The 50,855-nt window shown below is 36.4% G+C and overlaps 2 long non-coding RNA genes across 2 annotated transcripts; one reads left to right on the top strand and one right to left on the bottom strand.

The window, feature by feature from the left end:
• Positions 1–24,615: 24,615 nt before the first annotated feature.
• LOC121734243 lies at positions 24,616–39,223 on the top strand. The gene is made up of 3 exons (XR_006036686.1): positions 24,616–24,628; positions 25,005–25,008; positions 39,129–39,223. It is a non-coding gene; the product is annotated as an uncharacterized LOC121734243 (long non-coding RNA).
• Positions 36,397–45,468, bottom strand: LOC121734242. Its single transcript, XR_006036685.1, has 3 exons — positions 45,457–45,468; positions 41,162–41,163; positions 36,397–36,449 (listed from the first exon to the last, which is right to left on the bottom strand). It is a non-coding gene; the product is annotated as an uncharacterized LOC121734242 (long non-coding RNA).
• Positions 45,469–50,855: the final 5,387 nt, after the last annotated feature.

The following is a 50,855-nucleotide window of genomic DNA, read 5'->3' as shown; positions in this document are numbered from 1 at the left end:
ACGGCGCGGCGCACATAAAAATAATGGAAACGCAGAATTATTCACGGGTTTAACGAGCCAAAGCCTTATTAAATAATAAGGCCTATCGTGATTAAATACGGTGAGAAAATCTGTGTTTGCCGAAACATTATGACGTAATTTATGTTTATGAGTAGATGAAGACGTGGGCAACTATAATTTTACAACATAAGAATTAAGAACAACTACTCATTGTTTCCCTTGTAATTTAAACAAACCTTGAAATACCTACTTCAACGTTTAGCTAATATATCAATACATAGAATCCACATTTTTTTATTTCAAATCATTTTCCCGGTTCTACAGCATCCATTTATACAAAAAAAAATTGAGGGGTGTCAAGGGACACCCGAATGGAACGAAGTTATTTGTTATGTTCAATAAACCTGTATGCATATACACTCAAAAAAAATATTAAGGGAAACGCCATCTATTGACGCCCAGGAATGCTAACAATGCGTCGCTGTTTATTTTAAAAAAACGCCATCTAGTTGACGCACAGGAGTACTAACTGTCAATGCCCTCTGCCTCTAACATGCAGGTACTAATAAAAAAGTGTCGAGGTCAAATCAAGGTTAAATATCATTCTGTCTAGCCTTCAGATTTACCCCGAACGCGCGATAAGGAACTTCGTTCCAAAACCACTTTCAAATTGTTAGTTACCCACTTCATTCACTAATGTCTTCGAGTTTGAAAAAATCTGTGAAGTTACTACTTACTAGACGCACTTTTGCTAGATTAAACTATTAATATGATTATAATTAACATTCGCGATAATATTTCTGTTTTAAATCTGACTCCCTCGTCTATGTATATTGTGCCCTCGTAGTAAGTGAGATATTATTAGAGAAGCAATAGATTGCAATCTGGGAGCAAAAGGGAAAACGAAGCAACACAAACAAGCATACATTTCCACCGCGTGGCAAAAATAGGGTAGAAAATTTAAAACTAGAATTAAGGAACACTTAACAGCATGGAAGAAGAAAACTGACAGATCTACATTTGCGGAACATCTAAATAATAATGGCCATTTCTTCGATCCTGATAAAGGCATTAAGTATCTACACGTTTTACCAAAAAGCAAGAAGATGGATGCATTAGAAGCGCTGGAAATAAATAGACACAAGAAATATGGGAATCTTCTTAACGATCAGACATGTCTCTCAAATTCTATATTATTACAGGATACTTAACATTTAATATTTTGGACATAATTTTAGTTTAAGTTTGACATTTTAATTTAGATATTAGAAATTTTATATTTTGTCATTGGCATTATTTTGACATGATTTATATGAATTTATTATCTTATGACATTATTTATATAAAAATTGACATTTTATGAATTGTTAAATATTATTATTTATTTATTATAGTTATAGGACATTTAAAGTCATTTATTTAATGTAATTATTGTTTTTTAATTTAATGATTTTCTGACTAATTTTATATTTATGTTGCTATTTAAGTACAACTCCTATTTTAGTCATTAATTTATCAATATCAAAGGTTTATATGAAAGGTTTTACATTTAAAATTTTATTTGTTTTTTTGGTAGAAAAGTATTGTTTTTGGTAGAAAATTGTACTAAATGGTAGAAATTTTTCATGACGCTGACAACCCTATTTTTGTTTACCAATTATTTAAAAATTTAAAATTACCTGCACTACACCTGATGATGATTTTATCGAAACCGGTCGTGTAAAACATAATTGTTATTAATAAAAGTGGAAAAAGTGCATGAAAAGTGTATATTATTACTGTGAAACATGAATTTCCACCAAGAAGTTACGGTACATTCAATATCATATAAAAATAGAATGGAGCACTGCGTCTTAAAAAGAGCACACTGTCTCTAAATAAAAAATATTTAGAGTATTTAGCAATGTTATTGAAGCAAAAAAAATTTGCTTCAAAAATGCGACAATGTAGAATAAACAAAACGGTACAATGGAAAATAAAGGCTTAGCAGCTCCAGCAAAACCAGTCAGTCACACCGTAATTGTGTAGGACAAAAAGTTTGTAATGCAAATTTGAGCTCAAGTGTACGAAGTTTCGGAATTGAACGACTCGACTGTACCGAAGTTAGACAATTTCTAAATTCGAATGATGCGAGTTCAGACAAAATTATACAGTCGCTTGGATGTTTTTATTCGTAAACACACAATTTGATATTCGTAAAAATCAACTTTGCCAACAAATAAGTAAATACAGCTTTAAAAGTATGTTTCAATGTTATACTTATTCCTTTGATTGAGTCGCACAAAATCTTATACAACTAAGAATAGAAATAATTTTTGTTACATTTCGTAGCTACCTACGCTGCGTCTACGGATGTCTACGCGCTACAGAGAAAAATAATATATTATTATGTTAACGGCTGCGTAAATATTTGAAGATCTTATACAGGCTGTAACAAAAATAAGTGATAATACTTTAGGGTTAACGTACGTGCTGCACGTGCCGACTTGACGTCAAAAAAGAGTGCTGCTGTCATGTATAACACGTCTCTTTTTACCGCGCAGTGTTACTATGATAGTGACATCTCGCTTGCTCAGGCCTTTGTTTCTCTATTCCGCTAGGTATATTAACTTTATGGTTTCATCACAGCTGTTACTCCATTCGATGTATTTAATCATCAACATTAAGAAAGGTATATTTTAATATAATATCATTATTAAATTACAGTATTATTATATTATACTATAAATCAGTGCTGCATCTTTATTCTGGCAGGAATTCGCTTATCGCTCAACCAATGGGTTCAATAAGAGTTAACAGACGGACTTGCAATATTATCTAATATATAAAATTCTCGTGTCACAGTTTTCGTTGCCATACTCCTCCGAAACGGCTTGACCGATTCTCATGAAATTTTGTGAGCATGTTGAGTAGGTCTGAGAATCGGCCAACATATATTTTTCATACAAAAAAATATATATGGCAAAACAACGTTTGCCGGGACAGCTAGTGTTATTATAAAGTAAAAACAGACATTTATACGACGACACCATGACGATGCACCCAATCTCTACCAACAAAATAGAAACATCTCTATAGAAAGTAGCTGTATAAAGTCCGTATGGTTGCGCTCTATCTTTATACAGTGTGTAACAAAAATAAGTGATAATACTTTAGGGTGTGTACGTGTTCCTTGTTGAGAGTTCACTGTGAAAGTAGCAGCGCTGAAAGACCAAACATTTTTTTCACTTTTGTATGGGGAAACTCGTGACGCTCGCGCTCGGGCCCTTGCCCATACAAAAGTGAAAAAAAAAATGTGTTTCAGAGCTGCTACTTTCACAGTGAACTCTCTACAAGGAACACGTACACACCCTAAAGTATTATCACTTATTTTTGTTACACACTGTATAAAGATAGAGCGCAACCATACGGACTTTATACAGCTACTTTCTATAGAGATGTTTCTATTTTGTTGGTAGAGATTGGGTGCATCGTCATGGTGTCGTCGTATAAATGTCTGTTTTTACTTTATAATAACACTAGCTGTCCCGGCAAACGTTGTTTTGCCATATATATTTTTTTGTATGAAAAATATATGTTGGCCGATTCTCAGACCTACTCAACATGCTCACAAAATTTCATGAGAATCGGTCAAGCCGTTTCGGAGGAGTATGGCAACGAAAATTGTGACACGAGAATTTTATATATTAGATAATATTGCAAGTCCGTCTGTTAACTCTTATTAAACCCATTGGTTGAGCGATAAGCGAATTCCTGCCAGAATAAAGATGCAGCACTGATTCATAGTATAATATAATAATACTATAATTTAATAATGATATTATATTAAAATATACCTTTCTTAATGTTGATGATTAAATACATCGAATGGAGTAACAGCTGTGATGAAACAATAAAGTTAATATACCTAGCGGAATAGAGAAACAAAGGCTTGAGCAAGCGAGATGTCACTATCATAGTAACACTGCGCGGTAAAAGGAGACGTGTGATACATGACAGCAGCACTCTTTTTTTTGACGTCAACTCGGCACGTGCAGCACGTTGACAATTAATCTCATAGCATTCATGTTCAATCATGCTTATGTAAGTGTACACGTACACATAATTTTACACACAGATGAAAACCAATTTCGGTTTCGTTTGACAGCTCGAGATTGTTGCTCTATTCCGCTAGGTATATTAACTTTATGGATGAAACATTACGAGTAGATTCAACGACCTCAAACTTTGTACAATAAGCAGGTGGCTCGGTATTGTTACAGCCTGATATTTTAAAAACTTTTTCCAGTACTATTCGTATTACATACCGTATATACTTTCCTTTATTTTTGGACCTAAACAATAAGAGAATAATAATTGTAATTTATATTGTTTTGTACAGGCCTTCAAACATGTCGTGCCATTTAGATAACAAGAGCGTGAATATGCAATGGAGACCCCAAAAACTATATTGATAACTTACCGGATCTATATAGCGATCTATAGCGATCCTGTGAGTATAAATCATAAAGTTAATATACCTAGCGGAATAAAGCAACAATCTGATGATCTCTAGCAGTCAAACGAAACCGAAATTGATTTCATCTGTGTGTAAAAAGATGTGTAGGTATACACTTACACAAGCATGATTGAACATGATTTCTATGAGATTAAATTGTCAACATACGGCACGTGCCGACTGGACGTCAAAAAAAGAGTGCTGCTGTCATGTATCACACGTCTCATTTCACCGCGAATTATTACTGATAGTGACATCTCGCTTGCTCAAGCCTTTGTTTCTTTATTCCCCTAGGTATAATAACTAAAAATATGAGAGTGTTTAAAGTACACAACTTTAAACACTCTCATATTTTTACCATAAAGGTATAGGACACGAGTATGCTCAGTTGTCGTATTGAGGCTGGCAGTCGCTGTAAGACGCCTAGTTAGTATGAACATTGTATTAGTTTCGTGACAAAAAATGCTATTAGTTAATTACAAGATTTTTTATTTCCTTTGTCATAAAATTTATATTATGTCCTACAAGTCGGAACTATAAGTAACTCTTTTGTGACAAGCCTGATATTTGATAAAAAAACTATTCTGGTGCGGATTCGAATAAATCCCTAAATCTCACCTCAGTGATTCCGGGCGACGGGCGAACTTCGAGCAGTAAAACAATTTGTATACGCTCCGATACAAATCCGATGGAAAAATTCCGTTCAAATCAAAGAACACGCGCAATAAAAAACTTATCCAATTTGTAACTTCTCTATTTCAACTGTATGGATATACGAGAACGTATTTTCGCGAAAGAATACACAGCCCCTAGCCAACACGTTTTCTTTATCGCTTTATCGCTTCTTTATAGAAACGACGATGAAAATGTATGGTACGGAACACAAGCGTTCGATAATATGAAGTCGATATGTCATGTCAATTCCATACATTTTCATCGACGATTCTATAAAGAAAACATGTTGTCTAGGGGCTCTGATTCGATATGAAAAAGGTGGATGTAATTAAAAGTTTCGAAATTAAAATCTTTTGCGCGAGTTAAAAAAATACCGGTGCAAAGTTTCTGCTTGGGTGCTGCTTGAATAATTTTTTTGTTTTTTGAGAATACTTCTTACGTTTGATTCTCTTCTATGCATACCTACTCATATTATTATAATGCGAAAGTGTGTCTGTCTGTCTGTCTGTTACCTCTTCACGCCCAAACCGCTGAACCCATTGCCGGGTATGGAGATAGTTTGGGTCTTGGACATAGGATATTTTTGATAAACGAACCTAGTCTAGTGATAAAACATAAAATGCAACAACATATTCATGTAAAGTCAATGTAAATGACAAATGTCAATAATTAGAAAGCTTTGGAGCTGTTAATTAAATAGCATCAGTGAAAATAAATAATTTATCATTACGCCATAATATTATGTAAAATTATACTTTTGATGATTGACAGAAGCTATATTTTTCAACATTTTTTTTTTTATGAAATAAGGGGGCAAACGAGCAAACGGGTCACCTGATGGAAAGCAACTTCCGTCGCCCATGGACACTCGCAGCATTAGAAGAGCTGCAGGTGCGTTGCCGGCCTTTTAAGAGGGAAAAGGGTAATAGGGGAGGGTAGGGATGGAAAGGGAAGGGTTATAGGGGAGGATAGGGAAGGGAATTGGGCCTCCGGTAAACTCACTCTCTCGGCAAAACACAGCGCAAGCGCTGTTTCACGCCGGTTTTCTGTGAGAACGTGGTATTTCTCCGGTCGAGCCGGCCCATTCGTGCCGATGGCTCGAATCATGGCTCTCCCACTGTAGGTGCTGGGATATAAGCGTGGTGGTTAGATTTTTCTATGCAAACATAATTCATATTTTATAGCTTTTTTCTTCCTATTCTTTTCATAATATATTGTCATCGATAGCTTATCTATAAATGTAACATGACAAATTTCAAAACCAGCAAACATTCAATTTCCCCGGTCGTACAATGGAACAATATGGCGGCGTACATTGTGAGCCGATCGTATTTAACTTGCGGAAATGCTAACGAAGCCGATCCATTGTCTTAGTTCGAACAAGAGTATTTTAATCGCATCGAATTGTGTTAGAGTCGAGACCCGAGATGAGATCGGGATCCATAATGAATTGAATTACTACTTAGTTTTGGCGTTTTTGTGTCTATTTGTAGAATCGAAGACACAAAAAATCGTGACGGACCAATAAGCGATGCTCGCGCTGTCGAAGTTCTCTGATGGCGCGGCCGCACATGTGTCTATCGTACGCTTCGTGCTATGAGACGATACCATTGGACGATACACGCAGATCGTCCAATGGTATCGTTTTAAGCACGAAGCACTACGCAGGTGCGGCCCGGGCATGAGCGAAAATATATCTTATTATAATAGGCTTCTTACAGACGAACGGTACTAGTCGACTGCTGTCGACAAGTGCCTTCTGTAAGAAGCCTTAGTTGACAACTTAGAAGTGGCTTGCAGCCTGACCAAGTTACTGAGTATGTCGTCTGGTCAAAGATTGGTTTCCCACTTTTAATTCCGAAAACCATTCAACATAGTACAATAGTTACGAGTTATAATATTATACCTTTTGGAACGAAGTTCCTTATCCCGCGTTCGGCGTAAATCTGATGGCTAGACAGAACGACATTTGACCTTGATTTGACCCGACACTTTTTTATTAGTACCTGCATGTTAGGGGCAGATGGCGTTGATAGTAAGTATTCCTGTGCGTCAACCAGATGACGTTTTTTTTTAAATAAACAGTGACGCGTTGTTAGTATTCCTGGACGTGAATAGATAGCGTTTTTTTAATTTTTTTGAGTGTATATGTATACAGGTTTTTTGAACATAAATGAATAACTTCGTTCCATTCGGGTGTCCCTTGACACCTCTCAAGTTTTTTTCTTCGAACGGGGTATGTGTGTGTGGGACTCCTCAGTCGTGGGATTTACTCAATAAACACCCATGGTTTTCCACTATTCTCTTGAGACAATGTTGCGGAACGATAAAACCTACCACAACGACGGGTAGGTACCGTTAAGAAATTGATTCATTGGCAGTTGACGGACCTTCGTTATTTGGTCACGTAATGTTAACTTAATGTAAGTCGTCATCTCTCGGGGCTAAGATTGACAAAACGCAACCAAAAGACGATGGTCCGCCATGAATAAACTTCTCTGAAAGAACATGCTGACACTGATAGTAACTAGGATTATAGGTGTGAGTCGGCATGACCAAGCAAGCTACCTCGCTTTGAAACTTTAAGTATTCCCACGATCCAGCAAATAATAGTTACTTGTATCATTATTTTAATCTCCAATACCCAATGTCGTGTATTTTAGGTATTACAGCGTCCAATTTATAAATGTTTTCGGCCTGACAGCGGTGTAATCGGCCGCAAAACTATGTTGAGGGGACGCAATTAAAATGTGGGAATAATTGAACAACGGAGCGGGTCGATGCGTTGCCTGAGGCGACAGTGATTCTGAATAAAAATGCAATTATTATCTATGTACTTATTTACTGTAGGATAATTAAAGACGTGATTGGAAGAAGCAGGTAAATAACTGGTAAGTAAGGTAAGCCCTAAACGCTCAATTGCGTTTAGGGCCGGATAAGTAGGCCGTAAGGTACAATAAGGTACAAGCATGAGCATGAGCATGAGCATGAGCATGAACATGAGTCTGGTCGGCTACTTGACATGAACGGATTGTCGCCAGCAGTTAAAAAACAGTAAATAAGCATTACGGAAACTTCCGATACCATGATCGGCTTCTTTACAGACGACTCATCGGCTGGTCGGCCAAATTCATGATCGGCATATCTCTAGTACTAAGGTGAGGCTACAGTGCAGACAAACTCACAAAATACTAATTTTTATGTACGGTCATACTTTATTAATTCATAATATAATTCTTTAAACAAAATTAATAATTAAGAGGGCCTCCCGTACAAAAAACACATTTTTTTCTTATTTTTCTCTATAGTGGTACGGAACCATTCGTGCGCGAGTCCAGCTCACACTTGGACGACTTTTTATAATATTATAAAAAATCGGCCAAGTGTAGCTCATATGAGCGATCTTGTATCCCGTTGAAGTCACTCATAAATTGTGATATGAAATTTTTACTTTGCGTGCGACAACCAAAAACTTCTATTTAAAATGAGGTTGAATGGAAGTCTTTGGCGACAACTACTTTTCTAAAACATAATAATAAACAAGATTAGGATACATTTTATAACTAGCGGTAGAAAGATTAAAAAATAAAATATATAACTTTACGACTAGAAATGAAAAAGATAAAACCTGAAAACTGAATAATATCAGAGTCAAAAGATTAGATAGAATTAAATAGCTATAAAAACCACCATGACGGTATACCAAAATAAATTAACATAAACAAAGTCTTAAGTAAAAGGTGCAGCTAATATTGTTTAAGTATTCATCCTTCTATCCAGTTCTAGCTATCGAAGGCGGGTCGAGAGTCGAGGGTGCTCCAGGGCACATATTCAATTAAGCTAGTCAAAGAACAAAAGACAGAGGCAAGTGACTACAAAGAATATTATATAATGATGCCTCCGCCTTGCATGCTCACGAGGTACATAAGATTAAAGACGTATCAAACGTAATGAATACTGGTATAAAATAGAATGTTTCTCGCTATTTTATTTGCACTGATATTGGTTAAAAAGTGACGCAATGCATATTCTGCTTTAGTTTTTATTTTAAATTTAAAATGCCCTAAAACAGCCCCGAAATAGGTGTTTTGTCTTGAAATACAACAGACGACAGTGGGTTATGATTGATTACTATTGCCACCACGATTGCGAAGCTCCATAGTGTCTAAACACACTATGCCGAAGTTACGCGGCGTAATTTCAGCATGATTCCGCCTGCAATGTATTTTAAATTACCGATGACACACTGTAACTTCGCGTTCCGTCCGTATATTGTATGCGACTATGCGTTTGACATTGCGGACGTAATCATGTAGAAATTACGCCGCGTAACTTCGGCCTAGTGTGTTAGAGACACATACAGCAAGCACAGTCGACGTATATTGGCAATCATAGATGAATAAACGTTCCCTTTTAATGGTCCTTCGTCGCCCAACACACAATCATCCACGTAATGTAACTAAAATTGAATAACAATGATAATTCGAAATGGATATGTCCGCGCAAATTGTCACAATGACATATCGACGATTCTGTTAATCTGTGCGAGATTGTTCCTATCCGAGGCCAATCCGGCTCTGATTGCAGCTCTCATGTTACATCATTGTACAAAAATTGGATGACGGCTGATACGTTCAATTGGCCGTTTATGTTGTTCGGTATATTGGTATTGTGTTGCAGTGTTAAATTATGTTTTTATAGCTTTATACGTAGGTTCTTGCTATGTCTAGCAGTAGAATACAAATTTTATTAGAGCTTAGATAGGCTTACTCAGTATAATATCATTGGTTATAATAATATTCAATTAAATTTATAAATTTAATATTATTAATTTCAATGCTTTTAAAAATCACTCTCAAGTTAAGAACGTAACGTTGCAAACGAAGAAACGAGTAACTGAATAATCCATATCCATACTAATATTATAAATGCGAAAGTGTGTCTGTCTGTCTGTCTGATGTCAGCGGTTTGGGCGTGAACAGGTAACAAACTCTTCACGCCCAAACCGATGAACCGATTTAGCTGAAATTTAGCATGTAGATATTTTGAATCCCGGGAAAGGATATAGGATACTTTTTATCCCGGATAAATGTACGGTTCCCACGCGATAAACAAATTTTGGCGCAACGGAGTTGCGGGCGTCATCTAGTATCTTATAAATGTTACGTATTTAGGCTTTATCAAAACACTTCCATGCCGAGCTTATCATTGCAAACCCTAAAAAGCGACAAAACACACACTCAATGCCAGTTTAAAGCATGATACATATTATCTACATACATTTATTTACTATGTTAATAATAAAAGGACGCTCTCTAATCCACTAACCATACTGATGATGTCAGTAAACCAAGTTTAAGCTCTTAGAGCGGGTCGGCTGACTAATCGCATCTAACTGTAAAGTGCAGACTCGGTCTCTAGATAGCAGGGGACTGAGGCAAGGAAAGCAGTTAGAAATAAAATATTGTGGTGCACGCTTTGTGCGTTCTATTTTATTTCTACCTCCGCGAGAAACTCTTTTGCTGACGTATATTGGGTTACATGTAGGGTGACGATGAGTTTAGGTGAGAAGGGAATGACTGAAAAACGGACTTATAAAATACTGAGAAATAATAGTCAAACGCAAACGTCACATCTAAAAACTTTATGGTAGATCTACCTATTTCACCTCCCTTTTCTACCTATCTACCAACTTCGGTATCAAATCTACCTATTTCTCGACAAATCATTGTTCACATACAAATCGTTACACACTACTGGGATACCATTTTGGTACAAATTGAGTCGTCTTGGCACAATACTTCCTTCAGCAATTATCATTTCAAAACAAAAACGGACAGCTACGGTCGCCATTACACGAGTTGCAGCCTGCAGCTGCTGTTCTGAGCCGTTCGTTCACTTTCGGAACGCAGATTAGCCTGTAAACAGTATGAAACGTTACAAGAGTGGTGACAATAATATAATACATTTGTTTTTTTCGCGAACCGGAACGTTTAACATTTTGGAACGAAACGTTAAGTCGGATTTACACGGTTCAATCACATTGAAAGCAATTTCGTCAATACGTATATAATATTATGTAATCAATACGTGTACACTCAATATGTGCATTCAATACGTGCAATGTAATTGAAAGCAATATTGAACACAAATTCACAAGTATCACGGAAAAGCCACGTAACTATATTATATTAGGAACTGATTGTACAGAAGAGATTTGTTAAAATATACGTCCTATCATATTATCTGGTTTGGTAATGTTACTAAATCTTATGTAGATCTACCAATTTTTGGTTCTAGCATCTACCTAATTCTACCAATTTTTGGCATGACGTCTACTGATTTGCTAAAATTCGGTGTGACAACACTGGCTTTAAGGTTTAAATCTTTCTAGACAACACTCTTATTTTTCAAAGTACATAATATATAATGTAAAGGTTTGAACTATTTCTAGAAAACACTACTTTTCATCCAACATAGAATGTATTATTTGGCCACTTCTGTAGCCATGGCCCAAATGATATAACGGCCCCATTGTACACAAACCACGAGACGTATTGAATCCCGTCAGTCCACTGCAATCAATTATCTTGTCCCTCACACCGACCGCCTCAAGTGGGGTACTGATTTTTCCTTTCTTCGTCATCACCATGTGACTTTGACGTACATAGAAATGTCTTAATGTAAGAAGACCCAAATCAAAGAAAAAAAAGGCATTAACATATTTTTAATAAATAAAAAGGCTTCTTTTTATTTAATACTTACTCGTATAAATTATGCTTTAAACACTAGCGGTGTAAATAAAAATAAAAATAAGTAAATAAAAGTGTATCTGTTACCTCTTCAAGCCCAAACCACTGAGCTGATTTTGCTGAACTTTGGTATAGAGAACTTTTTTTTGGTTCGTCAGCGGGATTCGAATCCGCGACGCCCGTCTTGAGCTGCCACACACCCAACCAATTGAGCCACAGAGGTCGTCGAAAGTAAACGTTTTTATTTTTTGCAGAGTGCGTTTTCATTTGCCACGTTACATTACTTTCATCAAAGCTTTTAATCATTAACCAGTTTTACGAGCAAGAAAACAATTAATTCCTTATTTGAGGGAGAAAAGAAAAGGATTTTCTTTCGGATACGCATGAACCTTCTCGGAAGTGGATAAATAAAAATTCCTCTGGAATTCCCTTGTTAGGTAACGTACCCATCAAATGATGCGTGCTGGTCCAATGCTGATTTATAAACTTCGCTTAATTCTATTTGGAGAACAATCCAATGTTGTTCAGTGATAAATTATATTTGATTTCAGCTACATTTGTAAGATTTCGGTACAGATAGGATTCGATTTCGCGGAAAGGCAATTATCGTTTTGAACAAAAATGTTTACTTAGTAATAATTAATATGCCTTTTGTACTCTAACTTTTTTTTGGACGCTAGCCGCGTACTGACCAAGCGAGCAGCCTCGTGAGGCAGCCTCGGACATTTGCCGCGGTACGCATGCCGCGCGAGGCGACCTCGGTCTGTATTTTTCTAATCGCGGCTGCCTCGTGCGGCAAGGCTGAGCCATCGTAAGGTCGAGCCAGCATCGACGCTCAGTTTAACTATTCCTCCTATTTGTGTAATCAGGACATTGCGCATCCCAAAGTCGTCTATATTCACCATATAGTCGTATTAGTTTAAGACACTGTTCTTTATCCATGACCACAGAAACGGATCTAGTCCATGACACATAAGTTCAACACGCAACGAATAAGCGAGGCAAAACACTCCCGTCTTGAGGCGCCTTTGAGCATCGACAAAAACCGACACCCTCGGCTCAGGACGCGGCACGCTCGGGCGAGGCAACGCATGCGTTTGCTTTTGACGAGGCACGTCCTGACCGACCAAGCAACTGCCTCGCGAGGCTGCTCGCTTGGCCAGTACGCGGCTAATGAGGCTCCAAATTATAAGAGTATAGAAACCGTCTATTACGGCTAAAGTAGCTGTTACGTTCCAGAGGAATTTTTATGAGGCTTCTGCGGAACTCGGCAAGCAGGAACGTTCTTCACCTGGTTTATATGTCCCTGTGTGAATCCGTAATTTGCTACTGCCTCACTATATGGGGTGGTGCTGGAAAGTCTACTATGATACATCTGGAAAGAGCTCAGAGATCGGTCTTAAAAGTAATGTTGAGGAGGCCTCTTATGTATCCTACAAAACTATTGTATAATGAACTATCTCTACTCAATGTAAGGCAACTTTATATTCTAAAGCTAGTTCTAAAACAACACCGTATATGTCTTCAACGTGGTGACTTTTCTAATATTAGTCGTCGAGTTTTTAGGGTTCAAAGTGTCAAAGTAAAGTCCACTTTTGCCCAACACATGCAGGAATTTATGCTTACCTTTATATACAACAAAGTCTTAAAAGCTTGCAGCCTCCAACAGTGTACTGTAAAAAAAGCTAAAAAGGAAGTATACAAATGGTTATTTTGTATTAAAAAAAAACGATTCTATATAATTAGATAAAATTATTATTATTGGTAAGACCACTCATGGACTCCACGAGACAGGCCAGACCTAGTGTGGAGTCCACTAGTAATTAAGTTGTACTTTGTAAAATTTAATGCAATAAACAATTATTATTATTATTATTAGCAGTTAGCACGATAGCGTGTTAAGTGTGCGCGAGACGCCATATCATCCATAATTAATTGCTAAGAGTGAGCGATATTACCCTTGAATCTCTCTATCGAGTTTAATAAAGCTTGGTAGGTTAAGATAGTTTTTATTGTGTCACCTCACGACATATAATTATTTATAGTAGTATACTGTATAGCTTATAGCTATGTCATCTTGGCTACTCCGAGCATGATAATAGTATCTGACTGAAATTCAATTAATTTGTTTTTGTTTTACAAGTAACAAAAATTAAAAAAAAAATGTATCCTTAAATGTTCAAAATGATGCTCACAGCCATTAAAAGTATAGTTGTCAAATAAAACCAACATATTCCCGTTGTAGCGGCGGGATGTTGAGTCACCTCGTATGACACTACAAGCTTTATTTTGTACAATCTTACCTATAAGTTTTAGTGTATGAAGTGTGCAGAAGTCAGGAAAAATAATTCTCTGTTTATACCATGAAAAACATAAAGAAAATAGTAATCGCCTGAACAGTCTGGTATCATCCTCATTACAAAAAGATCATAGTCATGGTTCCCTACAACATTTTTTTTTTATTAGTATCGATCTAAGCTAATTTTTTGTGAGTAGCTTCATTTTGATAAGACGAACAACATTTCTATACTACACTCGGGTTAACTTGTCGCCAGCGGTCATTGACCCCCTGTCAAAAACCTGCCACCTTCCATATAAACCGCGATTGACAATGATGTGTCAGATATTGTCAATCGTGGTTTTATATGGAAAATGACAAGTTTTTGACAGGGAGTCAATGACCGCTAGCAACAAGTTAGCCCGAGTGGAGTATAACTGAAAAAAATCATTGAAAGTGGCTGTCAAACAAGCCAACGCGTTTACGTAAAAAATTTGAAAAATATCACGTGAGATTGGGGGGTGGGGGGTTGAATAAAATCTCACGAAATTTCACTGGGGGGGGTTCGAAAATTTAAAAAACACCTCTCGTAATTTGTGGACGCCCCCTTAAATACTTGACGAGTTGGGCTAAAAGCCACCGTTATTGACGAGTTGACCTTAAATCATTAAATTAAATGGTGATATTCAAGGAATTCGTGATTCAATCAAATAGCAGATCACTGCGATATATACCTACATAATATATTCTTACACAGCAAGTTAATCTTTAAAAACTACCCGACAATACAAACCACAAATCTTATTACATAGAAACAAATAGAACAATCTTAGTTGGCGCTAATAATGATATATTATACGGGATATTATGATTTAATTAATTATTGTTGTGTCGTTAAAGGAATATCACCTCTATTGTGATGAGTGAAAAGGTATTATTTGCGTGATTGATTTAATATTTGGCTAGGGCGTGACGTGTACAAATGACACACAGATGGACACAGGGTTAGATCCACAATGACATGATAATTGATGGCCCGATGTCTTAGGATCACACACTATAGTCAGAGTAGACAGAACTGGAGTACCTCGACTTCAAACAAACGGGCGAATATACGCGAGTTGGGCGCGAATGAGACTTTCAACATGTTTCACAATGCTGGGTAACACGTCAAACGTATAAATTTCGAGATCTCTTCTGAGTCAGCCTACTCGTTAGTTGTGTTTACTCTGCTATAGTATAAAATAAAAAGGTGTCAATAAACGTGTTCAAAACTATTAATATCTGTTGACGTTTGACGTTGACGCATGTTGTTCTGATTCTGGCTCCGTGCTTAATTCTTGAGGAGCTTGTGTTTTGGACGATAACACAATATCAAACTCGCGACCTCCATCTTAAGTATTAAGGCGCTGTGGTTGTTGCAACTACGTAAAATGAGTTTTTAAATAATGTTTTTTGTAAAGAAAATGTCATTATTTAAGTATAAAAAAGTACCGTTTTAAAATTGAGAAAATTTCCTATACGCAAAGGTACACAATTTGAAAAATTCTGCTCGATAGAAAAAAATCTCAAAGATGACTGTTATAACACTGTTTTTCATAATTAAATCATTTTATGGCTAAATTACACACTTTCTAGTAAAAACAAAAAATTTAGTACATTTGTCGTAACCTAACCTAAACGATTTGATATATTTGATTTATGTTATACTAAAAACAAAAGGTTTTTTCTCCTATTTCCTATTATCATGGCACGCGGCGAGCGTGTAACCGCCACTGTACAAGGCGCGCATAACATATGAATGTTATTTTAATGTCCTTTACGTCGTCGTATTCGTACTGGCAGACATCGACCTGCTTATTTTAGGGACTACTGGGCCTTAATGCGCAAAACCAATTGAGAAATAAGAACCCATAAACAACAAAAATTGTTAATCTATAGTCTGTTGTAGACCTAATTAGTATCTCTTAGGGTAAGGGTACAACAAGACGCAATAAAGAACGGCGTTTTTAATTGAATCTAAGCTGTTCTTTACTACACCAAAAGATACATTATATTTCAAAGATAGAACCTCCCTTAAAATTATAAAGTCGCACCTCGTTGTGACCTAGCCCTAAAATAACAAAGTCTTCATGAATATTTACAAAGGCTATCTGTAGACAAATGTAAGTGACCGACAAATAATGTGTGTTTACTCAGTCCAGTCGACACCCGCGCCCCCATCAGTCAGGCTTTGGCCGCTAAAATATTATCTTAGGAAGTGTCTGATGTAACTGATCCTTGAAAGAGATATTCATTGCTTACTATAATTTATTATTATCACACATTAAGGCATATTAATATATTATACTAATAATAAAAATGTGAAAGTGGAAAAGGTCTGTCTTTGTAACTGTCTGTTTGCTTGTATTGTTTGTAGCCTCTTCAACGCTTACTCACTAACGCTAATAAATGATAAAAATGAAGGATGAACATTCCTGGATTTTTTTATCTTAATCTACAGTTTCGCACAGTAGGTAAATGATTTTAGGAATTATAAAGTTGCGGACAATGAATTGTGATAAATAGACAAAAAATACTACCCTTTCACAGGCCTCCTATTTGAAAAGTCTACACTTTACGCACTTCACATAAAGCAGGTAGATTTTACTTTAGACACTTTCAAACTCAACTTTTACAGCTTCACATTATTTACGAGGTATAAGGAATAAAACGCAGTGTTGCACTTGGTAGGTAATAAAGTTGACTGGAACAGAGCGCTGGCAGAGACCCAGTCTGGATATATCCTCGAGAGCTTTTGTTGAGGAATGTAACTCGCAGCATTATCCGCTTAAGAATGAAACTAATGCTTCAAACCAAAGTGCCGAGGATCGGATGTATTTTTTCTATTGTCTGCCTTTTCCAAATCGGCTTGTTGCATTTTAGTGCAGATGTTAAAAATGCTAGCTCATTTAACATATATAAGAAAAAAAACGATTACAACACATTCACTCAATTCTATAAAACATTAACCATAGAATGAATCTGCTAAACGTAATAATATTATGTAAGCAAATCTCTGGTACACCCGAACAGATTTTGCTTATTCTTTTTGTAAATAACGCAATAGATCTGACGGGACGATGCCATCGCGTCGAGCCCGTTAGTTTATATTTTATAAAATAATAGTAATTAAACTTAATACTTACTTAAAGCAAATATAAAATATATTCTTGGTGGAACACAAATTAAAACAACTTATACTACTGTTTATTTATATTACTGTAATAATGACCACTGTAAAAAATGTAACTTTAGTTTTAAGTTCCCATATAAGTGACTGTATGTCTTCTGAGAATAAAGTCTTTAAACCTAAACCTAAACCAGTGGGTTGAAATATTTTAGACGCGCGTTGTCAGAAATTTTGTGGCACAGAATTTTGTTAAACACCTTAAATTAAACCTTAAAATATTAAAAACATCACCTTAATTAAGAGTAAAACTCAATAAAAAACTAAGAAACAATCAAATGTATCCTTAAAATATCCGGAATAAAACTAGATGACCCGGTACTCTACGTATCATTTTCCTTACCCATTATACAAACCTTTCCTGGACTGATATAATATTTCAACACTAAAATTAGCCAAATCGGTTCAGTCGTTCTCGAGTTTTAGCGAGACCAACAAAAATTTAAATTCATATATTTTATTTATTAATATACATTACACCAACTCTCTGATCCAGAAAAGCGGAGCTTACCACGGTTTTTGAACAGATTTAATCTCATGTAATCATTAAAATAAATGGTTAATAACATTGTAGTTGTAAGCCGCTGCTTAAATAAATTATGGTGAAATCGAAACACAATTAACATGAATAAATTTAAATTTAATTACACGAATGTAACTCATGCGATAAATCACATACACCATATTTTTCTGCTCCATCGGAAACCGTATTTCATTAGATTTGTAAGGTTCAAGTTTTTGATTAAATTAAATAGAATAAATGATGTAAAATGTAAAATGTTTAAATAAAATACTTAAATAAGTAAATAAAATATTTACACATTTATGGAATTATCAAAATATATTTTAGTTAATTATTTGATCATAAAGAGAAACGGATGTTCATAATATTATTTTATACTAACGCTAGTCGAAAGTCAATAACGGTGGTTAGTTTAATATTTAATTTTATAAATATTTTAATGTTAAAAATAAATACTAGAAATTATTTAAATATATATAAATATTACAAACAATTAAAATAAGACTTAAAATTAAAAGCGGAAGCGGAAGACTTAAAATTAAAAGCGGAAGCTATTTAAATTGCGCACTAGCGCCACAAGCGGAACTCACACTTTACCCGCCTAAATTATTAAAAGTAGAGAGGGAACTGGGGACTGGAAGGTTTTTTCCAGCCTCCAGGACAGTTGGTGGAGATCCTTCTTAGAGGATAGTCCATAGCAGTAAAGTGTGAGCTCGATGCTTGAGCTATAAAATATAACTATAATTACTGTGAGAAAGTAATTGAAATAGTTAGAGAGGAAAGTGTTGAAAAGTATTCCGTGTTATAAACGTGATTGTGTTAAGTTATTTGAATGAGTGATTGGAGAATTAATGTAATAAACAAAGTGATCGTAGAGTTTGAGTTTTATTTTAACAATAAGTGTACAGTATTGTTTTACAAATCAGAAAGTGGGGATCGACACTGTTACGGATTATGGATGGGCAACACCGTGCGAGTAAAAGTCGCAATCTTGTGACTCCAACCAGGAGCTTCGATCAACGTGAAAGCTATGATGGCACGGGTCACATGCGAAGTCGCAGTCCCATCCTTCAGTGTTATCCGGTGCGCATTCGCGCCAGTGTTTCTGAACGCCCACGAAATAGTGGCCAACATCGAAGCCGTACACGAGTGCGGTCAAGATCTCGCACACACTCGAGGTCACGCAGCCGCATGCGCTCACGATCACACAGCCGCATGCGCTCACGATCACACAGCAGCATGCGCTCGCAGCCACGCAGTCGCAGTAGGAGCCACAGCAACTGGCACATGCGGGAACAAGAACTTGAGGCAGAGCGGAGACGCATTCGGCGCTTGGAATTAGATTTGCAAAAAGAACGCGAAGAAGTTCACAGGCGTGGCAGCAACCGAAGCAATCGTTATAGAGCAAGGCGAGACGGCGAGAGAAGGCGACACGGCGAGCCATCAACCAGCAGAAGGTCACCTCAAAGGTCACGTAGCCCTGTTTTTAGTAGTAAAGACATATTTAATTTGATACAGTCTCTTAAAAATGGTTTTTCGTCCCAACCAACTGCACAGGGTGAACAGAATCATAGTAATAGACGTATAGATTATCAAAACATTGTCCCTGAGTTTGATCCCTCTATTAAAAATCAGCGTATAGATATTTGGTTAAAAAAAGTAAATGAATGTGCCTCTGTGTATGGATGGGACGAAACCACTACTATTCACTTTGCAATGCAAAAATTACGGGGACTGGCTAAGGTTTGGGTTGCAAGTTTAGATACCATGTTATATTCTTGGTCTGAGTGGCAAAATTTGCTTATAAGTAATTTTCCTTGTGAACTAAATTATGGCCAGTCTCTGGAAGATATGCTTAGGCGTCGAAGTAGATATGGTGAACCAATCGAAGTTTATTTCTATGAAAAACTAGCTTTGCTTAATCAATGCGATATTCGTGGAAAGCGGGCCGTGGATTGTATTATCCATGGTATAAATGATAAAATTATAAAATCTAGTTGCGTTGCTCTGCAATGTTCAGAACCTAATCAATTGCTTAAATTTCTATTAAGTAACAAAGAGACGATGAATTCGCAAATTGTCCCAGCCAGGAATAGAAGTACTGTCGGTGCCGTAAGTGATAATGGTCAAAATAGTAAGCCTAATAGAAAACCAATTCAAAATTCAATATTCTGTTTTAACTGTAAGGACAAGGGTCATTTTTTCGCACAGTGCCCAAAGACATTATTAGTTTGCAAAGGCTGTAATAAAATAGGACACACAATTGAAACATGTTTTAAAGACAAAAATTCTAACTCGATAGATTCTATTAAAAAGACCATGCGAATTGCTAGTTCAAATGAAAGTACTAAATTTGTAAAGCAGGTAAAGATCAACGATGTTACGTTAGAAGGTTTTGTTGATCTAGGTAGTGAAGTCACTCTAATTAAAGAATCCGCGTCAAAAGGATTAGGACTCTCTCATAATGGACAATCGACAGCGATGATAGGTTTCGGAAATACTATAGTCCAGTCATTAGGTACGGTTACGGTTGATATGACAATAGATGATGTGAGCGCTTTAGTTGGATGTAGGGTAGTTAAAGACGAATATTTAGAGAAACCATTGTTGATAGGCCAATCTTTTTCTGAACAACCGCATGTAGTTATTTACAAAGACGCCACGAGACTAAATTTTTTAACTGTAGACTCTATACTACCGGCAAATGATGAGTGTACTGACACTGAAGAGTCATTGATTAAAGTAAAAGTAAAAAGAAGTGTGCCGCTTCACGGAGTTGCGAATATTAATGCCTATACTGGGACAAACTTCACTGGTGACATATTATTAACCACTAAGCTGATAGGAAAACCCAATGCACAATATATTGTATATGGCGGTGTATATAGTGTAAATAATGGAAATTTAAATGTAACAATAATGCCATGTTCAATACCAACCATATTTGTAGAAAATTTTATATTTGCTCGCGCTCAGAAAGTAGATATTGTTAATCGAGTTACTTCAACTGACGTGTCGGCTGATTTCGATAAATCTCTTTCACATATTGATAAAAGCCAAGTAAAATTAGGAGAAAACGTTTCAGAATATGATAAGAATCGGCTTTATGACTTACTTGACCGGTACGTAACTTGTTTTGCAAATGATATGGCGAGTTTAGGTTGCACGACTACTACAGAGATGGTAATCGAGTTGAATAACAAGCAACCTGTCGTGTATAGGCCCTACAGGCTGTCTCATCATGAACGCGATAATGTAAGGCAAATGGTAAAAGACATGTTAGATGCAGGTATAGTCAGGGAGTCCGTGTCTAGTTATGCGAGTCCAATCATTTTAGTTAGAAAAAAAGATGGCACTACAAGGATGTGCGTGGACTACAGGAAATTAAATTCTATTACGATTAAAGAGCGCTATCCTATGCCACTCATTGACGACGAAATTGCTAGGTTAACCGGCCAGGCGTGGTTCATCACACTGGATCTAATGTCTGGATATTATCAGGTACCAATTGCTGAACCATCTAAGCATCTAACTGCGTTTGTCACGCCCGACGGCCAGTACGAGTTTAATCGAATGCCGTTTGGTCTGGCAAACGCACCGGCTGTTTTCCAGAGGATGATGAACCGTGTTTTGGGTTCGGCTCGTTTTGATAAAGCGACAGTATATATCGATGACGTATTGATATTTGGACGGGACGCTAGCCAGTGTTTAGATAATTTAGAATTAGTATTGCAGTTATTAAAGGAAGCAAATCTAAAATTAAACTTATGTAAATGTAGTTTTTTGAAAAATAAAATTGATTATCTCGGATACGAAATAAGTTCGGACGGAGTACGCCCTGGCGAAACAAAAATAAAATGTGTGAGTGATTTCCCTTGTCCAGACAATGTTCATGGGGTCCGCCAATTTCTTGGTCTTGTTAGCTATTTTAGAAAATTTATCGAGGGTTTTGCGATGATAGCGTATCCACTAACTAAACTTTTAAAAAAAGATACCTGCTGGTCATGGGGTGAAGAACAAACCAATGCATTTATGGCTTTGAAAGAGCGACTAACAGTACGACCGGTATTAGCTATATTTGATCCGTCAGCAGAAACCGAGGTTCACGCGGACGCAAGTAGAATAGGCATTGGTGGCATTCTAATGCAGCGTGTTTCGGAAAAGGAGTTCTTTAGGCCCGTCGCATATTTTAGTAGGCAGACAGCACCAGAGGAGAAAAATTTTCATTCATATGAGTTGGAGACTCTGGCTGTTGTCTGCTCTCTCAAAAAGTTTAGAGTTTTTCTACTCGGTAAACCGTTTAAAATAGTAACCGACTGTAGCGCGCTACGGTCAACGTTCCAAAAGCGTGATTTAGTACCAAGAATAGCGCGTTGGTGGCTAACTCTGCAAGAATTTGACTGTTCTATCGAATATAGGGCAGGTAAAAAGATGTCACATGTTGATGCTCTTTCTAGGAATCCGGTTGAAGTTTCTGTAGGTTGTGATACTGAACCCTTGCCAATTGTTTTGTCAATAAGCGATCAAGATTGGCTTCTCACTCTGCAGTTAGGAGACTCAGAATTGCGAAGGATTAGGGATATCCTGAATTCTAAATTAGATGACAAAGGACTAGAATACATAAAAAATAATTATGTTATACAAGATAATAAGCTATTCAGGTACATAAATGGTAATAAATCTGATATTCGTTGGGTGGTACCTAAGGGTGCGAGATGGCAATTATGCAGGATGAATCATGACGATATAGGTCATGTAGGTTTTGAAAAAACTATAGATAGAATCAAAAGTAAATATTGGTTTGCTAAAATGAAACGGTTTGTTAAGAAATATGTAAGTGCTTGCATAGAGTGCGCTTATGCCAAAAAGTCCTCAAATAGTCGCGAAGGCCTTTTACACCCTATAGAGAAAATTGGAAAGCCTTTCCACACCCTGCATATTGACCATCTCGGGCCCTTCGTCAGGTCTAAACGAGGTCACACCCACCTACTAGTAATTATAGATTCATTTACAAAATTTATTTTTATAAGACCAGTCCGCAATACGAATACACAAAACGTTGTAAGAGTTTTAGAAGGAATTTTCGACACGTTTAGATCCCCAGAGCGTATAGTAAGTGATAGAGGTAGCTGTTTTACATCTAATACTTTTAAAAAGTTTTGTCAAAATAGAGGTATTAAGCATGTATTGAATGCGGTAGCGTGTCCTCGTTCAAATGGTCAAGTAGAGCGCTACAATCGGACTATTCTTGATTCATTAACTGCACAAAATTTAAAACACAATGAAAGAGATTGGGATAATCAATTGGGTAAAATACAGTGGGGACTAAATAATACTATCCAGAAATCCACAGGTAGAGCTCCATCCGAGGTTATGTTTGGCACATTAATGGTTAGCGAGGTAAACCCAATTTTGAATGAAATAACTGACGAAACTCGAGAAACGGTAGACATAGAAACATTACGAGATAAAGTTAAAGAAAATATTAATAAAGCCCAGGCAATACAAAAAAAGAATTATGATAAGGGTAGACGACCGGCGCGCGTCTACAATAAAGGCGATCTTGTCAAAATAGTTAAAACTGCATTTAATAACAGTGGCAAAAGTACTAAACTCATGCCAGTTTATGAGGGACCGTATAGAGTAGCCAAGGTCCTAGGTAACGATCGTTATAAACTGGCACCAATACCAGGTTTTGAAGGCATGAAAAAAAAGCGTAAAACAACCGTTGCTGCTGATAGGATGCAACCATGGATTCATTTGTCTGCTTTACAAATCGATGAGAATAACGATAACGACGATGATGATATAGATGTCAATATAGACGATTGTGATTAATTTTTATTTTTCTTATATTCTATTTAAATATATTGGTTCACCAAATCTATTTAGTGTGGAAATGTATGAATACTTGTATTTTTTTTTTTAAGTAAATTTAAAGTGTCTGAATTTTCTAGATAAAGTAAATAAGTAGTACTCAGAGTGAATTTTGTGAGTGCAAAATAAGGTATTCGAAGTGAAGTTTTGAGTGAAATTTAAGATAATCAGAGTGAAGTTTCTGAATAAGATCTAAGATACTCAGAGTGAAGTTTCTGAGAGTAATTTAAGATACTCAGAGTGAAGTTTCTGAGAGTAATTTAATAAGTTACTCAGAGTGAAGTTTCTGAGAGTATAATATTAAGACACTCGGAGTGAAGTTTTCTGAGACTAATTTAAGATACTCAGAGTGAAGGGTCTGAGATTAATTTAAGGAATTCGGAACAGTCTTATTTAATTTATAATTTTAAGTGCTCAGAGTGAAGTTTCTAAAAATAAATACTACAGGAATAAATTATCTACGTGTAATTAATTAAAGTATGAGCAACTATTTATAAATGAAAAATAAATTCAATATATAGATAGAGTTAATTTAAAATATACTAAATTGTACTTTTGTTTTTTTTTTTTACTGATTTTATGTCAATAATAATAATTGTTACTTGGCCAAGTGTAAGGTTTCACCAGATGTGTGTGTGTGGGGACCACACACATGTCAGGATGGACGAGTGTAAGGTTCAAGTTTTTGATTAAATTAAATAGAATAAATGATGTAAAATGTAAAATGTTTAAATAAAATACTTAAATAAGTAAATAAAATATTTACACATTTATGGAATTATCAAAATATATTTTAGTTAATTATTTGATCATAAAGAGAAACGGATGTTCATAATATTATTTTATACTAACGCTAGTCGAAAGTCAATAACGGTGGTTAGTTTAATATTTAATTTTATAAATATTTTAATGTTAAAAATAAATACTAGAAATTATTTAAATATATATAAATATTACAAACAATTAAAATAAGACTTAAAATTAAAAGCGGAAGCGGAATACTTAAAATTAAAAGCGGAAGCTATTTAAATTGCGCACTAGCGCCACAAGCGGAACTCACACTTTACCCGCCTAAATTATTAAAAGTAGAGAGGGAACTGGGGGACTGGAAGGTTTTTTCCAGCCTCCAGGACAGTTGGTGGAGATCCTTCTTAGAGGATAGTCCATAGCAGTAAAGTGTGAGCTCGATGCTTGAGCTATAAAATATAACTATAATTACTGTGAGAAAGTAATTGAAATAGTTAGAGAGGAAAGTGTTGAAAAGTATTCCGTGTTATAAACGTGATTGTGTTAAGTTATTTGAATGAGTGATTGGAGAATTAATGTAATAAACAAAGTGATCGTAGAGTTTGAGTTTTATTTTAACAATAAGTGTACAGTATTGTTTTACAGATTTAATATTTATCCGGACAAATTATAAGTAATGATTATTTTCGAATTACATATTTTGTGAACTTCATATTCCAATGAAGTTTCCTTAGCAAGTAATTATATATAATCAGTATCAGTCGGATTAAAGGCATGTATGAAGACAGAATCCACAAAATCGGCTCATCTAAAAATAAATAAATACTTCTGTTATTTTAACTCTTTAGCTTCCTAAGATGCTGATAAAATAAGCAATTTTAAAGCTAATGAATGATCGATTGATTGATTAGCTACAATATTAAACCACAAAAAAGAACATAAGCATAGACATTGGACAAATTTTAATCAACGCGTAAGAAGCCAACATTTTTACTTTCTACCACCCACTATTAATGTAAAAGATATACGCTGTTTATTGATAGATTACATTGTAGTTATACCTCTACAAAGTTTTTCCTTGCCTATCAAGTTTATTTTCGAACATATTAGACAAAAACACAAGTCTCACATTTTTTACGTTATTTTCTGACGTATCAAATAAGGACAAAACTGGGAGAAACCTACATACTGACACGGTGTGCATCCAGTATCCACTGAGAAAGAATTAAAAATTCCACCCCTAAGGAGATTACATAAAGCAGATATATTATTACGTGGTTGAAGCCGCAAGCGAGAGCTAGTCTTGTAATAAGTGAAGTAACTAGCATAGAGTTTGCATGTAATTTCTAGAGAGCTTGTACAGCTTGTAGTGGGTATGTTCAGAACGTGAACATGCAGGTCGTGCGTGATAAGCCAAAGGCAACCTGACTCGAGCACTGCCAAACTTACACTAATGTATGCGCCATAGCTCATAGTAGCCACAACTCACAAGCCAATGTTTTTAGTAGTCACAACTTACAAGGTTTCAGTTGCCACAATCTGCAATGTTTTGGAGTCGAAGTCTATTTCGAACATAAAGTTAATATACCTAGGGGAATAGAGAAACAAAGGCCTGAGCAAGCGAGATGTCACTATCTGCAGTAACACTGCGTGGTAAAAAGAGACATGTGATACATGACAGCAGCACTCTTTTTTTGACCACCAGTCGGCACGTGCCGCACGTTGACAATTTAATCTCATAGAATTCATGTTCAATCATGCTTATGTAAGTGTACACGTACACATATTTTTACACACATATGAAAACCAATTTCGGTTTCGTTTGACAGCTCGAGATTGTTGCTCTATTCCGCTAGGTATATTAACTTTATGGTTTTGAACTAAATGACACCCGCTGCGCCAAGATTTGTATATCACGCATAAATAGTACATTTTTCCTTTTTTTGAAATAAGGGGGCAAACGAGCTAACGGGTCACCCGATGAAAAGCAACTTCCGTCGCCCATGGACACTCGCAGCATCAGAAAAGCTGCAGGTGCGTTGCCGGCCTTTTTTCTGGTTACAAACTATCCCATTTGACTCAAAATATCTACATTCCAAATTATAACAATATCGCTACTGCAATGATCAGCGGTTTGGGGCGTGAAACAAACAGACACTCTTTTATATTTATAATGTCATTGATAAGAATAATTCACAATCAATTTCAGCCTTAGCCCGGCCGCACATTATCCGAATTCTGATCAGAAACAGTTGAATTTCGCCGGACCGCCACCCCGCACACTATCCGAAATATCCTTCCGGCGAGTTCGAGCTCACTCGGCTCAGTATAAAATGTAAGAGACAGCGCGAACGTTCAACTGTTTCGTATCAGAAATTTCGGACAATGTGCGGCCGGGCTAATATGAGCTTTAGGCTCAATTCACACCGGAATGGCAGAGGCGAGGCGAGCAGTAATGAAAAAAACAATAATGAAGATAAAGTTTAAATCATATGACACTGAAACTGCTCGCCTCGCTATGCCATTCCGGTGTGAATTGAGCCTTACTATGCAGTAGAAAAATGGTAATTTTAAAGAGCAATTTCATCGATCAAAATTCCTTGACGGAAAATTCTTATTACCGAATTACTTAAAAATCGATACAACAGTTTAAACGTCAATTAGCTTTGTCCACACTGTGCCTTTTTCTGTTCGTCAAGGGCATGCGTTATAGCGCAGTCAACAGCGAACGTGAGGCATGCCCGCGACGCATGCCCTCTGACCGTATCCAAAACTTTCGCTTTGTTATTAAAAATGACAGTTGGCGTTGCGTTCGTTGAATTATTAAATGCGCCAAAACGAAAGCTGAATGAAAGAAGATGACGAAAAATTGAAGACGAAAGCGCATAGTGTGGAAATAGCTCATAAATAACATACAGACAGACATGGCAATAACAAAATTATGTATAAGTAAAATAGTGATCTGAAACATGCTTGCAATAATGGTTTTAGCAAGCGAAATGCGGGCATAAAGTCATTACAAATGTGAACAAATTTCCATTTTGGCGAGAAACATAAATTCATTACAAATATTAAGATTCATTTAATAAACTTTCCCCGCCGTATTAAAACATATTAATATACGGATTTCCAAGTTAAAATTCACACGCCAGAGACGGAAACTCTATTTTAACTTATAATTAAGTAATAAGTGTGACGCGAGTTAGACGCGTGTCCCGACCCTTGACGACGGGTTATTACGTGATGGAGATCAATCGTCATTAATAAATAAATAATCGTAAACAATACGCGCGGCATTCGGGGACTGTCGCGGTAAAGCTATTGCATAGCATTTTTATCAACTTATGCAATTATAATTCATATACGTAGTAAAGCAATGTAGTTGCACGCACACAAATACTGTGCCGAAGTCTGCCAAACTGAAACAATGTGATGAACGGCACCGCTGTGCCGGTCAGAGTGTTGGGTTTTTTTTGTTATGGAATTTCTGGATTCAGTCGTCGCATTTAAAGCCCGCGATAAAATAATAGGAACCATTCAGAGAGTGAGAAACAGAAGTGACAATAAACAACAGGCGCTGGCAGACATTTTCGCCGAGTGATAGAGAACAAGACGTGGGAGAACCATGCTTCGGCACGAATGGGCCGGCTCGACCGGAGAAATACCACATTCTCACAGAAAACCAGCGTGAAACAGCGCTTGCGCTGTGTTTCACCGAGTGGGTGAGTTTACCGGAGACCCAATCCCCTACCCTATTCCCTTCCCTACCCTATTCCCTTCCCTTCCCATCCCTACCCTCCCCTATTACCCTATTCCCTCTTAAAAGGCCGGCAACGCACCTGCAGCTCTTCTGATGCTGCGAGTGTCCATGGGCGACGGAAGTTGCTTTCCATCAGTATGGATTTTTTAGTAAAAACTAAAATTACATTTAAAAAGTAAGTACGGTAATGTTATTGTAATCTTACAACAAAGTGTGGGAGCATGATAATTTTAGGAAAGGTGGTAGGCCCCCTGGAAGCGTCATAAGCTGTCAACGGCTGCCGTCGACTGCCGCCGACACGTGCCGTCGAAGCCGTCGACAAGTGCCGCCGACACGTGCCGTTCGTCTGTAAGAAGCCTTACTGGTTATCTCGCACTGCCTAAAAGGTACTATAAAATTTTATATAAGTAATAGAATATAAAATAAATTTTACATTTTAAAAAATACATTAAATACAATAATTGTTGATGCTAAATCACGATCTCTATTTACACGTAATAGTTCTTATGATGCCGTGTCCATATTGCTCTGTCGTCTGTCAATGATTTTTAATTGGACTATTTGTGACACGTTATAAGTACGTTATTAAAAGTTTCACATCTCATTACGACGACGGCAAACTTTTAATTTGATTTATTTTACTGCGCAACGTTTTTAATTACTCGATAAATGTTTTTATGTTCGAATAAAAATTAATTGAAACAAGAAAAATAATTGTCCTTTCGAAATATAATTATATAGCAAAGTTGTAAATAAAATAATATTTTATTTAGGACGTAAAAATCAACTTAAATTATTATTTAGTGTATTTCATGATCTACTGCTTTCTTTTTGAAAAGGTAAAAATTTTAACTCGCCTCAGTATATCTACACTTGACCTGATCAAAAAGACTATAGACCAGGGGTCATCAATTAGTTTCGCTCGGGGTTAAGAAATAAAATGACCTTCGCGGTCCACACAAAAAAAAAATATTATGCAAAGTGTACAAATCAATGAAAAAATGACAATTTTTGTAAGTAATTATCCCTCTGATGTTAGGAGTGAAATTGGTGTAAGATATTGGAATTTTATCCTGGAGATGTTCATCGAGACCGAAATTTATTTTAAACGAAGTTATAATCTTTGAAAATGCTTGATCTGCACACAATGGGTCGGCGGTCCGGATGCGGACTGCGGTCCGCCATTTGGTGACCCCTGCTATAGACTGTAAAGGCAATCGCACATTTATATGTACGCACTCGGCGCCGCATCTTTGTTAAATATTAATGGAGACCAGTCCTAAGAATAAGTAACATTTCTGTCTCTTTCAACTGCTTGGTGAAAATCTTGGATATTTTTGATTGGAAAGGGATCTTTTGGCGTGTTTAAATGGATTACAACTGTTTTTTAACTAATCAAACCATCTTATAACCCGAGCAATGAATATAAGCAACGATAAGATACAACATTCATACAAGTTTAACGCATACATAAAAGTTATTTGCACGTTATATTATAACTCTTATAAGGTCTCCTTCCCGCGAATATATGATAGTCGTTACTCCAACAGAAGTAATGTAACTCTCCACCGAGTGCAGAATATATAAAGACAGAAGGCAAATTCACGTAGATATTATAGTTATAAATCATAGAAAACAAAGGTATACTCGTACTGAATTGAAATCGAGCTACATTATTATTATTTATAATATGTATACCATAAGACCATTAAAGTATTAAATAGGCATAAAACATAATAATATTTAATTGATAACCTAGATGCAAGTAAAATGGCGGAGGTCACTTTCAGTCCCTGAATTCATTCTATTTAAGTTCTTAAAGCCTGTGACGCGCGGAAAATTCTACTACTAGGCTGTTACTGAATTTGTGAAAAATCTAAAAAAAAACAAGACATTAGTATTGTACTAAACGCGAAACATTTGGAGCTCATCTTCTGTCTCACTATATGCTAGACCGGGGGTTCCCGGGGTTACACCCGGGTCGGGCGGTGAGTCCCCGGATTACTGGTTCAAAAACCTCAAAAACCGGGCTTTAGTATTGTACTAAACGCGACATATTCAAAGCTCATCTTCTGTCCCTCCCTATACTAGACCGGGGGTTCCCGGGGATTCGCCCGGGTCGGGCGGGGAGTCCCCGGATTACCGGTTCAATTTACACGCTACGGCTAATTTGCTTCCTCTTCACTCACGTGCGATAACATTTTAAAAGCGTTACTCGAAATTGATTGCGCTTAATGAAAACTAAACGCTTGCTATCGCCTATGACCTGACGTTGAAACTAGTAAGTTTTGGCTCTTGAATAACTTTTACTTTTGAATATGACTGAAGCGTACAAGTTCACTTTATATAAAATAGAATCACGATTTAATAAATCAATGAAAACCCAGGTTTTTTACCCGCATTTAAATAACCTCTGGAACTATTGACAGTGTAAATCTGCCGATTGAATCAACTCAACAATTTATTTAAAAAAACAGCGTATAATTATTTAAATAAATTTCAAAGACTTAAGTATAATATCATGCAGATGTAGACAGCGGGGGACGATTGAATACAGTTATATTAAAGTTCTAATACTACATTATCACAATCAGATTAATTATGGCATATATTTTCGGCGGTAACCAAGTGGCAATTGGCACATAAAAATGTGTTTTGAGAACAATCGAACAAACAAACCTGGTTTTCTTAATTAAGAAAAAAGAAAGAATTATTAATCACAAATAAGTAAAATAAAAACAATTTAACTGCCAGACGTGAAATGGAAATACATGTTTTGAACACCGAAAGAGTTCTCAACTTATAATTACCTTCTACTCTAGTGAATTTTATCGAACTTTGTCTAAATTAAATTCGGTGTTGACATAACGCGATTGTTCTCAAAACAGATTATATTTGATTGAACGAAGTTGACATATTCCTCTTTGTTTTAGCGGCTTTTGTTCGAACGCATTTCCTTAATTATAAAATATTTCTGGAATCTGGGTAAATAATTTATTGGTGTCCCGCGGATTATGAACCAGAAAGGTTCATGCGTAAAATATTAAAGTCATTTCAATAAATTAAGTTCTATAGTAATTTAAAGCGGTGTGACAGACGTGCGAGTAAGTACACTGACTTATCTAAGCCCGGCCGCACATTGTCCGAATTCTGATCAGAAACAGTTAAATTTCGCCGGACTGCCACCCCGCACAGTATCCGTAATCCTTCCGGCGAGTTCGAGCTCACTCGGCTCAGTACAAAATGTAAGAGACAGCGCGGACGTTCAACTATTTCTGATCAGAAATTTCGGACAATGTGCGGCCGGGCTTAATCGCCTGTGTGTCAACAAAGAGCCGCGAGCCGCGTGCCGCGAGCCGCGAGCTGCGAGCCTGGGGGCATGGTAATCCAGTGTAGGCGATTCTCGTGTGTCACCGACGCGAGCCTAGTAAGTTCGCGAACTTAAAACCCGCGTACTTTAAGTTCGTACGTCTATCAGGCACTTAAGTATACTTTGATATTTCAAGAACGTTCTGCCATAATATTATACATTATTTCGATATGAAAAATAAAATATGCTGGCCGATTTTCATACATATAGATAAGCGCACAAAATTTCATCAAAATTAGTCGAGCCGTTTCGGAAGAGTTTGGCAACTGCCTTCACGACATAATATACAGATATAAGAGGTTATAACTTGACGACTCTCCTTTTCTCACTATCCAATTTTTATGCTCAAAACATGATTGGCAAACGAGCAAACGGGTCACCTGATGGAAAGCAACTTCCGTCGCCCATGGACACTCGCAGCATCAGAAGAATTGCAAGTGCGTTGCCGGCCTTTTAATAGGGAATAGGGTAATAGGGGAGGAGTAGGGAAAGGAATAGGGGAGGGTAGGGAAGGGTATGGGGTAGGGGATTGGGCCTCCGGTAAACTCACTCACTCGGCGAAACACAGCGCAAGCGCTGTTTCACGCCGGTATTCTGTGAGAACGTGGTATTTCTCCGGTCGAGCCGGCCCATTCGTGCCGAAGCATGGCTCTCCCACGTATAAACATATACGTGGGATATAGATATAACAATTATACAATATTATACTCGTTATCTAACAAAACAATTCAATAAACGTTAAAATAATATGAAAATCGCATGAAAATGCATCGCAATGTGCCCTAAATCCGGCAATTTGTGCCAAACTGAATAGGTAGACTAAAGGCTTTAGCTGTCTAGGGGCTAGTCTTGACAAATGTGTCCCACTGACATTTTCATAGCTCCATACGTCACCTCAAATTTTGCGAAAGGGTTACTCGTGCCCAAATTAATCTAACATTTGTAACCATCAATCCCTTTAGGTAACAAATCGTAAGAACCTGGGTGACCGCAACCAGACGACCAAATTCCCTATTGATTTGTACTTGTGTATTCGGTTGGGAGAATTTTATCTATCTGTTCGGGTGTTAAATAGTTTTACGACAAGATATAAAAGATATTTCATTGCTTTATAAATATAATTAATCCGTATAATTGATCGTACAAATGCTTAATATTTAAATGTCTTCTTCACGCTTACGCTCAACTGATTTTGTTCTAGTAAGTATAATAATAATTGAGAAACTTTAAGTACTGAGAAATCTCTTAGGATATATTTAGGACCGTAAAAGTTTCACATAACAGTAATTACTCAAACCAAAGCAATAACTGTAATACGAAAATTACAATTGTAATTATGACGGTAATTTATTACGAGATTACATTAATTTCGCCATTCATCTGCGAGTCATATCACGGCGAGTTGTGCTTGTGAATTATTGCGTTGACAATTTCATTCAATTACATTTAATGTCTGAATTAAGGCTCTGCTCCACTACGATAGCGAACTAGGTTCATTTTCCATTAGGTTTCTTGCAACGTCAAGACGTCAAAACGTCACCAGACTATTCGTGAATTTGCAGGCTATTTGAACATTGTAATAGCGCTTCCCCGCAAGAAAACCGTCATTTAATATAGCTATTCAACCATTGTAGATTATATATTCTGTAAAATGGAGCATTTTGTAGTTTCCTAGAAAATATTACTGTTGATAACTAGGAAATATTTTAAGTAAATAATAATATTTATTATAAGTAAATTGTAAATAAATAATATTTATTATATTATATGCAACTGAAGAAAAGGAGTAAAATCCCAGCATAAACTTTTCGACGTAGTTGGTAAGACGATACTTACCGTTGGTGGTACGCTATTTATTACTTACATAGTATGTAAGTAATAAATAGCGTACCACCAACGGTATCGTCGTCTATATAACGTATTACGTTGTACATGGCTCTACGAAGTATTACAGTACTACGCTACTACCTCGTAGCGCTAATACAACATTATAACGCTACGACCGCGTAGCACTACTACAAAGTGCTACGGAATATTGCAGTGCTACGCTACTACCTCGTAGCGCTAATACAACATTATAACGCTACGACCGCGTAGCACTACTACAAAGTGCTACGGAATATTGCAGTGCTACGCTACTACCTCGTAGCGCTAATACAACATTATAACACTACGACCGCGTAGCACTACTACAAAGTGCTATGGAATATTGCAGTGCTACGCTACTACCTCGTAGCGCTAATACAACATTATAACACTACGACCGCGTAGCACTACTACAAAGTGCTATGGAATATTGCAGTGCTACGCTACTACCTCGTAGCGCTAATACAACATTATAACACTACGACCGCGTAGCACTACTACAAAGTGCTACGGAATATTGCAGTGCTACGCTACTACCTCGTACTTCATAGTGCTAATACAAAGCTGTAACGCTACGAATGCGTAGAACTACAAAGCGCTACGGAATATTGCAGTGCTACGCTACTACCTCGTAGCACTTATGTAATATTTTAACACCACAACATAGAAGCGCTCTCTTGTAGTACTCAGAGCTTCATTCTCAGACTTATAAGTTATAACTTATAATTCTGGAACTTATAACATCTGACTTATAATTAACAACACGGTCACAACGTAACTCAGCTACATTACGTTGTGACCGTGACTAACCTAAAACTAAGTTTACACCATAACTGAACGATATACTCCGTACCCCGATTTTACTATTTAAATACAAGATAAATGCAGCTGCATCACTCGCTCGATCCAGTTCGTTTCTCATCAAACTACAAAATGCATTCTCATGCAAACTTACGCCAAACTCGTTTTGATTGGTCAAAACTCGTAAAGTTAGTCCTCTGACGTTTGTTTAATTTATATTAGAATATTATTTTGCTATTTTATAGTATGCGGACTGCGTCAAATATGGAATGAAGCTGAAAAAATGTGGCATTAAAATAGTAGAGTCTATGTTCAAATTCAAAATATGCTATTTGTCATAGGACCCGTTAAAATGTAGCGGCATATGACGTTAGCAACCGGCGATTAGCAACGCTCTCGAGGGAGCACGTGACATATGAGTGACGAACAAAATCACTGTCGAGTAACTCAACTCTAAAAGGTCGTATCCTAATAGCATTTGAATAATAAAAGCGCTATATACTTAAACTAAAACTACCTACCCACACTTTAAATAAACATTTAAAACTAAAAACGACGGCTTGCTCCCTAAGAGTGTTTGTCAGAATGAGAAGGAGATAATTAAGAAATATACCACCTCAAAATTTAAATCCTCGCCGTGCAAAAGAAAAAGTGTGAGATATTACTGCCTCTCGTACGCCGCGCCGACAGTCTAGTGTTCTGAAACAAGTTCAAGAAATTTTACCAGTCCCAAAAAAGTGCACATAACATAGAAGTTTCACTTCAAAAAAGCAATTGACTTTTCATAGTCTTTTCATCGTCAATGTGATAAGAAGTGAATCCTCGACTTTTCTTAGAATCTCTAAAGCAGATTGACCGTACCTTATCTAATGTAACTGCGCCTTTACTATCTTCAGCACCTCTGACGTTGATGGATTACGTGTTGTAGGCAAATTGTGAACTTGGCACAAATATTTACAAAGCCTACGCGAACATTGCCGTGCTATTCTCTACCTAGTTGCGATGGCATACGGTTTATTATCGAATGAGTCAATCCAAGTTGTCTTTGCGCAATTGAGCTCGAAATCACCTCTTTAACGGTGATCTATTATTTTTATGATGTACTGCGACGCATATATTTTCCAAGAAGTTTCTTTTGTTAAAAATACAATAGAGGAATTTGAGCGTTCGGTGCACAGAGGATTAAAACGAAATGCACTAACAACTTTCAGACGTGCGTTCTCCTCTGCATAGTGTGCATTTAAAGGTAAACTTTTTTAAACTACTAATGCTAATAAATATCTCATGAAAGACCAGATACAACTAAAGTCTTTGTGTGCGCGTTGGCATTGGACTTGGCTGGTAATTAGTAAAAAAAGTTCTTCAATAGAGAGAAAAAAAAAATCTTTGAAATTAATAACACGCAAATAAGAAAACTTGTTATTGACAATAGAAAATATCTTTGCAAACCTTAATCATAATTCATAACTAATAATAAAAAAAACCTTACACATTTTATTAAATACCATAATATTATTGTACTCAATTTTTTAAGAATTGCAAATTCTTTCAAAATAACTCTTGCTGTGTTATTTTGGCATAACATTGGCATAAATAACTGTATATAATAAATAAAAAACGTAATAAAACGGTTATTAACCTACTTCGATAAATTCCACATTCAAAATTATTTGATCGTTCGGAAAACATTACGAATATGCCTCAATATGCAACATAAATATTGGCCGTCAATAAATGCGTTAATGGCAATACAAACTCTCGTAAAATTGTCATAACAGCATCGAATGGCTACCCATAAATGAACCCTTTGGGATAACATAAATAAAGGTGGTTTAAATTTAAAAAGCAATAGCGGAATAGACCTTTGCGCGCTTCGTCTAAATAAACCTGAGACAGAATCATCTCGGCTTACAAAAATAAGGCTTTTACCTTACTCTACCTTTAAATAATCAAAACTCTTTCGAGAAGTGTCCTTATTTTTAAAGAATGTAAGAAAGCAGAGTTATAACAGGTTAGAATAACTACAGTTGAAATGCGAATGAATAGAAACACTGACAGATTTAAGGGACAGAACTACGAATAATAAAAACTAAGGAATTGTAACTCCCATACTATTACCGTTTTAAATTTGGTTCCTTTTGATCTGTCATGTAACGTCAGTCTAGTACCGCTCAAGGTCACCTAAATATTACAAATGTATTGAAATGTGTAACCTAAGGTACACTTTTTTGACAAGTACTGTGGAGCATGTTTTTTGACGGAGTTACTTTTCCTTAGTTTTTATTATTCGTAGGGACAAAATAACAGATTTTCTTTGTCAAACTGCAACTTAATTTATTACTTAACATAGAAAGCACCTTTTTCTGATGGTCATGCTAAGTGCTGTCTTCTTTTTTTTTAATTTTCGCCCTCTACAGAAAAATTAAATGTCGAAGTCATTCAAAAACTGAGGAGGCGATAGAAAATGATTGCGAACGCTGAATTAGCAAAAATCACAACGTAAATATGATTCGGGGAAGTTTCAGAAACCTCATTATATTCGGAACACCATTTAAAGTTGGCGCTCGCCTCTGGACCTTCTCGCTTTCAGCCCTGAATAAACACATTTTTATTCTGATCTCATGCTAATAAAATGCAAATTGGCCCTTTCGGCTTAGGGTTCAGCAATTTTCTACAAATGTTTCCTATTCAATTTTATTTGATACCCTTAATTGGTGGTCATTGTGTCCCGCTCGTCCGCTGCCAATTCAATATGCTTCGATGCGTTGGGGTCGCAAATGGTCTCTTAGGCCATGCCGATGTGACGGTGTTAACAGCGTAACATAATAATTGTATTCTAATCGAGTGGCTTGTTTACTTCTAAATTATTTAGCTATTTTCAATTTAAAATTTATATGTGGGAGAGCCATGCTTCGGTACGAATGGGCCGGCTCGACCGGAGAAATACCACGTTCTCACAGAAAACCGGCGTGAAACAGCGCTTGCGCTGTGTTTCGCCGAGTGAGTGAGTTTACCGGAGACCCAATCCCCTACTCTATTCCCTTCCCTACCCTTCCCTATTCCCTTCCCTTCCCTAAACTCCCCTATTACCCTATTCCCTCTTAAAATACCGGCAACGCACCTACAGCTCTTCTGATGCTGCGAGTGTCCATGGGCGACGGAAGTTGCTTTCCATCAGGTGACCCGTTTGCTCGTTCGTCCCCTTATTTCATAAAAAAAATTGAGACCTACAAGCTTAGAATTCTGTAGTGCCGAGGGGGGTTATTTTAAAAGTGCATTCTGGCATATAGTCGGCCTGGTCTAGAGAAATGGATGGGTCAATGCTTCTGGGCCAAACCAAGTGCGATTTTCCTCATGATGATTCCCTTCAACGTACTACCTATATTTGATATACCTGGGATCAAACCTAAACCCTCAAGTGCAAATTTTCCACCCACAAACAATTTTACACCATTTTTAATCTTATCGAAAAATTCCAAATCATGAGACCCTATGCTATTAGCATAAGGTAATTCTCATAGGTTTAGCATAAACTTCCACACATCCGGATATAATATTACCCGAGAATATCCGGGTGTTGGCGTGATCCGGGAAATTGTTATGCACCGTGTGGTCTCTACGGCCTATCGAGTGCGATAAAGTCAGAGTGTTCCATCGGCTGGCATTGTGCGAACGAATCCAATTTAGATTTCACCAAGTGTTTACACTCTTTTACCCGACTGGGAAAGTTGGGTGTTGTTAAAGCTCTTTTTTTCTTTATGTGCATGTTTTATTTTTGTTATGCCATCGTAATTTTTTGTCATATAAACTATCAAAATTAATCGTAGTCAAATAAATTGAAAACAAAAAAACTCGGTATCAATATTTTATAATAATTAAATTTAAGCTATAATTATATTTTAAATAATTATGTAATTTTGCAATAATTCATTTCAGTGTGTTTCAGAAAATAATCACTGCAATCTATATAATAAATATATAAAACTCAAAGGTGACTGACTGACGCGTTGATAGATCATCATCTATCAACGCACAGCCCAGACCACTGGACCGATCGGGCTGAAATTTGGCATACAGGTAGATGTTATGACGTAGGCATCCGCTAAGAAAGGATTTTGATCAATTCCACTCCCAAGGGGTTAAAATAGGGGAAGAAAGTTTGTATATAATAATACTTCTTAACGCGAGCGAAGCTGCAGGCAAAAGCTCGTGTTAGTATAATTTTAAGGCGAATTAATTAATTTTAATAATTTTTAACCCAAAAGTAAAAAGCATTCTACTAACAAAATTCCTCTTTCCATCTGACTGTCTTTAATTTGCATCTCATAAGTTATGCATTAAAAACTTTCAAAAGAAGATTGAGAGATACGAAAAGATTTGATATCACAAACAAGGTCGTATCCGCCAGAATTTCATAAACTAAGTGTTCTATAAAAGTTCTAGTGAATCGTGAATATGAAATGTTAGTACATAATATGAGCTCTAGTGCTGGAACACACTGACGGATAAATAATATTTTCATTGAAACTATTATTTTGAAATGTATTGGTGAAGAAATGCGTTTTTTTTTTCATTGTATTTTTATTATTTAATTTTATTTTTTCGTGTTTATGAAGACGATGACACAAAATTATCATAGTCCATTAAAAATTACTATTAAACTGGTATTATTTTGGTATCTTAAAATATTAGTTTTGCGCATGGCGCAATAATCATTTAACTACTAACAATATTACATTTTTTTGCAGGTAGCAAGGTTGTTAGGGTGAACACCGTTTTCCCTAAAACCATCTAATGAGCCCGTCAAAATTAACAACTTTTTCTATGAGAACAATGCTGGGAATTTAAAAAAAGATGCTGTCTATGAAGACTTGCATGGGTAGGAACCCATACAGGTTTTAAGGATAACGGTGTTCACCCGAACAACCTGTATAACCGTACATTATCACAATCAAAACTATTTCATGTCATTTCCTGGAACTTAAAACAACTATCTAAATCGATTTAAAAAAACTTTTTTAAAACATTTGCACTATATGAATTCATACAAACCATTCGTGTGTCTCCTCTCTAAACTGGATCAAGGTTTGAATTATAGTTGATAAAGAGGTATTTTCTGTTTTATACCTCCATTGGACCTGCAGTGAATAGGCTCGTTATTCATAAATATCCGAAGTCGTTATCCGCCATTCAGGCGCAGCCGGCAATTGGCAGGAAAAGTGCGAGTGTCTGGATACCAGTGGTTCTGTATCAATTGGTTATTTTTAATTTAGGTTAAACTTTTTTCACGGTTGCACTCCGTGATTGCCGTCATTTTCTACGAAACAGTAGAATAGATTATTTACACTGGAGAAAGAGAGGGAAGATATTGTTTCCTCTATTACGACACGCACGCAATCTACTTCTTAACGAATTTTCGATCAGATCACGACGTGTCAGTGCGACTTTAAAAATCAAGAAGATTTCACTTCAAAAAAATCCTGTTTTCGGTGGCATAAGATTGATTTTTGTGTCAAAAAAAATATATATGGTAGCCCTGAGTGGTAGCCTATAAAGTTTTTTTTATTATGCTGAAAAAATAATTATACGAGTGAGACTGCTATGAAACTATCTTATTTTCACAACAACGTATTCTTTTGCGAAAAAAGCTAGTATTGTTCAGTGTCTGATGTCTATGAATTCACACAGAAAACATTCATATTAATGTAGCTAGCAGATATTGAATTCCTAGAAGATATAAATATACAGATATTCTGGGACAAAAATTCTTTGTTTAATAAAGAATAATCAAAAACCTTTTGGCTAAGAGCATCCGTGGCCTAATGGGCAAACCTTCGGTTCGCACTCCTAGAGGGTGCAGGTTCGAACCCGGGTGGAGGCGTGTACCTATGAGACATTCTGATCTCAAGTACATAATACGGACGCTCGTACGGTGAAGGAAAACATCGTGAGGAAACCCGCACACAGTTGGTCCCAGACGTATTGACTAGTTCTTTCCTCTGGACTAGGCCGACTATGATGCGAGAATGCCGTATGCGCTTGGGCAACCATACGGACATTTAAAAATCTTGTCCCAGGCACCACAGTATTTGAGGAGTGATTACTTCGCACTGAAAAATACTGTATAAATCATCCACAACGGATGTAAAGGCCTAGTTTTTTGGCTTTGCTGTAGTCGGATAGAAATGGAATAAAGCAACTTCAAAAAAGGTACACACATAGTACAGATATAGTAGATAGGACTGAATGGTACAGGAGACGGTTAAAAATTTATTTACAAAAAGCTTTCCTTTCCTGCAGAATCTAAAATCAAATCCAGTCTTGAGTGAAGAGTGAAAAAGTTTATGGAAAAGTTTTTTTTTTATGAAATAAGGGGGCAAACGAGCAAACGGGTCACCTGATGGTAAGCAACTTCCGTCGCCCATGGGCACTCGCAGCATCAGAAGAGCTGCAGGTGCGTTGCCGGCCTTTTAAGAGGGAATAGGGTAATAGGGGAGGGTAGGGATGGGAAGGAATTAGGGGAGGGTAGGGAAGGGAATAAAGTAGGGGATTGGGCCTCCGGTAAACTCACTCACTCGGCGAAACACAGCGCTAGCGCTGTTTTACGCCGGTTTTCTATGAGAACGTGGTATTTCTCCGGTCGAGCTGGCTCATTCGTGCTGAAGCATGGCTCTCCCACCTGTTTGTAAATAAAAGTGAATCCCTATTTTCCTTGGCCTTAGCATCACGAATAGACCACATGGATACACATAAGCTAATCTTTGCGCGGACGAATTCCGAAAAACTGCTTGTACTTTATCTCAAAAACTTTTAGCTTGGGTCAAAATGAAACCTTCACGAGTAGAGTACTTTCAAAGAAATTGATTAATAGGCAGATGGCGGACCTACTTAATTTGGTTGAGTTATGTCAGTCTCAGCCAACAAATAACTACACATTGATTTGACATATAACCCGATCAAATAACAGTCCGCCTTCTGCCTATACATCAGTAGCTATGTCCACACAGTGCCTTTTTTTGTTCATCAAGGGCATGCGTTATAGCGCAGTCAACAGCGCACGAGGCATGCCGGCGATGCATGCACTCTGACCGTATCCAAAACTTAAAAAATGACAATATTGGCGTTGCGTTCCTTGACGCATTCAATAATTGAATGCGCCAATATGAAAGTTGATGACGAAAATTGAAGATGAAAGTGCACAGTGTGGACATAGCTAGTGAACGAAATGCACACCTATTACATATTATTATTCGTAGGCTGAACCCTAAAATGTTGAAAATTTTTAATATTTTCCTCTCTCAGAGGTTAAGGATACGCTCTTCAATAAAACAGATTCAAGTGCGCCGCTCCAAATGTAGCACTTTCGAACATTTTCATCAATCGAATTTCGGCATTACATTTTAATGCCGTAACGCGAATTTTATTGCCGTATTGTTTCATGAGGTATGTTTTGTGTGTGAAACAGTATCAACTGATACTTTTGCGAAGCTTAACATTAGCAACAGAATGTAGGGTTTCCGTTAGTAATTACTAGAAATCAATACTTCATCTATACTTACTTAATATTGTAAATGCGAAAGTGTGTCTGTCTGTCTGTTATCTCTTCACGCCAAAACCGCTGAACAGATTTTGCTGAAATTTGGCATGAATACTTTGAGTCCCGGGAAAGGGTGTAGGATAGTTTTTGTCCCGGAAAATGTACGGTTCCCGCGCGATAAACGAGTTTTGGCGCAACGGAGTTGCGGGCGTCATCTAGTATGGTCATAAATTTAAGGTTGATAGTATCGAAGCTTTAGTAAGTGGATGAAATAGGTAAGTAACTAACAATTTTAAAATTTAGGTTTTTTGATTAAATGGAAGCTTTAGGACCGGGAAAATGATTTGAAAAAATCGGCCAAGTATGAGTTGTACTCACGCACGAAGGGTTCCGTACCACTACAGAGCAAAAATAGGCTAAAAATTGGATTTTTGTAGAGATGTTCCGATCATGACTTTGGCCGACTAGCCGACTAGCCGATCAAGGTTTCAGATGTTTTCGTAACGCTTCGTTTACTAAAATAAGTCGCAACTCACTCGCATACGCCGCCTGCGAACGTGTTGGATCGTGTTTTGGTTATGTTAACGTCATGATATAAAGCGGTAAAGCTACGCAATAGCTTTGCCGCGGCAGTCCTCGAATTCCACACGTATTTTTTAATTGAAATTGCTTAGAATAAAGAAGATATTATGTTGTTATTAAATAAATGTCATAGATATTTATTTCCGAGCAAGTAATTTCAATAAATAAATAAATAAAATAAAAAGTCGGCGCTTTTTGCCGACTATTCGCCGACTAGTCGCCGACTACAAAAGCGGCCGGATAGTCGGCTTTACCGACTAGTCGGCACAACTCTAGATTTTTGTATGGGATCCCCCTTAGTTATTTATTTTATTTTAATTTTATTATGAATTATTAAAGTACAAATATAATTAAGTATTTTGTGAACATTTCAATTGCCTATGTTTTGCCGTTATTGATTAAGAGCAAAAAATAGCGAAAAAATCAGGTTTGTTGTATGGGAGCCCCCTTAAATATTTAATTTATTTTGTTTTTAGTATTTGTTGTAATAGCGGCAACAGATATACATAAGCTGTGAAAATTTCAGAAGTCTAGCTATAGCGTTTCTTGAGTTACAGCCTGGTGACAGACAGACGGACAGACATCGAAGTCTTAGTAATAGGGTCCTGTTTTTACCCTTTGGGTACGGAACCCTTATAAAAAATTACTATTTTATATGTAGCCGTACAAAATACATGTTAGCTACATGATGAAGTACGTTATAAGGCTTGTTTTACTATGTGGTTACAATTAAAGAAGTGAGTGGAAGAACCATGTAAGTAATAGGAAAAAAAATCCGTTTTTTTGCATTAAATAGAGGCTTCAGCGACGGAAAAATTATTTGAAATAAATAAACTGTGGATTATAATTATGTGTAGCCAGATATATTAGCCAGGTGATGAAATAGATAAGGTATAAGGTTTGTAAAAATTATAAGAGAAAAAATGAGTAATTATCCGTATGTTATGAAATGTTAGTTATTGGATTCTTCCACTCACGTCTTTAATTATAAGGGAAAAAATGAACAATTTCCCTTATGTTTTAAAATGTTAGTAAACTATTTTATGCACTTACGCCTTTAATTACTAGTGCAAAATAAACAATTTTATCTGTATGTTTTTAACTTTAAGCAATGAAAAACAATTTGCTGTTACATTTACTTATTAACTCAAAAGTTTCTTTTATTGCATTTGAATAGCCTACTTAGGCGCTGCACCTCATATAAAAGACTATTTCATTGCATAGTTTTCATTAGTTTTATTTGGTATATTGTGTGCTACACAGCTGAATAAACTAGAATTACGTAAAAGCGTTTTGGTGTTAACATTACGGTGTATATTTCGTTCGATAAAGGTCCAGTCACACTGTTCACACCGACACACAATGCGGCACATCACACAACGCAGCATTTGTAAGGCAATGTGGAATTGAACTTCATTCACTAAACGAGAGAGTTCAAATTTCAAGCTTAACTGCCCTGCATTGCAAAGCGCTGCTTTTGCCATAAAACTTATCTTTTTGCGTAGTAAAGAAAATCTAATTCTGAATCGCAATTACTTATATTATACAAAAAATTCCGTTTCGCAACGTCACAATCTGTGACAATGTGAAGTGACCCTAATTCCACACGATTCTGAGTCTTAATTTATTTTCTTAACACCTAAGTGGACTTTGATTGCTTTTAGCCCGGCCGCACATTGTCCGAAATTTCTGATCAAAAACAGTTGAACGTCCGCGCTGTCTCTTACATTTTGTACTAAGCCAAGTGAGCTCGAACTCGCCGGAAGGATATTTCGGATAGTGTGCGGGGTGGCGGTCCGGCGAAATTCAACTGTTTCTGATCAGAATTCGGACAATGTGCGGCCGGGCTTATTGATTTGAACGTCCATTACAGTCGTCTGTCTAGTAAAATAGGTAAGAAAAGAGTATATAAGAGACCAGAGGGCGTAGCCAAAGTCCCTTTCGTTAAAAACGATGACGAAATTCGTAATCAAAATGTATGGGATTTGACATTAGTCTTCGCAAGCGAAATGTCATTTAGCGATGACTTATGTCAAACCGCACACATTTTGATAACGAATTTCGTCATCGTTTTTAACGGAAGATACTTTGTCTAAGGGGGCAGGGTTCACAATAGTTGTTTACGTTGCGCAGGCTTACGTTGTTCCAATCCAGTGACCCAATCTAGCGCTGGATTGCTGCTGATAAACGGCTAAACGGGCACTGGCCGCACTGGACTGTAATACGGTGCATTCCAGTGCTTTCCAGTACCCCTTTACACTAGCAATCCAGCGCTGTATTAGATCACTGGATTGAGATAATGCTACCGGCCATAATATGTGGAAAGTTACCGTGTAGTTATTATTATTATTGGTCAAATTTTAGTCCAAAGTCAATGAAGACAAAAAACCGCGCAGTTTTTGAATCCAAATAGCTAGTATGTCCATACCACAATAGACATAATCCATACTATGCACTTTTATCTTCAATTCGTCATCTTCTTTCATTCAATAATTGAATGCGTCATTTTTGTTCAGTTGCAGTGTCTGTCAGCTTATTGTAACATGTGCGACGAAAATATTTTACTGGGTGGAATATGTGCGACCTATTTGGTCATAAGAAATTTCAGAAAAAAAAGGAACAAAGCCAATGTTTTCGCATGCGTCGTAGGCATGCCTCACGTGCGCTGTTGACTGCGCTATAACGCATGCTCTTGGTGAACAAAAAAAGGCACAGTGTGACATAGCTAAAAGGATATAATATTATTACTGCAATGTTTTCTACGTTTCTGTCGATATTCTGATATGAGGTGTGCAAAATGTCGGATTTTGGTCCAATCATTTACTGTGCTAGTAGCATCCTCGGCATCGACCTTTGCGTAAAAGTGAAGACCTGCAAATAATAATCTATTTGGGCTTATTGAAAAATAAATTGTGTATAAAATACATTGAGATAATAAGACTGACTTCTAGACGCTCAGACATTTCAATCACATAATATACCCATTATACAAAATTTCAATCATGTTGACAAAATATATAGTGAAATTCGTAGAAATGTAATATTAATGTACGTACAATGTACATGATCTTGTTATTCTGGAAAAAAAATGTGATTATATTACTAACGTTTACCTATAGTCAAAATAATTTAAGGCTCATTAACCTTTCTAGTCTAGGAGCTATGTGAAAATGCTCGCACTGTATTCTGTTAACTTAAGAAAAAAATTAAACTCTTATAAAGACACAGATTATTATTTATTATAAATTCATCCAAAAACCTCTTGGTAACTCTTAGTATGATAATCTCCAACTATTTATGAGTTCGAAGCCAAATACTTCATACTTAGTTCACGTCCAGCGAAATAAGAAACATCGTTCACTTCATTGTTAACCGCGGTTTATATATAAAACGATGAAATATGACATGTTTTTGACAGGAGGTCCATGGCCGCTACGGACAGAATTCGGCAGTTTAAGAATGGAGCATAATATTGTATGTGGGTTCCGAAACATAACCCAGTATTCTGTATTCAGTATGCTAGGTGCTCATGACATCTTATCATGCGACGCCATAATATTGTTTATGTGCCCCTGGTGAAATAAGTGTGACTATTATAATGACATCCCAACAAAGTCATATTATACAGCAAAGCACTGGCGTATATTTCGAAGCGAATCCACATTATGGCGTCGTTCTGGACGTCATGAGCTCTGACCAGTATACTGGGTTATATTTCGAACTTATCCTGTAATAAACAAAATGTAATAAACATAACGAATTGTGCTGAGATTAGCAGAATATGTAGGTACGTAATTTTTTCTAAGAGAGCAAACCCTGTGTAAAACTATCGTCACCATGTACACTTCAAACCTTTCCGTCCACAATATCCTACCACTAACACAAATGCATTTTTCCCCGTCGGTATTTTGTATGGCCGTGTTTATCCAAGTCGGCCGATTCGTACAGATTACGAAAAATAAAGTAAATACCACACGCATTTGTTACATCTTCTAGAAGGTTCGTGAGTTATTAACGAAGTAATTAACAAAATAATTACATAAGGCGAGGGTTGCGCCCTGTTTGATGTATGTTTTTTCACAATGTAATTAATCCATAAAATATAAGACTCATTTAGGAACCTTCAGAAGTTAAGACTTCGTTTATACGATCCGATATTTATATTTTAATATTACAGATACTAAAAAAATACTATTTATAAAAGGTCTTGTCACATTTATTAAGTCGAGAATTTCAATAGTGATAGCTCTAATCAAATCAATAAAGAATCAATTAATATTGTTAAGCGGATAAAATTGTAGCTCTTCCATAAACTTGATATTAACAACTTTCTTTCTCTAATGTGGTGTTGACTATTTTAATATTAATTTACCAGTCTCACTTATGAGGTTTTTTTATATTAAGTCGCATTTAAAACAGCCTCCAACATATCACAAAAATAGCCACAAATTTTCAATACCCATGATAGGACCGACCGACGGTATATCGTATCGTGGGTACTTAGCCCACGATACAATATATGATGTCGTATAGTGTGTATAATAATTTTTAATCCTAAAAAGGATACGACTGATCGTATATCGTATCGCACCACGTTAATAATTCTTTAATTCGCTCTACAATTAACGTACTCAATTATAAAGTTTTAAGTAACGCCGGCGTAAGACGGCACAATCTATTACCAGACATGTTTAACTTGAAGCACTTGTAAATTTGTTTTGCGGATCAAACAATTATAACTATACCCGAGCTGAATCTGATAGAATTTAACGTGTGGCACTGGAGTGACAGTATTGGTATGATAGACCCCAGTTGCAGTACGATGATGAAAAGTCTAGTGCTAAGGTAACGTCTCCGTGGTCCAGTGGTTTCGAGCGTGCCTCGATTCGTAGGTTCGATTCCCTGAATTAATGGCGGATCACCTCATTGTCTGACAAGTAAAATGATCCATGCGTCGGATGGGCATGTACAAAGTCGGTCCTGCGCCTGGTCTCTTCCCAGTCGTGTCGGTCGTCCACTAGGTTATGAGAGTAAAGGAAGAGAGAGTACTCTTGTGTACTGCACACACTCTTGGGCATCAATTACTCCTGCGTAACTGCAAAACCGTTCACCGTCACCGAATTCGTTGCGGGACTTATTATTATATAAGGTTAAATATAAGAGGTAACAGACAGACAGACACACTTTCGGATTTATAATATTATTATGGAAATATACAAGCTACTAGATCATTGTAAACGCGCTCATGAAAACCAATATAATTAGTAATTGTGCGAAATATGATTGCTACAATATAAACAGAGGTATGAAAAGTCCTTGAACAAATACGAAACAATACCCAGTTTTAAATGCGTTAGCCTAATTATCGTCGACGTTAAATCTATAGATGTTGCAGCTTATATCATGTTGAGTAGTTAAAAGATACAAAATATAATGAGGCGTTTAAACGCACTAGCAAATAAATGGTCTTAAACGTCTTTTTAAGATTATTTAAACTTAAAACTTAATTATTATTCGTACCAGATATCAGTTACGAAATGAAGCGTTCGTAGTGTGTCTGCCTGTGTCATCTTCACGGCTAAACCGCAGAACCGATTTGCTGAAATTTAGTATGGAGATATTTTGAGTTCCAGGAAAGGATTTTTATCCTGAAAAAGGACTTATTATCCTGGAAATATGAACGGGTCCCGCGCAATAAACTAATTTTTGATCAAGCTACGGGCGTTATCTAATCCATAATATTATGAAAACTTTCGAATGCAAAGCGATGTTCTTTGAAGTCTTACGTCAATGTTTATTATATTTATCAGCGTAATGAGCAGTTCTGATGAGAGAATATTTAACATCGATACTGTTTAAACTTATTAATGGTGCTTTATTTAATTGTTTTGCATTATTTATGTTCTTTTAATAAAATTAGGGGACAAACGAGTAAACGGATCACCTGATGGAAAGCAACTACCGTTGTCATGGACACTCGCAACATCGGAAGAGTTGCAGATGCTTGTAGGTTTGCTGGTAGTATTGGTCCGGAAATACTGAATTTACTTATTTACTAGCGTTTTAGATTAGCTAACGACAAAAGAGATAAAACTCCAGTCAATTACCTCAGGAAAGGAATTAATGATTTAAGGTCAAAAAATTTGCTGACTAATTAAAATTACTAGCTATTTGACCGAGCTTTGCTCGGTATTCGATGAAAATGACATTTTCTAAAAATGATTCCTACCTAGATCGATTTATCGCCCCCGAAACCCCCTATATACTAAATTTCATGAAAATCGTTGGAGCCGATTCCGAGATTTCAATTATATATACAAGAGTTGCTCGTTTAAAGATATAAGATTTATATGCGCCATTGTATATGTTTTCATCCGTTTATTAAAAAAATTGGAGATTGATTAGGCGACTTCAATTTTTTGTTTTTCGGATTAGCTAGGTGTTTATAAAATCCCAAAATCGTAAAGTACACTTAAGACCGGAAAGATATGAAACTGCACCACTGTCATGAATGTTGCCAATATAAGATAAGAATTTCAGAACAATAATAAAACACTGTTTATTGAAAATCTCTGATAGTAAAAATATCTGTTATTCTGTAGGTAACTAGGTGACACCCGCAACTCCGTTGCATCGAAATTCGCGAATGCCGTACGCTTTTCCGTGACAAAAATTATCGTATGTCCTATCCCAGGACTTAAAGTATCTCTATACTTTCAACAAAATCGGTTTACTGGTTCGGGTGTAAAAGAGGTAACAGACAGACAGAGACTTTCACATTTTTAATATGAGTATGGATTTTCCATCTTTTGGTGACCTAAATGGCCCTGAGTGAGTTTCTTACTGGTTACCGCCTAGCTAGTTCCTGAATTGGCATAATATTTTTATATTATGCCAATTCAGGAACTATAGGCAAAAAACTTTTTGCTAATGTTGAGTACATTAGCAAAAAGTTTTTAATAATGCTAAAAGTGCCATATGCGCATTGCTCATGGCCAATTCCAGTATGGGATATGGATTATTCTAAGCAAAACCCCTTCAAAACTGGGAGGAACTTCCAACTGCATTTTTGTCAAAATATATTATATCCGAGCTGAAAAGTATTATGAGACTCAAAAACCAATTCTGAGTTAATCTTCCATTATAGTCTTTTATATTTATGTTATCGATAAGATATATTTACTCTACAAAAGCTTTTATACTTTTAAACTAGTTATAATTGTATTTGTCTAACTATCATTGAAAAGTTTACGGACTAGACTTAAATAAAGCTTTTTAAAATAAAAGCTTAATGAAGTTTTCGTTTAAAAATGTAATTATTGGCCGGCGTTAGAGCTCCCATACAAACAGTCCGCATCCAATTATGTTCAGTTCTAAGGCTCTCTACACACATAGCGAGATATCGAATTAAACGCAGTATTATTATATACAAACTTTCATCCCGTAACCCCTTGGGGTTGGAATTTATCAAAATCCTTTGTTAGCGGATGCCTTCGTCATAACATCTACCTGCATGCAAAATTTCAACCCGATCCGTCCAGTGGTTTGGGCTGTGCGTTAATATATATATATATATATATATATATATATATATATATATATATATATATATATATATATATATATATATATATATATATATATATATATATATATATATATATATATATATATATATCTATATATTGGGACAGCATAGGCTCTTAAAAAAAGTGATATTATGACGTTAAACGAATCTTGGAGTAAACATCTCGTGGATCATAGACGAGTATGATGCACGTTTGTAATTGCCTGTTCATGGGCCAACGTAAAGATAGTTTTTAGAGTTTAGTTAGAATTAATTATTTATTAATATTTTTTAGAGTACATTTAAGTTTTTTAAGTCTTTAAGAGAATATTTCGCCTCATGTGAAGCTGGCTTACTTGCAACGTCGATAGCTATCTGGGAGCTCTCTTGTGCCGGCGTCATTAGTAAATTGTCTTGATACAAAGAGATTAGAGATTAATAACTAGCTCAGGACCCTATGTTGATATTAATATGTTACTTGTAGCAATGTTTTCTAAGATAATATCTATGCCCCGCGGTGTTTCCCGCGCGGTTTTTTAGTAATAGTACATTGCGTATTAACAGTAGATTATTTTTCGCGAATTCATATTGATTTTCCCATGGGAATATGATATTTTTCCGGAGTAAAATGTAGCATTATAATATGTGTTATTCCAGGATTGACATCCTCCATGTCAATCCTCTATCCTCAATGCCAAGGCTAACTCCATGACAAATTTTATTAAAATCACTCCAGCCGTTTAAGCTTGAAGAAGTAACAAACATACACGCTCATAACTCACAAACTTTCGCC

Source organism: Aricia agestis, chromosome 15 (genome assembly GCF_905147365.1).
Source record: "Aricia agestis chromosome 15, ilAriAges1.1, whole genome shotgun sequence".
Lineage (NCBI taxonomy): Eukaryota > Metazoa > Arthropoda > Insecta > Lepidoptera > Lycaenidae > Aricia > Aricia agestis.
Note: the sequence above shows the minus strand (reverse complement) of the source record. Positions and strands in the feature narration are given on the sequence as shown.